General features: G+C 49.0%; 4 protein-coding genes across 6 annotated transcripts; 2 read left to right on the forward strand and 2 right to left on the reverse strand.

Moving 5' to 3' along the window:
• Nucleotides 1-5079: 5079 nt before the first annotated feature.
• LRRC59 (leucine rich repeat containing 59) lies at nucleotides 5080-18233 on the forward strand. Its single transcript, XM_019981051.2, has 7 exons — nucleotides 5080-5425; nucleotides 7162-7221; nucleotides 9037-9195; nucleotides 9426-9530; nucleotides 12413-12485; nucleotides 14760-14933; nucleotides 16319-18233. The coding sequence occupies exons 1-7, from the start codon at nucleotides 5321-5323 to the stop codon at nucleotides 16561-16563; spliced, it is 921 nt and encodes a 306-aa protein (XP_019836610.1). The 5' UTR covers nucleotides 5080-5320; the 3' UTR covers nucleotides 16564-18233.
• Nucleotides 17979-24447, reverse strand: EME1 (essential meiotic structure-specific endonuclease 1). 3 transcript variants are annotated; one of them, XM_070773294.1, is made up of 9 exons: nucleotides 24316-24447; nucleotides 22029-22828; nucleotides 21818-21945; nucleotides 20944-21033; nucleotides 20731-20852; nucleotides 20400-20526; nucleotides 20055-20170; nucleotides 18901-19090; nucleotides 17979-18605 (listed from the first exon to the last, which is right to left on the reverse strand). In XM_070773294.1, the coding sequence occupies exons 2-9, from the start codon at nucleotides 22801-22803 to the stop codon at nucleotides 18576-18578; spliced, it is 1578 nt and encodes a 525-aa protein (XP_070629395.1). In that variant the 5' UTR covers nucleotides 22804-22828; nucleotides 24316-24447; the 3' UTR covers nucleotides 17979-18575. The 3 variants fall into 3 exon arrangements, with proteins under 3 accessions (XP_070629395.1, XP_019836609.2, XP_070629394.1); XM_019981050.2 differs by having other exon boundaries at nucleotides 17979-18654; XM_070773293.1 differs by having other exon boundaries at nucleotides 17979-18654; nucleotides 22029-22890; nucleotides 24316-24373.
• Nucleotides 24379-29224, forward strand: MRPL27 (mitochondrial ribosomal protein L27). The gene is made up of 4 exons (XM_019981052.2): nucleotides 24379-24460; nucleotides 26494-26625; nucleotides 27043-27110; nucleotides 28828-29224. Exons 1-4 carry the CDS (start codon nucleotides 24421-24423, stop codon nucleotides 29032-29034), a joined length of 447 nt encoding a protein of 148 aa, XP_019836611.2. The 5' UTR covers nucleotides 24379-24420; the 3' UTR covers nucleotides 29035-29224.
• Nucleotides 29225-35088: 5864 nt separating this feature from the next.
• Nucleotides 35089-49282, reverse strand: XYLT2 (xylosyltransferase 2). Its single transcript, XM_019980440.2, has 11 exons — nucleotides 49081-49282; nucleotides 42550-43039; nucleotides 42096-42271; nucleotides 41599-41801; nucleotides 41050-41130; nucleotides 40632-40848; nucleotides 39658-39834; nucleotides 39121-39383; nucleotides 38639-38834; nucleotides 37719-38052; nucleotides 35089-36254 (listed from the first exon to the last, which is right to left on the reverse strand). Exons 1-11 carry the CDS (start codon nucleotides 49213-49215, stop codon nucleotides 35932-35934), a joined length of 2595 nt encoding a protein of 864 aa, XP_019835999.2. The 5' UTR covers nucleotides 49216-49282; the 3' UTR covers nucleotides 35089-35931.
• Between the last annotated feature and the right edge of the window lie 19467 nt (nucleotides 49283-68749).

The raw sequence follows: 68749 nt of genomic DNA on the forward strand, positions 1-68749 counted from the left end.
CATGGGGAAGCCATAGGGCATCAGTGGAAAGAGATCACTTTTGGTTGGGGTAATCAGACAAGGATTTCTGGAGGAGGTGGCATCTAGACGGGGCCTTGAAGGGTGAAAAAAATGGTGGTAGTGGAGAGGAAGGAAAGGACATTTTAAGCTGAATGGCATGAGCAAGGAGGAGGAGGTGGGAACATGCAAGAGTTGGTTGGTTTTATAGGAATTATTTTTTAAGTGTCTTCTAGGGAATTTTGAGAACTTTGTGTATTTTTTCAAAATTAATCCTTATTGAAAATATAGCTTCCTCTATAGATGGAAATTTATGATGAGGAAATCCAGGATTGGAGAGATTAGGTGATGTATCCAAAGTTGGCAGAACCAGGACTTGATCTCAACTTTGTGTCCAACCTATAGTGATTTTATTAATTCATTCATTATTTATAGTAAACTTTTCTTCATTGTAATTTATTACAAAATTATAATACATGCACCTTGTAACAGATGTTCAAGTTAAGTAAGGTTAAAAATATGGATGTTCTGTACCTTTCCCAAGCTCTTACACAACATGTAGACTTATGCAAAGGTCTTCCTTGGTGACTCAGATGGTAAAGAGTCCACCTACAATGCAGGAGACCCAGATTTGATACCTGGGTCAGGAGGATGCCCTGGAGAAGGGAATAGCAGCCCATTCCAATATTCTTGCCTGGAGAATCCTATGGACAGAAGAGCCTGGCAGGCTAGAGTCCATGGGGTCACAAAGAGTCAGACATAACTGAGCAACTAAGCTAAGCACAGACATATGTAAATGTTTCTTCACCTCTCCCTTTATGTATTTTTCCCCAAAATGAAATCATGCTGGACAACTGATGAAATCTGAGTAAGGTCCATAGATTGATAATAGTATTGATCAGTGTTAATTGTTGATTTTTATAACTATCCTGTGCTTATATGAGTTCTACTTGTACCTGAGAGAGACCCAGTGATGTATTTATGGATAAAGGGTATCACGTCTGCAACATACTCTTAAGTAGTTCAGAAATATGTAGATGTTTCTATAGTAAAATGTTAACAGTTGGAAAATTTGGGTGAAGGGTATCCAGGAATTCTTTCTTCTATCCTTGCAACTTTTCTTTTTTTTTTTTTTGCAACTTTTCTGTAAGTCTGAAATAAGGTCAGAATTTTAAAATGCTATGCCATGCCTCTAGTGACTTGCATTTTTTGCTTGAGCATATACAACAAATATTTTTTTCCAGGTCAGTACATGTAGTTCTATGCATTCTCTTTAATGACTGCATAATGTTCCATAGTGAGGTTCCACTGTATAAATGCATTCTAATTTGTTCAGCTCTCCCCTTTTGATGGATTTGACTATAAATACAATGTTAACTATATATTAAGAACTCCTGTACACTGTATCTGTTTCTAGACTCTCCATGTTGTTCCACTGATACCTGCCCATGACAATGCTATACTGTTTTGAGTTTTCTTATAACATCTAATATATGGTTGGGCAGAACCCGAATGAGTATTTTTTTAATTTCATGAAGCATTTTTGGCAATTCTCATGCATCTACCCTCTCATCTGAATTAGAATTTTTTCATCTTATGTACAAAAACCTTTTAGGGATTTCTAATTGCAGTTGTTTTAAATTTGAAGTTTACTTTGGGACAGACTCATTTATAAGAACATAAATGTATCTCTCTACATGTGGAAGTATTTAAAGCAAACCTATGTAAATAAGCAAACTATATAAACAGAGATAATGTGCCTTAAAAAATACACTGGGGCCTCCAACCTTCAAGGGCTCTCTGAGTCTACCTAATTTTTCAGTCCACCTCCGGCTATGGGGCAACACATGAAAGCTGCCTCAGAAAGGTTCACGTCACTGCATGGTGCCATTCAGCTCTTTCTTGTGTGTGTCTCTCTGTGGGTCCTTGACACATTTTCCCATTTTATTATCCTCATTTGACAGAAAGAGAAACGGAAGCTTGGAGAACTGGAGCGACTTGCCAGGATTGCACTGGACATGGCAGCGGCAGCACCCATCTGACGCCCAAGGAAGCTGCTGCCTCCTGTCCTGGTCCTGACCTTTGGCTTCTCAAGGGCTGTGCTACTTGTGGCAGTTGTTCAAACAGCTTCAATATCCTGGCACAAGATGGCACTTCATTTGATGGGATGCAGCACAAGGCCAGTCTCGTTCCCAAGGAAACAGCTGCCAACAGATGATAGGCTTCACTTTCTCATGAAGCTGTGGGTTTCCAGCCTCAGGGAGTGAAGAAGTCTCAAAGTGAAAAGCTGCAATCAATTCCTCACTCTGCTGCTGTGTGTGGCATCTCTGTCTGTCTGAATCTGACCCATTGTTCAAAGCCCAACTTAAATGCCACTTCCTCCCATGGAGACTTTTCTGATTTTTTCCTTTCTCCCAGGTTCCCCTCTCTGTCATGCTAGGTATGATCATAGGCCACCAGACTCCTCTGTCCATGGAGTTCTCCAGGGAGTGTGTTGCCATTCCCTTCTCCAGGGGATCTTCCCAGTCTCTCACATTGCAGACAGATTCTTTACCATCTGAGCCACCAGAGAAGCCCAGGTATGACTCACCTTCCTCCAAATACACTCACTTGCTGTGACTGTCCTTAGAGTTAAATAGTTGACCTCTATGGGCCTTAATTATTAATCCTTCCTTTGTAAAGTGGAAATAATATCTGCCTTGTAAGGCAAAAGTTCAGAGAAGGCAATGGCACCCCACTCCAGTACTTTTGCCTGGAAAATCCCATGGACAGAGGAGCCTGGTAGGCTGCAGTCCATGGGGTTGCTAGAGTCAGACACGACTGAGCAACTTCACTTTCACTTTCACTTTTCACTTTCATGCATTGGAGAAGGAAATGGCAAACCACTCTAGTGTTCTTGCCTGGAGAATCCCAGGGACGGCAGAGCCTGGTGGGCTGCTGTCTATGGGGTTGCACAGAGTCGGACATGACTGAAGTGACTTAGCAGCAGCAGCAACAGCAAGGCAAAAGTTAAAAGAAAGAATACATGTAATATATGTACAGTCCTAGCACACAGAATGTTCTTACATATGTTGTTCTGATGTTACCACACTCAAATCTATACCCACACAGCCCTACACAATCACAGACAGATTTTACCTGTGTGTGTTAAGGCCCTTATTCTTTTTTCCTTCTATAATAATTATTTGTGTAGGTTCCCAGAGTTGGGGTAGAGAAATAGGGTGTAGTGAAAAGAAATAGGATTTGGAATAAAAAATCTGGGTCTCCCCCTCAAACATCTGTGTGACTGAGGTCAAGTTACTTCTCCCTTCATAAAAGAGAGCTAACAATAAAATGTGTTTCAGAGTTTCCTCATGTACATTATCAAACTAAGAACGGATGCTCAAAGGCTTCAGAGACTGCCAAGTGCTAATGGATTGTTACCCAATTGCCCTTGTCTGTTTCCCAGAAGCCCAGAGCACAGTGCCTTGTGGGGGATGAGAAGAGGCGCACACATGATTGTTAAATGAGTAGGCCACAGCGCTGACTTCATTCAGTCTTCACAGTTTCCCTCTGAAAGAAATTTTAATATGTCCATTTCAAAGATAAGCAAACTGAGATTTGCAGTGGGTAAAGTGACTCATTCATTCATTCAACAGACCCCTGAATCAGCAATTACCTTGAATCAGATTCTGGGGAGGGATACAAAAACGAAATCCCTGCCATCCATCACAAGCCAGCGTGGAGGAAAGAGACACAAAGGAAAGTGTAACACAAGGTGGATTATGAGTGATAGCTAGTATTTGTTGGGTACTTACTAAGTGCCAGACACTGTCGTATGTGCTTTACTCCTTCAGTCCTATCAGCCAGGGACCATTATTATGCACAATTCTCATGTATCCGTACATTAATGGTGATTGCTTAAGGACTCATAAACCTCAGGGAAGTTTCCTGAAGGACTAGGAATTAACTAGGCAGAGAAGGTGGTGGGGAAGGCATGGCCATTTCAGGAGAGGGAAATGTGTGGAGACCATCTATTGGAGGCCTCCACAGCATCCCAGGCAGGGGCCAGGGCTGGTCAGGAGGCTGCAGGAGCACGCAGGACTCAATGCAGAAATGAGCGAGGCCCATATCCTACACGTAGCTATCTGAAGGGTTTTAAGCAAAGGAGAGACTTGGCTAAATTTTTAGAAAGATCATCTGGGCAGCTGGGTTGGGGGTGGATGGAAGGGAGAGAGATTCAAAGTAGTAATCCAGGCTCAAGTTGATGGTAGCCTGGACAGGGGCTTGGGGCAGCGAGGAGATGAGAGAGGCAAAGTTTTCTGGATGATCATAGTTTGGGGATTGTTAAATAAAGGACAAAGAGCAATTTTGAAGAACACTCAGTTTCTGCTCCTAATCCAAGAGAATGGGGGAGATTTGATGAGGTCAATTTTGGATGGAGCCAAGGAGAAGTCTCTTGAGAGTCCCTTGGACTGCAAGGAGATCCAACCTGTCCATTCAAGAGGAGATCAGCCCTGGGTGTTCTTTGGAAGGAATGATGCTGAAGCTGAAACGCCAGTACTTTGGCCACCTCATGCAAAGAGTTAACTGATTGGAAAAGACTGATGCTGGGAGGGATTGGGGGCAGGAGGAGAAGGGGACGACAGAGGAGGGGATGGCTGGATGGCATCACCGACTCGATGGACGTGAATTTGCGTGAACTCTGGGAGTTGGTGATGGACAGGGAGGCCTGGCGTGCTGCGATTCATGGGGTCGCAAAGAGTCGGACACGACTGAGCGACTGAACTGAACTGAAAGGTCTTCTGGCCCCCAGTCTGTTCGCCTCCTGACAGTACTAGCGACGACTGCCTGGGAGCCCACCCTCCGGGCACCAGGGAACGTGGCTACTTCAACAGGCAGCGGAACTTAAAGCCTGAACCCGATTCCCCGCCTCCCTGCCCCACTCCTCCGAGCCGCACCCCCGGCTCCTCCGCCCCCGCCCCCCGGCTCCTCCGCTCCGCACCCCGCCACGGGCGCTGGCGGCGACAGCGGGGCGCCATCCTGGGCGCCAGAGGGCGCTCCCTCACGCGCTCAGACCCCTCTGGCCCAGCCCGTCTCAGTGGCCGCGGAAGGTGACGTGGACACGGAAGTGGTCGTCGTCGCGGTGGCACCGGTGGGAGCAGGGCGCGGGGCTTAGAGTGCGGCCAGCAGGCGGAGGGGAGGCGGCGGTCTCGCACCTGCAGTGGCGGAGGACGCAGGTGTTGTCGGTTGGGTGCGAGTCCTGTGAGCTGACGAGCGGCTTCTCAGCGCTTCCCTTGCCCGTCAGTACCCCGCAGCTGGGTCCCGTTTAGCCGGCGTCACCATGACCAAGGCCGGTAGCAAGGGCGGGAACCTCCGCGACAAGCTGGACGGCAACGAGCTGGACCTGAGCCTCAGCGACCTGAATGAGGTCCCGGTCAAGGAGCTGGTCAGTACAGTCCCGCAAGGCCCAGGCGCCCACCCGCGACTGGCGCTGACCCCTGCTGCCTAGGTCACCTCCTTTCCCATGCCTCAGTTTCCATGGCTTAAAACAGGTGGGGGGAGTGGGACTAAGTCCCCGGGGAGGCCGCGTCCGGCTCCAGTTTCTTCCTGGGATGTACACGTGTCACTTGGGCGCAATTCCAGGAGATGGAAGGAGCTGCTTGTTTGGCTATGGACTTTTTAAGGGTGAGGAGTGAATCTTGTCCCCCCCGCGCCGCCCCCCCCCTCCCCCCCATTTCTGAGGCTTTCACAGCGTTCAGCTCCGTGCACGACCCAAAGTCGGAGCTGTTGGAGCGTTTGCTGGATGTATTCGGAGAATGAATGAACAAATGAATGAATGACTCGGTCCGAGTAGGCCTCCGGGTACTCCTGGGTGTGGCCCAGAAGCTGACTTGTCTAGGAAGTCAGCAATCCCAGCTTGCTGCCCCAGCCCTGAGGCGTCCTTCCTTGAAGAGAGTGAAGTCTCACTGCTTGGTTGGCAAAGTTTTCCCAACTCTGAAACTGGCAGGAATATGCGCCTCTGTGGCCCACCCCTCCACCCACCTACTCCCACATCCCCAACTGGGAAACAAGCCTGAGGCCCCTGGGACATTACAAAACAAGTTTGTTGCCAAAGTGGAGTTGGATGGTATATCCCGGCTATGCTTACCTGGTTCCCTACCCACATCCCCTACCGTAGCCTCACTTTGGATGACATACCCTTTCCTCACTGCCTTTAATGAATTACATTTACCTTTGGCACTGGGCCCAGTTTTCCCTCCACCTTGGCTGTGTAATATGGAGGTTAGAATGGGATTCCTAGTTCGTATATCAGCTTCATTGCATAATAGCTGAGTGCCCTTGGCAAGCTAGTTAACCTTTAAGCCTAAATTTCCTCATTTATAAAATGGTGATAATTGTTCCCATCTCATAGGATTGTTGGGAGAATTAAATAAGATTGTAATGTAAAATACTTGGGAGGTAGCAAATACTGATGCATGTAGCTATTACTGAGGTGTTCTTTCCACTGTTATATCTCAAACGTTTTAGGTGGTCAAACCTCCTTCTTGGGACTTTCTAACATTTGGAAAGTGCATGTTGGCCCCACGTCCTTAACTGAATATTTGCCTTCTTCCCCATGTTTCAGCCTGGCCTTAGGACTGATGTCCCAAATCATTTACCCCAGGAATCTGGTTAGTGCAGCACCACCCCTCAGAGACAGAAGGGTCAGTTTTTGCCGAGTCTTTCCAGCCTGAACCCCATGGGAAAATAGCTGGGCTAGGAGAGCCTTGTTTTCACTCTGCATTCACTCATTCATTTAGTCACAAGGGTATGTTGAGTGCCTGGAAGGTTCTGAACTGGAGAATATGGAAATCACAAAACTATATGAGACAGAGTCTCTTTCCTGAAACCTAATAAGGACGGTGCTAGAGAGAATATTAAAAGTGCTATGGAGAACTTCTAAGAACCTGTTTTTTTTCTTGGATGTTTCACAGCCACATCCTTTCTCTTTACATTCTTCTCTAGGTCATGGTTGACTGGCTTAGGCTTCCTTTCGTGTCTCCAGGAACATTGTACTTTGGTATTTTTTTTTACAAGGCCTTTTCTAGTTGTGGGAACTTTCTCTGGAAAACGCTTCATTAGCAGATGTCGCTGAATTGTTCCATGTGTTGATCTGACATTTTGTTCTCATTCCCCTCCTAGGCTGCCCTCCCAAAGGCCACCGTACTGGATCTGTCCTGCAATAAACTGACAACTCTACCGGTAAGGCTGGCAAGCAAGCATGATTTCTTTGAGAACCCTGATGCTTCTCCTTCCTGTCTGGGGGGGTCATGTCATAAAATATAATTTCAGGATAGGCCTGCAGGCAGGCTACCACTAAGTGGGAGTGTGTTGCAGGTAGAGTGGGGTGGTTTGTCTCAGTGGGAAGGGAAGCAAAGTAGACACCTCATTCTTTAAGAACAGTGGGAGAAGCAGGCCACTGAAAACTAAAGTCAACAGGATATTGGCTGAATTGTTTATTGGGTTCATCTTTTTTTCAGCCTTATTTTATTCCTTCGAAAAACAGTTTACCTCCTTGTTGCAGCAGAGGAGGCTACAGGCTCTTCTGTAAATTTCTTTGCATTCCAGAGAGAAAGCTTTTCGGATTGGTCTCCTTGTGCATGTTTCAGTGTGGAACAGGAGAGAGTGTGCTTTTGTAGAACTATCATATCATTATCCTCCCAATACTCGAAATACAGTTTTGTTTAGCACATCCAACCTGATACTTGTGACTCTGCTTGTACAACTTCTCCCAGGTCTCCTTTTGCTCCACTTGTGAATCATTCAGGCCTGCTCAGCCTCCCCTGGGTTCTGGTTGGCCTCTCCCCCATGACGGTGCTCCTTCACTGTCAGGCCTAAATTTGTTGTCATTGTTGCCTTTTCTGCCCATTATTCTGGCTTTGTCCCTCCTTGCCCTACTCTTCTGGCTCTGGCTCAGGGATCAAGTCTCAGAAGTTGGCAGTTTCTTCATTGGATCATTAGTCCATTTCCATCTCAGTATTCTCCTGGGCCTCACTTATCATCTATAGCATCTTCCTGCAGCTCATCAAGATTTGTTTCTAACACTGGAAAAAAGCATCTGAGATTCCACTTCTTCAGGGGTATTTTATATCTAGTTAAAGAAGGGCAGCAATTCCTTGCAGCCTGCTGCAACTTTGTCAGATTGTCACTTGGTACCACCAAGTGCATTTTTCAGTCTGAATTTTTCAGTTGTCATGCGTTTCCCTGAAGTGTAGATCCACTGGCATTTACGGGTTCCCAGAGAACGCAAATGGTGCATCATTAACTGAGGTTGGACCATCACTTCAGATGGGTGCCGAGCAAAGGCTTAATGACAAGAGGGATGTTTTGAACTGTGCTAAAGAGCCAGGATATGAGTAGGATGGGCCCCAGCCTGTTTATTTAGTCATTCAAAGAATACTCCTTGAGCATGTGTACTCAGTAATGTGCTAGGTGCTGCAAAGAACAATGAAGAATAAAACTGGGTACACACAGAACAGGGGCTTTCCAGGTGGCACAGTGGTTAGGAATCCAGCTGCCAATGCAGGAGATGCAGGTTTGATCCCTGGGTAGGGAAGATGCCCTAGAGTAGGAAATAGACCTACTCCAGGATTCTTGCCTGGAGAATTCAGTGGACAGAGGAGCTTGGTGGACTACAGTCCATGGGGTAGCAAAGAGTCGGATGCAGCTGCACACATGCACACAAGGAGTGCTTGATCTTTTCAGAAAATTGGATGGTCACACCATGTTTGGGCAGCTTCTGTGAGAGTTGAATACAATGTGCTGTTGATGACAGGTCAGAGAACTGGGGGTGAAGGAACCCATGCTTAGTGGCTACTTCCAGCTCAGCCTTTTTGCACCTGTCTCACTGCTTACCACCAGCAGCGATGCTTGCTATCTCCATTTTCATTCAAGCTGGAATAGCTGGTACAAGATAGAGTTGGGCTTTGTGCATAGGTGCCTCTGACTTGGGGGCTCCCGGACTGTTAAGTCAGTGTGTGAGCCCAAGGCCCAGGTGTTCTCTCTTTTCTGTCCTAGTCGGATTTCTGTGGCCTCACACATCTGGTGAAGCTGGACCTGAGTAAGAACAAACTGCGGCAGCTGCCAGCGGACTTTGGCCGCCTGGTCAACCTCCAGCACCTGGACCTCCTCAACAATAGGCTGGTCACCCTGCCGGTCAGCTTTGCTCAGCTCAAGGTAACAATTGCTGAGCCCGTGTTTCATAGCCAGGTGTGGCAGAGCGCTTGGCAACTGAGGGAGTGTGGCTTTGAGAGAGGCCGACAGGCACACCACTTTGTTGCCACAGCCTCAGGTGGCTTTCCCTGTAAGTGGAACACAGAGGGCTTTCTTCCTGCTCATTTTGTTCTACTTTGAGGGACTCTTCATGTGTGCTTGGGCTTACCAGCCACTCTGCCCCATCTCTTTAGAGCCTGAAGTGGCTGGACCTGAAGGATAACCCGCTGGATCCTGTCCTGGCCAAGGTGGCAGGGGACTGCTTGGATGAAAAGCAGTGTAAACAGTGTGCCAACAAGGTAAGCAGGAGCTCCCCAGCGGCTCCTTCACACATTCCCCTGGGGTTTGCCTCTTGTTTTTCTCTGCCAGGGCACCTGTAGCTGTGTTTTTAAAACACAAACGTCTCTAAAGTAGGTCTACTATGAGTCTATCAGGCAAAGGCACCTTTGTTTCTCTTTTCACTCTGTAAGCCCAGAACAGTGTTCTCTTCTGCTCTGCTGCCATGCTTCTGTTCTTAGAAACCAGGACCTGGCATGACCCAACACTGTACTGTTGATAGCTGTTCATATGGAACAAAAAGGTTAGGGACTGTGGCCTTTCTGAGTAAAGTTATGTAGGAATTTTGATAATAAAGATGTTGTTAATATTTGTAAGTTTATAGCTGGAAACAGACACATCTTGGGCAGACTTGGCATTTGATTTCAATTGAGTCATCTGACATAGGAGAAAGGAACTAACTGGCAGCCTGGAAGGCGAACATTTCCAATAACCTTGAAGGTGCTTTACATTGCTTCTTAAGAACAGCACTGTACCCACCTCTCAACAATTCTAGCTATAGTCATTTTTTCCCTGCAGCTTTAGAACAGGTTGCTGCTGCTTCAGTTGAGCACCAGATGACTTGGCTATATGTTTAGGGGGTGTTGTGAACAAAAGAGGATTTAACTTTAAATGCTAGATTAATGTAAGTGAAATGTGTGTATGATGGGTTCTCTGTATGAATCTCAGGAGTAATGGCCTTTCTTTTCTTACCATTAGCTCAGGACTTCTTAGATAGTCTATATCACCCATTGTTACAAGAAACCAAGTGCAACATCAGTGCATCCAAGAAGCCGAGGCAACAGTTTGCCCTCAATGGGGACAGTACACGTGATGAGTGAAGTCCTGTTCTGGAAACTGTGCTTTAAGGGTGATGTCTGTTCTGAAGACTAACAATGGCCACCATTGACTATTCTTTTGTCTTACGTACTTTCCGTGTTTCATCTTGTAATCCTCATAACCCTGGGTAGTAGGTATTCCTTTTGTGTCTCTTACATGAGAAACTCTGAATGCACAACATCTTTGATTTCTTTGCATGTTTCATCTCCTAATCCTCATAACCTTGGGAAGTAGGTATTACTTTTGTATCTCTGATATGAGAAACTCTGAATGTGCAACATCTTTGATTTATCCATTTATTCATTCACCTAATAATATATTAAACCACAGAAGATGCTGATATTCTAGTTTTTTACCTACAAAAATAATTCTTATTGAGTGTAAAGGTCTTTAGTATTCACAGATATTCACCAGACAGAGCTTCTGGGAGCACGGTGCATTGTGGATGTGGTGAGAAGCCATGTTCCTGGCCCCACTGCCCAGAGCTGTCTCCTGTCCACACCTTTAGGCACGTACAGGAGTGGTGCAGGCGAACCAGAAGGAGGTTACTTGTCTTCAAGAGTTTCTTGCCAGCTCTGACCCTGTGGCTACATAGTAACTGATCTGTTTGGTTCATAGTAAAGCACCTTTTAAACATAATTTGTTAGTTCAGTAGAAATCATCAACTGCTTACTACCTGCTGTGGACTAGGATAGGTAGACAAAATCTACCCTCCAGAGGCTCCAGAGGAGCCTCTCCCATTTCTGAACAGGCTGTGTGGTCAGATAACTTAACTCCTCATGTATTATAGCCAAGCTAAAAGGGGCAGCTCTTAAACATTCCAGTTGCTTACTTAGCCAGCTTTTACCCAACTAAAACCAACTGCATGGTTGGTGCTCATATAAAATTCAGAGTTCAGAGTGAGACAGGGACTTGGGCCACACCTCTCCCCATCACGCTTGACCTTCCTCCAGATCCTGTAGCCCCTTGCTGAGCAGCCATTTTTAAGTAAGTGTGACTGTTCTGGAGAGGGGTCAGACAGTGCACTGTTGATGCTGGTCCTGGGTTACTCAGGACAGGGTTCCTGTGGCTTTAAGCCAGGTTCTTGGAGGGAGCGGCTTTTGCAGGCCTGCCCGTGAGACCCTCTTACGATAGATGTAGCCATGTCTGAAGTTTCCATGAAGAAAGATGTTAACATTTGAATACATATCTAGTATTCAGTAGTGAATAATCTAGTGTATTCATGAAACAGACAGTTGAGACAATTTGCTGTCTTAAATTAGAGTGCCTTAGATTTTCTTCTCTTATTAATGCAGTCAAGAAGATAAGGTAAAAAAAGCAACAGTGTTTAATGAGCACATATAATGCCTTTCTCTGAGAACTCTCCTGCCTCTGTGCACTGGAAGTAAGAGGGACAAGCTATGGCCTAGGCCTAGGAACTCAGGAGACCTGCACTCTGCTGTGCTACTTTCTAGCCGCATGACATCAGAGCTTGGCTTTCTTCCCTACCTTTACAATAGGCATCCAGTCGGTTGCTTAGGCATCCAGTCAGTTGTTCATCATACCTCTGCCTGTAATTAGCTAAGCTCTGTGCTTACCTGCAGAGCTAAGGACAACAGTCCATACCCATTTACAGTCTAGGACTGAGATGGGGAAGAAAACTCCCCATAAGTGGGAGGAGGGAAACCTGAGGCGGCCAAAGGAGGGGTCAGACAGGAAGATGTCTTAGTGAAAGTGCTGTCCCTGCACAACACAAAAGCTGCTGGGAGAATTGTAAGAAGTGATTGTAAATGGCAGAACTTTTTTTACAGATTCCAATTGCTATTGTATTTCACAAACTTTTTTCATGAGCTCGAGTGAACTGGGCTCATGTCTCTTCTCTGACTGAGGCTGGTGCAGTGAGGACACGGGGTAGGATTCACTCCGTTAGCTGCCCTGCTTCCTGGGCTCTGGTGATCTGGGCTGCTGAAAAGGGCAGTCTCTTCTGAGATTCCCCACGTGAAGACAGTTACCCAGAGTGGTTCAGCACCCTCCTCTCCCTTTGCAGGTGCTACAGCACATGAAGGCCGTGCAGGCGGATCAGGAGCGGGAGAGGCAGCGGCGACTGGAAATAGACCGAGGTAGGTCGCCACCCCTCCTCTAGCCATCTTCCTGGTCCTTATCCCAGCCAGCTGGTTCTCATGCTTAAGGAGCTAGGATCCAGGAAAGGAGCCCTGCAGGGCAGTAGGGAATAGTGTGGTGGTAGATGGCAGCATCTCTCCAGTCCCAGCTTCTCGACTGAGACCCACAGTCATATTCAACTGCTTGTCTTTCTGTCTGCTTAGACGGTTAGTAAGTTATCTCAAATTGCTGCTGCTGCTGCTGCTAAGTCGCTTCAGTCGTGTCCGACTCTGTGAGACCCCATAGACGGCAGCCCACCAGGCTCCCCCGTCCCTGGGATTCTCCAGGCAAGAACACTGGAGTGGGCTGCCATTTCCTTCTCCAATGCATGAAAGTGAAAAGTGAAAGTGAAGTCACTCAGTCGTGTTCGACTCTTAGCAACCCCAGATTGGACACAACTGATCGACTGAACTGAACTGAACTGAAACCAGATCCCCTTTAGTACCTCCTACTGTTCCCCCATAATGGGAAATCACCATCCTTATTCAAGCCTGAAATTGGGAAAGTGTCCATGATTGCTTTCTTCTGTTAGTCCCATGTCCAGTCTGTGAGCTGTGGAACCTCCAGTGCTAGTCAAGTCTCCTTCCGGTAGACTGCCACAGTACCTCCTAGCACCATGCCCTGGCTCATACTTGTGCCCTTTCCACACAGCAGCCAGGGAGATCTTTTTAAAACATAAATCAATTCTGCTACTATTCGGCTAAACCCTCTCATGGCTTCCATTTGAACTCCGAATGAAATTCAAACTCAGTAACATGGCTGACAAGGCCTGCCATGGCCCGGCCTACTTGCTTCTCTGTCCTCATTCCACGTGCCAGGGAGAGAGTACAGTTACCCTCAGCCACACAAGCCTCTCTTGTTGCAAAACACACCGAGTACAGTATCATCTTAGGGGCATTGCTTGATTTCCTTTTCCCTCAGATCTTTATGTGGCTGTCTACTGGCTTCATATGGTCCCTATCTCTGCTCAGATGTTGCCTTAGGTTAACCATAACCCTTTCAGAGCCACTCAAACTAGAATTGCCAGCCCACCTGCCACACTCTATCACATCCTTGATTATTTCCTTTATGGCACACATCACTATCTTTTTTTACTGTTTGTTCACTTGTTCATTGTTTGTCTCCTTCTCTAGAAAGCAGATGACTTAGGCACTAGAGCCTGACTTTTCTTCACTGCTGTCTCCAAGCACTTAGAACAAGCCCCGGCACACACACATGCCCTGTCGATGGCTGACTCCTGAGCCCCCTTACTGGAGGACTCCCATGGCTAGAGGGACATGTGTAGTGCTGACTGCAGGCGGGCCCTGAGATCAGAAGCCCCGCGCTGTGACAGTCCCGTGTACCTGCATGGCTACTGTGCGGCCTGTGTTCACTGTGACTGCTGCTGCTTTTGCCTCTGAATGGCACATGTTCTCCTAAGGCTGGGCAGAGTGTGTTCTTAGCATTCTTGGTGCCCATCTGGAACTTGGAGTTTGTTTACACGTAGAAAAGCAGTGGGAAGCTACAGTGCTAACACTACCGCCATTCAGATACATGACAGTTCAAATGGCCTTTTGAGCACTAACAGGACATTTAACCACCACCTGTGGCATTCTGGCTGTGGAAGAACGTACTTCAGTCTGTCAGATAACTTATTTGGAAATGCATTTTTAGAAACCAATTATTTGTAAGGTGGGTGTCGTATGTAAACATACTTGAGCTGTGGGATAAATATGAATGTTACATAGACTCCTGAGTTGAAGTCTAGAGTACCCTCTGACAAGCTACTAGTTTTAATTTTCAGGAAAACATTTCCAACCTTTCGAACTCTGAACCTGAATGCTCACTTTTTCATCCTGCCCTGCCATGCCACATTTCTTTCCAAAGCTTGGAAAGATGGGAGTCCCATAGAATCAACACCTCCCTTCTTTCCTCTGCTCATAGTTGAGTTGTGCAAGGCTGCGAATGGCTGTCTCACAGTTCTAAAGGAGCACCAGACTCATCACCCATACCTTTCTTATGCCCCTCTTGCTATATCACCCTACTCTTTCTGCTGCTTGTGGCTAGGAACCCCTTAATAAGAATCCATTGGGCAAACCCTAAGAGCAGCTTATTGTATTTTAGAGAGGGCTTACTTCCCAGTGAACAGAAAGACATGTGATCCACCACATTAGGGGAAGGGAGCCGAATCCATATGAATTACTTGGGATACTGGAGGTTTGAGAGAAGCCACTTTGGGGTATACTTTCTTGTAGAGGCTGAGAAGAAGTGGGAGGCCAAGCAGCGAGCTAAGGAGGCTCAAGAGCGGGAACTGCGGAAGCGGGAGAAGGCAGAAGAGAAGGAGCGCCGGAGAAAGGAGTATGACGCCCTCAAAGCAGCCAAGCGGGAGCAGGAGAAGAAACCTAAGAAGGAAACAAATCAGGCCCCGAGTAGGTTTTTCTGTCAGTTGCAGGGTTCCAGGACGGGTGTGGTGAGAAGATGGCTTAGATTTCTAGGCATAGCTGAGTGAGCGAGCGAACAAGCTTACAGACCTTGTCAGGTACAAAATACTCTAAAGTCTGGGAGTAACTTGGAGGACCCACTTACAGGGAATGGGAACCCTCCTTGTGCCCTGACTGGCTTGTTTTCCCAGTGTCACGTGTTTGGATCAGATGTGGCTGAGAACATTTCCAGAACAGAGAGTTGCACTTTTTGTAAAGGTTAGATTCTAAAATCACTCAGAAAGGTGAAGATTGCGTATGGTCACATTACTCTTAGAAGACCCTTCCATCATCCAGCAAGTGGACTGGGCTCCTGAGTGTGTGGTGCTGTCTCAGTGGTGCCAGCATGGCCTGTGATTTTCTTTCCAAGTTGGACCAGATCACTCTATAGTGAGCACCAGAAGAATTCTGTGGCCTGCATTCAGGAAGCCATGTCATGTAAAAACACATTAGCGTTTTGCCTGAGTATGCCCTGCTGGATTTGTGTAGCAGCGTGGCTCCATGTGTAAGTGAGGACTGTATCTTCTGGGCCAAAAGGGGCCCCTAAGGGGAAGGCACCTGAACAGGGAAGCTCTGTGGGGAGGGGAGGCCTGTGCCCGTCCCTGCTTGCCCCGCACTGGCCTTGAGCAGGCCACCCAACCTCACTGCCGTTGTGTTCCCTCATGTAAATGAGGATCATACCTCCCTACAGGGTTGTGATAGGATTGAAAAAAACCTCTGACCGGATCATGTAGTTCTTGGCATATGGGTGTTCAGACAGGTTTTTTAAAAATTTACCTGAAAATCTCAAAATCAGTTTTCCCCCCTAATTTTAAATATATTCATTGCAGAGAATTTCTGTATATATCGGAAAATGGCAATCACCTGTAATCCCATTTCCAGCATTCATCACTGTTGCCAATATGTGTCAGGCTATTTTATATATTAGAAGTATTTATAAATTTTGAACCTGTTTCCCCAAATGGGCAGCATTCTATCCATGCATGACACCTCCTGATAAAGCCCTGCCCTTGGCCCTAGGGGCCTGGATCATTGGCATGTTCTGGAGGAGAACTTAGGACCCTGAGGACTGTATGCTACATGAGACATCCAGAATGAATCCGTTTGCAGTCTAGTCTCTGAGATCCAAGGGACAAAGTTCATGTTTCAATCTCTGCATAGCAAAGTTTTTAAGAGCTCAAGTCTTCTTGTAATTGTGTTCTCCTAAAGACCTGGGGAGTTTTCATCAGAGCAGAGGGGTGTGAGTGGATGTGCATGGAGGAGACTAGCACTGACTATAGCGTGCCTCTCCTTAAACTGCCTGAACTCTGTCTACTATGACTCTGTCCCTCCAGAATCTAAGTCCAGCTCTCGCCCCCGTAAGCCACCACCCCGGAAACACACTCGATCCTGGGCCGTGCTGAAGCTGCTGCTGCTGCTGCTGTTGTGTGTGGCCGGTGGGCTGGTTGCTTGTCGGGTGACCGAGCTGCAGCAGCAGCCCCTCTGCACCAGTGTGAACACCATCTACGACAATGCCGTCCGGGGCCTGCGCAGCCATGACATCCTCCAGTGGGTCCTGCAGACCGATTCTCAACAGTGAGCTTGTCCTCAACACCTGCTGCCTCCCAGCCTTGGAGCTTGGATTCCTATGGAATTGGGTTCTGCTGGACACAACTTCTTTTTAGTGTCAGACCTACCTGCCATCATCAAATGGCTACCATTTGGTACCTGAGACCTCCTCTTTGTAAGACTTGTTCCTCAGTCAGGGTTCCCTGGTGGAATAAGGAGAAATAGGAGGTGGGGACAGTTACCTGCATGCTTAAGAGAATAGGCTTGGGGTAAGGAGAGAGCCTTTTCTAGTTGTTATACAAAGCTGTGTAAAGGCAAGACGCGTTTCTACTAAAGGTCAGCTGTCACTACATTTATACTTTTGTATGTCACAGACCCTTTCTTTCATTCCTCCCTGGGGAGCCAGGGCAGATCAGGAGGCAGTGTGTTATTGGGGACTAGGGAAACACCATACTTGGCAAATCTCATCTAAATTGGGGGGGAGGGGCATACCTATTTTTTAAGGATCTCAGACATTGGTATTTTAACAGCCATACAAAATCTTGGGCTGTGACAGGACTTCCAGATCATCCAGTCCAATGTAACACTTGTAGACAGGGAGACTGAGGCTTTCCATGACTTGCCTATGGTCTTCCAGCTAGTTTGGGGCAGAACTGGATTCCCACCCTGGTATCTTTCTTGTTCCATCAATTTACCTTCTTTATAATGTCCTGAGTAAACAAAACTTACACCAGAATTGGGTGTCTCTTGGCTGGAGTATAGAGTCTCTCATGGGAAACAGATTTATGACCTATAAATAGAAATCTCATAGCCGCAAGGGTCTTGGGCAACTCTTGCAGAGTCCTGCCACAACTTATGTGGCTTCTATAAAATGGGCACAGTCCAGGCTCCTGGCATCAGTTTGAGACCATTAATCCCTTGACTGCCAATAAACAAGGTGGATCCTTGCAAAGCCACATTGTCTGTGACAGCTCTGACATAATTGGTGTGACTGAATACCACATGGGCAACCTGAAAACGAAGCTTCATAAGAGACTTGATGTTTAGAACTGATCCTAGACATCATGGAGTTTAAAAAAGTGGTATATTAACGACTAGCATGAATAAGGACAGCGCTGTCCACTCCCTTTATCTGCCAGAGTCAGCATTTTCTTGCTCTGTGGCCTCCTTTACCTCTTTTCACTACATCAGAAATGGCCGTCATGGTGCTCATTCACAGAATACTCGTGATTGAAAGCTCCCTGCCTTTCCCCAGGGAGACTGAGAACCTGTCATGTTCAGAGACAGTGGGGTCCAGCTTGTCAGCACTAGTGGCCCACGGACAGCACTTGTGACTGTCCTGATAATGGAAGAAAAGACTTATTCTTTTCTCCCTCAGGGAGAACTGCTGCATAGGCCCACACCTTATTCAGAATCACTACACAGTCCTTAATTTTTCCTCTAAGCTCCAGAACCAATGGTACAAATGCTTTATTAAAATTAAACACAGGACATAAAATGAGTAAGAGAATACAGAAGTCGGCATAGTGACTGGATCCCCATTCCTTGGCTGGCTGAGGGAGCTCCGGTGGGTGGGGGGAAGGCAAGAGCACATCCAGCCTCGTCAGGCCACCAGCAGAGGACAGCTCACTTGTGGCCTGGAGATTTGATGCTGGGGTACTTTTGGACTTCTACAATTATTAAATACATGTCTGAGTGGTCTGTCTTTGTTCTTTGTATTTTTGAGGGCTGGCAGGGGCAAGCACAGGGGCGGTTCATACATGGCAGTCGACCTGCTAGGAGAGGAAGGCATCTCGGCCTCCACCCCAGGTGGGCAGGTAGAGACACCATCACAAATAGCAACACCAAGGAAAGCCTGCAGTGGGCAGGACCCAGGCTTGTGCCGCAGGAGGTGCTCCTGACTGCTATGCTGTAGTCGTGCTGCAGCTCATCCTGAGGGCTGGCTTCAGTCTGCACTGTCTAAGGAGAGATCTGGCTGCAAAGCTGTCATCTGAAGGTAGATACGCCTGGACAGCTCTGGTCCAACACGGCGCAAGGTGGCTGTCACGCCTTCCCCACGGCGCACCTGTAAGTCTGCGAGCAAATTCTGGCGTTCTTGCTCAGAAAGACACCGCTTATAAGCCTGAAAGTAGTAAATGACCTGTTAATACCACTCCACCCACAGCCATTCTTCGTCTATGAGTAGGGATGGGAAGCTTGTGTTGGAGGATGAGAATCTGTCCTCCTTCCCTGGTCAGTGTTGACTCTGATCTCAGACCCACACTGTTGACTCACAAGGCACTCCTGGGCCCTCACCAGTGCTGTCCATGGAAACCGGGAGTCCACCAAGGCCACAGCACACTGGACAGTGACCCCTGGAATGGCATACCTGGATCAGGAGCTGTGGGGACGGATAGGCGTCCACAATGGCACTGGCCATCTCCAGACTGACCCGGTTCAGCTGCTGAATCTGTCTCCTCCAGACCAGTGCAAGCCCCCTGCCAGAGCGGTCCACCTTGGCCCCTCCAGCCCAGTCACTCTCCAGGCAGAAGGAGAAACTAGTTTGATCTCGGAGCTTCCTGCAGACAACACAGTTGAGGAGCTAAAAGTTGTGCATTTCTCTGCTGCACTTGTCCCTTTAACTAGGAACTTAAAAACCTTGCACTGACCTTGGAAGAGGTGTATACAATGTTCCACCCAAGCAATGCTAGTTGCTTAAAAACTAACTAGATTCCCTTAAAAACAACATTTAATCCTTTTCATTAAAAAAGAAGTTACCAGAAAGGTACCAGATTCTTGCTTACATTGAGGTTGGGCTCCATTTGGGGAGACAGTGTGCACAGGCGTAGGCACAGGGGACTGGGTATCAGGCAGTTTAGTTCTGGTTCTTCTAATTTGCTCAGAACTTTGACAAGTTGGTCTCTTCAGGCCTCAGTTCCCTCAGGTATAAAATGAAGGACTCCATTGTCTCTCAGGTCTCATTAATTTTAAGTTCTGACTATGAACAGCCCTTGAGCTAAGTAGGCTAAAAAATTGTTTTACAAAAGCCTGTTTGATTGTGACCTGATCTGCAAAATGAACCCTGGTAACTTGGCCCACTGATAACCCAGTACGAATCTGCAGAACATAAACTTACACATAAGCTCAAGTGTTAGTTGTTCAGTTGTGTTCGACTCTTTTGCAGCCCCATGAACTGTACCTCTGTCCGTGGAATTCTCCAGGCAAGAATACTGGAGTGGATTGCCATTCCCTTCTCCAGGGGATCTTCCCAACCCAGGTCTCCCACACTACAGGCAGATTCTTTACCATCTGAGCCACCAGGTGATCCCAACACATATAAGCAAAAGGAGAACATTTTAAAGGGACCGTGCTTGAAGCCTCCTTCCAAGAATCCCCAGGGTTAAGTCAGCTGCATCTGCCTCAAGCTTGAGCAACAACAGACTAGCAGCAGAGTTAGGGGAAGGAGACATCTTCTCTGGGTACCAGAATCATTGTAAAGGACAAGGCCCAGCAACCGAGCCAGGACTTGACAGGGGCACTCACTTGAAGGGCGCTTCAGCCACAGCCTTTGTGAACGCGCATGCCAAGTCAGCCAGCTCTTTCCAGCTCTGCACAATTCGAGCCTGGGCTTCTGTGTGCAGCTGCAGATCTACCAGTGCCTAGAAACCCCAAAGCACGATGGACTGGAAGAGTATGGAGAGACCAGTTTGAAACTATTCTCTCACTGTTCACTGCAGCTATACCCCAGTCCCTTGGCTTCCTGTTTGGCCCTTCTTTCCCACCTAGTGCCAGGACAGAAAGCAGTGTCCAGCAGGCATTTTACTCTTTAGCAACTCAGGTTAGATGAGAGTGGGCGCCCACGCTGATTCAGGCAACAGAAGTTCTTACCTCTTCCACATCTACCCTGGTCACCATGGCCCCTGTGTTGGCCTCTGGTTGTTTCTGCTGCTTCTTCTTTTCCTTGGCCTGTTCTCTATTTGCCGCCCTCTGTTTCCTTCTTAGAGGATTTGGAGCACTGGAGCAGGGGAGGAAATCAAAAGTGCAGCAGCTCCAGGCTGAGCTCAGGCAGAAGAGGTGTGAGAAGGCTGGACCAGAGAGTCACAAAGGGCTAGTAGGGATGCTGTTTTGCAGAGAGACCCAGATCTGGGATGAATAAATCCACCCCTGTTGGCCCAAGAGCTTCCCCCTTTAATACTAAGTCTTGAGGACAAATCCAAACCTGAAGCACTTCTCTGGATCCACAATCACCAGTGACAGATCTTTCCCAGCTGTCCTTGCTGTGATGTCAGTCACAAAGCTCTCAAGTGTTTTCTTCCCTTCCTCAGTGCTGCCCAGACTTCCCTGCATGGAGGGGCAGAAACAGCATGAATGCCTGCTCCCTAGAGCCAGCCCTCTGCCTGGCCTCAGCACCCACCCCTCTGGCTGTACCCACCTGCTTGAAGTGGTAGATCATGGACATAAACACCTCTGCCAGGAGCAGCACCAGAACCATGGGCTCTTCCACCCAGCCCTCCTCGCCATCCTGTTAAAGGACACAGAACCCCAAAGAGGGAGGCAGGTCAGCAGGTGCTCAGCACCGGAGAGAAACCCAGGCCTTCTGGGTGAATGACTTCATCCCCATTGGCCTAGTCCATTTTGCAGTATCCTTTTTCTTCTGGAGTGAAATCATGGTGGCAAGAAATAGTAACCCATGATTCTGTCCCTCCCAGTCCTCAATGGTTCAACCTTGGTGTACTACACTTTGGAAGTAGTGAATATGAAATAGGCTGAGAAGTAACTGCCAATATTCTATGCATTTTGAAGTGGGGGATGGAGGGTAGGAAACTCTTCTGAAGAATCAGGGACAAATATGTAATTTGGGCTTTGAGGGTAAATGCGAAGTATGAGCTGAGTGGCTCTTGGAAAGGAATAGGTTTTGTGTGACAAAGATAAGAATCACCAAGGAAACTTCAGTCTGTGAGAGCACCTCTCTTTCACCACACTAAGGTATAATCAAACAAAGCCAAGGTCCCGTAACAGCCCACCATCCTACAGTGCAGTATTAACCAATCTGAAATGGCAGCACCACCCCAGATGGCGAAACCGAGTAAAAGCTGTTATTATATGAGGCGCAGTGCTTCCCCTGTAGTTTCCTTGCACCCTGTCCACACCTTGAAAGACAGCCCTTTATTAAACCCTCCTCAAATTTATACTGAGTGTGCCATCTGCTTTCCAGCTGGGGCCTTGACTGAGATATAGTCTTTAGAATAAAAGCATACTTATCCTGTAACTCTGAGAAGGAGAGAGAGCAGTCAGAAAACCCCTACCTCAGAGGGCCCAGCCTTTCTCCTCCACGTGAGGCTGCAAGGCACAGCCTGCGCCTCAATCACACAGGAGCAATCCATGGACTGCAGGGCTCCGAGGAGCTGACCCCCACCTTCCATCTGTAAGAGCACTGCAACAGACGGGAAAGGGACTGTCAGCGGGACCCAGAAAGCAGTTTACCCAGCAGAAGAGAAGGAAAGATTCCTGTAGGACCTGGATCCAGCAGCACAACGATGTGCTTTAAGCACTCCTCTGGCCTCTGAGCTTTCAGCCTGTTCACCAGAGCTGCCTTCTTCTTCCCTTCCTGCTGCCTCTGGGTGCTCTCCTTCTGGCTTGCTCGTCCCCACTGCTGGCATCCCTGTGTGCTGCTCTTCTGGACCTTCTGACTATACTTGCGTCTCTTCTGAGGCAGGGGCACCTCAGCATTTGTTTTGGTTATTGTCAAGCTGTTGCTCTGGACAGAGCAGGTAGTCTGGTAGGCTGGCAGCTGATGGCATGGACTGTCTACCACAGGGTCCTTGTTATTTGATGCATGCCTCTCTGAGGTACCACAGAGGGGAACATCACGGATCTTTGTAAATGGCTGTTTTTGCCAGTCATGTGATGCTTTTTGATGATCCCAAACTCTTTCAAATGGGGAGCTGGATTTTTCAGGGCTCTGCTGTTTGTGAGTCAAAAACTTACAAATAAGCCTCTTAGCCAGGGGCATAAATTCCTCCTCATTCTCACTTCCACTGCTTAGCACACTGACTGGCTCTGTTTGTATGACAGTTTCAGCGGCCTCTGGAATGGGTGGTGGATCTTTCAATTTTGGTGATGGACAGGAGGCCTCAGAGTCTGAGATGTCAACCACTACAATCTTCTCATCCTCCTGAGGCTGCCTCCTCTTTATTGAAGATGGTTTATTCTTCAGAAAGGCAAACGTTGGCAGCTCCTCAGAGTCACTGTAACTGGAATCCAGTGAGAGTGAGGACTTGTTTACAGCCATCAGTCCGTGCAGTCAGGGTAATCCCCTGCAATGAAGACAGAGATGAGACGCAGACTGTAGCACTGAATTCAGTCCAGCTGTTGTGTTCTATGGCCAAGCGTTACGGAAATAAAATGATATACAGAGAAATGAAGAAACAGAGAAACAGGACATGGTCCTATACGATCAATCTGGAACTCAGAACAGCTATGTCTGTAGTCTAACAGGAACCCTCCTCACATCCCTGTGAGGTATAAACAAAGTGGAGGTTACTATTAAAAAACGTTAATGAGGTAGGAACAAGACCCAATACCACCTCTTTACTGATCTCTGCATGTAAAATGGAGATTTCAAGAGTCATTCTTTTTTTAACAGATATCACTCACATACCACAAAATTCTGTCCTTTTAACATGTACACAATTCAGCAGTTTTCAGTATATTTGCAAGGTTGTATCACCATCACTACTATCTAATTCCAGAACACTTTCATCACCTCAAAGAGAAATCCCATAGCCATTAGGCAGTCAGTCCGTTTCCCCTTCCCTCGAGTCCCTGGCAACCATAAACCTACTCCTGTCTCTACAAATCTACTACGTATTCTAGATAGTTCACAGAAATGGAGTCCTAAGTATGTGAACTCTGGTGACTGGCTTCTTAGCATGTTTTCAAGGTTCATTTATGTTGTAGCATGTGTCAGGACTTCATTGCTTATAGCTGAGTAACACTTCACTCCATTGATGTGCCACATTTTGTCTATCCATTCATTTGGTGGACATTGTTTGATTCCACTTTTGACCATTGCGAATGCTGCCATGAACATTCACCTCCTAGTTTTTGTGGGGATGCTTTCACTTCTAAGAAATATCTAGGGTCGCAATTAATGGGTGGTGCGCAAGACAATCTGAACATACTCACTAACACTGCAGGATGAGCCATGTAACCTGTCCCGGCCATGCTTTTTCAGTAAAACGGGGATAGTCACATTACCTACTTTACAACGATGTGAGAAGTTAAAAAAAATTTTTTTTAAGTAATTAGTGCTTAGTACTGTATCTGGCACGCAGGAAGTGCTCTGTAAAGCTGAACAACTAGGGAGGGGCCCCCCATCCCTGCTCAGGCCTCGGTTAAAGTGTTAGTCACTCAGTCAGTCGTTTCTGACTCTTTGCGACCCCATGAACTGTAGTCTGCTAGACTCCTCTGTCCATGTACTTCTACAGGCAAGAATAATAGAGTGGGTGCCATTCCCTTCTCCAGGGGCTCTTCCGAACCCAGGGATCGAAGTCGGTTCTCCTGCATTACGGGCAGTTTCTTTACCGTCTGAGGCGTCAGCCTCGGTAACTCTGGCAAAATGCGGGTATCGGATAAGCAGGCCCCTGCTGAGCTCGCTCCACGTCTCTCCCGCAGGCACAGGGCGGACAGCTCGTCCACACGCGGCGGCAAAGGCCGCGGCCACCAAGCCCCGGCCGACCCTAGCTCAGGAAGCAGGTCCTGCACGGTCGGCCCACCCGCAGCCCAGCCCGGGAGCGCTCACCAGTAGCTTGTCGCGCCACTCTTTCGTCTGCCACGCAGGACCCGGAAATAGATCTCCCGGTAGCGGAAGCACAACTCTAACACCGGAAGCGGGAGTACGTAAAACATGGCGTTGGCGGTGCTGGCGTGGAGGACCCGGACTGCTGGTAATCGGACGCCGTGGCCGTTGCGGGGAGAGGGGTAGAAGTGCAGTGGATACCTTGCAGGGAGCCTGAGGGTGGAAGCAGTACCCCGTGGAGGAGCCTGGGGGAAGAAGGAGACTGGGGGAAATGTGCGGGGCAGTCGTTGATCACGTGACATCTGGGGCGTGGAGCACGTGACCTTACCTGGACTCGCTTGCTCTTACAGTTTCCCTTGCTGTTATTTGTCGCCTCTTCTGGGTTTCTTTGGATCCCTTCATCTACAAAAATAGGTTGCTATCGTTGGTACATAGGCGCTCAAAAAGTTAATCCATTCGTTCAGTAGACTGAGGTCTGCATTTGTGCCGGACGCTGATAGGTGTTGAAGCTCTCAGTAGAGAAGATGAAGTCAGTCTCTAGCCCCAGGAGAGTTACTTGTAATAGATAAGCCAGTAAATAAGCACATAAATAAAACTGTGAATCATTACAGGTGCTGTGACCTAGAGGGGAAAATTTGTGTCTTTTCTTTTAGGTTGGGTAGTCAGGGAAGCCCTCTGAGGAGGTAACATACAAGTTAAGACCTTAAGGATGGTAGGAAGCCTAGTTTTGCAAGAGAGTGAGGGGCTAGAGAATGATTTGACCCAATTTTCCATTTTGAGAAGGAAGCTCTTGCTCCTCTACGAGCTTAAAAGGAGTAGGAATAGAAATGAGGAAGCCAGATGGGAAACAGTAACAGCAGACCTGATGAAAGATGGTTTAGTCAGGATGTTGGTGTCAGTGAACTGGGAGGGAAATGGGTGAGTTTGAGATCTGTTTTGGAGATAGAATCCAGAGCTTGCTGATGGACTCCCTCCGTACCTGAGGTTAGTGAAGGGAAGGAATCTACAATGACTCTTTGACTTCTGCCTGACCAGCTGTGTAGGTGATAGCATCATTTTCTTTGAGGAGGATGGGGTATAGGGTGAAGGGGAAAGATTTGTGAATGAGATAAGGTAGGTAAAGCCAAAATCCAGTTTCTTAACTTTAGCGAGTGAACAGATGTATAGGTGTTTAAAGGTAGGTAGGTCCTGATGCTGGGCGTTTAATATGATGTCGCTCTAAGTCTTTATCTCTGGTCTTTTGCCCCAGCTAGTCTCTGTTCTAATTAAAACTTCAGAAACCTAGGTTTTAGAAACTATGAACCGACAGGCTCCAGGGTCACACAGGGCTTCTCTAAAGACTCTCGCATGACCCTGATTAACACAGCTGTATCTGAAGACCTGAATGCAAGGATTACCAATCCTGGGCTTGTCCTGGCAAGGGCTTGTCCCTAGCACAGGGTTTCCATCCTGGTCAGCATGAATTTTAGTTCACTTTCCTTTTTAAAATAAATACCATTGAGCACGTTGGAATGAGTATGGAGAGGTCAGATTAACAAGGGCATGGTTATCAGTCAGTCTTCCCTATGCTTAATAGGCTTGCCAAACAAAGGGACCAGCCTTCTGAACTGCACAGGAGCCTGTGGGAGCCACCCTCAGAGAGGCTGCCCTTTTTGTTTACAAGTATCTGGTGTGGTATGGATGGGTGGATGGCTAAGAAAGTGGTGGGTGAGGTCAAAGCAGGAGCCTCTCTCTGGGTGTTCTTTTGTTGGGCTCTGTGGTCTGGCCCCTCCACAGTGCATGGAATCTTGAGGGCGTAATGGTGAGTGAGACTGAAACAGGGAGCTCTGTGGTGTCCTCTTGCTGGCTTCTGTTTCTGTGGTTTTGTTTCTCCTCAGTAGGACTGCATGTGTCAAAACCCAGGACACACAGTATTTTTTTTTTCCATTAATATTTTACTCCCTCCCCCAAACCCTAGGCCACACACACAACTCATGTAGCGCTTACACTGTGGGCAATACAAGGACTTCAGACATTGCCTGAAGCCCCACACAGTCCAGTGGCATTTCTGCTCACACATCTTCACTTCCCCTGAAAATGCCCCCTGCCGCCTCTCAGCTTAGCAAATGGCCCACTGAGGCAAAGAACGAGAATCTCCTGGGAAGCCTCTCTGTTTGAGCAGCATTTCTGTTCTCTGTGCAGTTACAGCCCTGCTGAGCCCTCCTCAGGCTGCAGCTCTTGCTGTCAGATATGCATCCAAGAAGACAGGTGGCAGCTCCAAGAACCTCGGTGGCAAGTCTCCAGGCAAACGCTTTGGCATCAGGAAAATGGAGGGTAAGGGTGGGGCCTGCCTTCCCCTTCCCACTTAGCAACCTCCCTTGCTGCCCTGATGTTCCTCTGAAGAGCAGGCAAACCACACAAGTGCCTGGCCCTGTACTCTCCATGTTGCTTACCAGAACATGTAGTTCCAAATTAAAGAAGCAGATAAGACCTGAAGCAAGGTGGAGGGGCTGAGGAAGAGCAAATGGGTGGGAACCTTGGCCGTGTGACTAGAGTGGAGGTTCCCAGGGAGGGGTTGCGGGCTGCTTGTGTCAGACCCTCTGGGAGTCGGTCCTTTCCAGGGCTGGGTCTAGAGGTTGGTATGCAGCATTTGGGCCAGGAAAAGTGGGGGCTACTGTGTTTTCTTAGCAGCTTGCTGTCTGCCTCATTGTTGGCACCCAGAGGCAACGCACTTGTGGACTTCTCTTCTAGGTCACTATGTTCATGCTGGCAACATCCTTGCGACTCAGCGCCACTTCCGCTGGCACCCAGGTGCCCATGTAAGTTGCTTTGTGCTTCCCTCCACCCCCACTTTTTCTTCACCTCTCCGTGCTCCTGAGCACAGTAATTATAACAGTCGCATCTGTTGGGTGCATACCAAATGCCAAGCATTATGCTGATTCCTGGTCCTGCATTATCTTATTTCATCTTTACGCCCATCCTGACGGTAGGTAGGAATCATCTGTATTTTATAGGTGGGATGCCAAAAATTTAGAAAGGGGGTGGTAGGGTAGTGACAGAGGTGGGATTTGAACCAGGTCTGTTGACTCACAGGTCACTTTTTTGCCTAACCCCCATTTCTTGGAAGAGGAGATTTCTAGTGATTGAAGGTGTTTTTTTAATCTTGAGAAACTAATTTCAGTTCATTCATTTTTTCTTATTTTTAAGAATTCCTCCTTTGCATAAAGTTGTTATTAGGTGCCCGAAAGATAACCTGAATTTAATAAAATAGGATTCAGTATATGGGCCAGAAATTAGGTCCATACCAGGCAGGAATTTCAGCATCAGCAAGTTAGTATCACTTGCTGAGGTAGGAAAGTTCTTTAACACAGATCTATGCTCTATTCTTTACATTGTTTAAAATGTTAGTTTAGTTTCCTCTGTAATCTATTTCCTCCTCCCTTCTTACCTCTTTTTTGGCAATTTGAGTAGACACAGGAAGACTGATAGTAACCTATAATTATTTCAAAAATGCTAATTTGTATGTGAATTGACTGTATGTGTAGTAACTTTTTTTTTAAGAACTCGAGACATTCAGTATGTGGCGATGTTCATTTTAGTTCTACTAAAATAATGACAACAGTAATAAAAACTAATATGTTTTTACCTGGGCAGTATTTTAAGCTCTTTCTGATTATTAATTTAATTCTCAAGATGACCCTATGAAGTAGTTAATATTTATCCATATTTTGCAGTTGAAAAAAGTGAGACACAGTGAAGTAAATTAACTTGCTCAGATCACACAGTAGTAAGTAGTAGTTCTGGGATTTGAACCAGAGTCTGTTCTTTTAATTTGAGAGATACTGAATAATGCAGGACTGCCTGGATAAAACTTGCCACACATCTAATCTCAAGTTCGATAAATGAAAAAAGCTAAGATATGTATAGTTAATAATATGTATATATTTAATAAACAGTTTATTTTAATCTTTTCACTCATATTTCTCACCTGAAAATCAGGTTTAGACATAGTACCTACTTCACAAGGTGAGAATTAAGTGAGTTAATGTGTATAATAGTGCTTGGAATAGTGCTTACACACAGTAAGTATGACGCAGTATCAGCTTTTATCATTACTTTTGTTTAATTAGCATATGCATTATTTATATAGCTTTGAGCCTAAACTTCACCATATAGATGAAAATGTTGCATCAAACTAGTGTTATGTTAAGCCTCCCAGAAGCAGGCTCCCAGGAGCAGTGATTAGACCTATTCCTGGGCCTGGTTTGGGCATCTGTCCAGTGTGGCTTCTGGCCACCTGTACAGATAGAAGTCCAGGCATTACCCTTAGGGACTGAATAACCACTAGGATTGGCTGTTTTCTTTTCCCACCTTTGTCAGGGAATCATTACCAAACTCAGAGGGAAAGGGAGCCTTAGCTGGAGCTTTCTGAGCCCTCCCTTTTGGCCCCAGGGCCTGAATCTTTGTGAAGAGTCTATCCTAGAGCCCCGGGATGCGCCCCCCTGGCTGTCCAGCTGACTGCTCTGTGTGTTGCAGGTGGGGCTGGGAAAGAACAAATGCCTGTATGCCCTGGAGGAGGGGGTAGTCCGCTACACTAAGGAGGTCTACGTGCCCAGTCCCAGCAACTCGGAGGCCGTGGATCTGGTCACCAGGCTGCCCGAGGGGGCTGTGCTCTACAAGACTTTTGTCCACGTGGTTCCTGCCAAGCCTGAGGGCACCTTCAAGCTGGTAGCTATGCTTTGACTTCCTGTTTGAGGCCTTTGGAGCCCAGGTGACAGGAGAGGATGGTACCAGATGTCAAGAGTTGGAGTGATGACAAGGTCTCCCAGTGAAGAAGTCTGCTTGATGGTGACTGCAGGAGACTCTGAAGTGACTGGTGGAAGCCCTTTGGAAGACCTGATCTGGGGCCAACAATAAAGTTAGCTAGAGTTGAGTTTCTGCTATTTGTGGACAAACCTAGATGGAGCGGCATACTGATCTGTTTATTCATGTTCTCAGGTGTACACGGGAATGAGAAGAGGGGACTCGTGAGGAAGGACTTGCCTTCTTCCACAAGGAAGAGGAGAGCTTGTACTTGAGGGTGTCATGGCTCCTTCCCCTCCTGGATCCCACAGAAGTCAGGCTGGGAAAGAGTGGGTAGGAGGGGCCAATAGGGAAACCCAACGTGGTCGTGTTCTTTCCTGGAGCCACATTCAGAGGGAACTGCAGCAACAGCCCCAGAAATGGCCATGTGGCACATCCCTTCCTGACTGTGTGGGTCCAGGGCAGAGAGGCCCCATCTGGCCTGGAATAATAGGGTCCTTCCAGGGATGAGGAAGATATATCACTGGATACGATTCCAGGGATGAGACAGATTGGGTGACAAATGAGCTGCTTTCTTCTCACCCAGAGACACACCACACTGGCATTGTTTTCTGATTCTTGGTTTATCGAAAACTGTAAACTACAGCAAAGAATCTGTCTTCAGGAGTACTCACTCTGGTCCTAGAGTGGGCTGAGAACAGGCCTTCATTGTCAACCCAAGACCTTTAAAATCTTGGCTTCAGTGGAAGGGTGAAGAAGGAAGTCTCAGTGGGGATGGACAGTCATCCTGGGTGTTAGAGGCAGGCCATGTTGGCTGCAGTCGCAGAGAGAACTTGCACAGTTAGTGGCTTCCTCCCAAGGACTAGTCTCTGTCCTGAAGGCAGGAGCTTCAGGGGTAGAGGGCTGAGAAGTCTTAATTCTGGAGGTCTGCTTTGGATTTGTCACCTTGATTCTCGGGGCATGACCCCAGATTTCCTACCTCCTGCAAAAGTGACCCAGGGTATGTTGAGGTCTTGTACTAAGGCCCAGCTGGAGGAGATTGCTGGGAGCATCTCTATAGGCTTGGTGCTGTCCCTGCCAGTACCTTGAAGCAGGAAGGGGCAAGATGGAAGAACTGCTCCCTCCTATAGTGGTTCCCTGAGCAAGCAGTTGGCTGCTTCCTGTGGTGGTTGAGCAGAGCCCTGGTTGGGTGGTGGTGCAGATATGACCTTAGGGCCTCCTTATAGCTGGATGGCAGCTGGGAGAGGTAGAGCAAAGATATTACCCATTTCCTTACAATCCCACCCCCACCCCCGCCCACACATACTCCTACTCCATCTTTGGCTTTTGCTTTCTGTGTCTCCTCTCCCCCAGTGATGGTCCTTCCTGGAGACAAGTTGAATTTTAGAGCTGTTGTCTCCATGGAAAATTTTCCTGCCCAGGAAAATCACTTTCCTGGACTAGGATCTGCCATCCTTTACCAAAGAGGTGAAGTGGAGCCTCTAGCCTCTAGCCAAATCCTAGGCTCTGTATCTGTGATCTTTCCTTGTCCCAGGGGCTCTGATTAGGCATTTACATAACAATTAAAAAGTAATAAGGAAAAAATGCTGAGTTCTCCAGGGCACTCAAGGGTGGGAGGACTGAACATTAACCTCCCTGCAGGCCCAGAGCCAGAAGCACTGTGCAGTCAGTCAGCTGGAGCATCTGCTGCTGCTGGTCCTTTTGAACTTCATAGTGGGACAGGGAAGCTGGCTCCCATAGGGGTAGCTGGTAGCTGCTTTGCGAGCCCACCACCCTGAGGCTAGCCCTGTGACTGAGGGAGCCAGGCAGGCTTGCACAGCTGTTCTCCAGCTTCCATCTGGGTCCTTTCCACCAGGATGAACCTAAGATCAGAGTGCCACACACCCTTCTCTCCAAGAAGTCTCTCTACACTTCCTCCCCTCCTTCCTCTGGCCACTAGGTGGCACACGCTCCCCCCCCCCCCCAACTCCCAAGGGGCAGCCCCAAGGGTCCTATCTCACCTGCATCCCCTGGGCCTCTCAGCATCTTTCCACTGCCTGGACCTTGGTGGGGCGGTCCCATGGTGCTAAAGGGAGAGGTGTACTCCTAGGGACCATGAAGGATGCCTCAGAGTGAAGCTCAGGGTAGGGTCAGTGAGCAAGGGAGCAGAACCCAAACCTTTTTTGTCCCCATGTCCTTTCCCCCATCTTGTTTGTTCTCTTCCTCCACCAGTCCAAAGCACAAAGCCCAGACCCTCAGCATTTTGGAAATGCACTCAGGTATAAATTCCACTGTTTTCTGGCCACAAGCTCATTCTTTCACAATTGGGTGGCCAGCTCTGATGACACTTGTGGGAAAGTCAGAGAATACCTGTCCTCACCTCTCCATCTCTGTCTGATGTTCAGGGTTGGGGTTGGAACTGGGGAGGCTGCAGGTCCAAAGATTTCTTTTGCTTTTTGTACCCAGCATCCCGTGTGGTGCCCCGTACTGGGGAAGAGGGCTGACAGTACAGTAGTCCCCACCCACAGAAGTTAGCTCTGGGCTTCCCCTTGGGAGCTAGGGAGAGTGTGGGCCTCCAACTGCTTGGAGAGCTGGGAAGACCATTGTTTTCACCAGCAGTTCCCAGTACAGGGTCCTGTTGCCAAAGTGTCTGGGGAGTAAGCGGGCCAGGATGTTGTTAACCTTTTCGACACTACTTCCTTGGCCCAGAGGGAACCCAGACTGGAAGATCAGTGTCCATAGAGTAGACCCAGAGGCCCCGTCCATACTGAGCAGAGAGTGGATGCCTTTTTGTGGTGATTGGGGTGGGAGGCCCTGAAAGTAAGGGGTTAGTGGGTAGGCATGTTTACATATTGGTTGGGGCTCCAGAAGAATTGATGAGAGCAGGGGATGTGGCAGCGCTGGGGCCTTATGGGTACAGCCGCTTAGCAGGATGGTCATGATAAACACCAGCATGGAACTCCTTCCAAAGAGCCACCAGACATTGGGTTCAGCCTGGGGCTGGCATGCACAAACCCATCTCACCTCCCCAGACTGTAATTCTACTCCAGAAGTGGGGGTAGGAATGACCTGCTGGGACTAGGATCAGCTTCACATGCATGGGAAACTGAGGGGCAGGCAGCTCCCTTTTTGCTGCTGCATCCATTTCCTATGGCAGAGATTTGTGAGGAGGACAGAGCAGCTATACCTGTCTTCCTTCAGCCCAGGAGAAGGAGTGTAAGGGAGTTTACAGAGGACAGACTCAGGGAGGAGAAAGAGCTTGTGGCAGGGGCAGACACCCTTAGAAACTCAATCAGGGGAGGGAGGGCTCAAACGTCTGAAGTCAGATTCCTGGCACCCAGCCTCTAGAACTCAGCAGAAAAGGAACCTCAGGGTTCATATACCAACTGTACACAGCATTCTTCCCAAGTGGCTTGCTCTAGGTGACCCTGCAGATGAAGAGGCTGGACTTCTGGCCTCTGCTGAGGGGCCAAGGGTGCATCTGCCCCAACTCTGTGACTTGGGACAGCAAGTGGTACTCACCAGTGGCTACAACTATGGCTAGGAGACTGTTCTCCATGCTGACCTCTGCACAGGGAGCAGCTTGGCAGAGGGGTGCCAAGAAAGGGCACTTTCTTAAACAGTCTTAAGGACAGCCACAAGACAGGCTTCCCCTGCACACACCCACAACCCACCATCCCCACAGGGCCAACCCCCAACCCAGGACCCCTGATCCAGAGGAGCAGCTTCATTCAAAGCCAGGGTATCTGTGAGCAGCCTTCCAGGTTCTCAGCTTCTGCCCCTGATCTGTACCATGCCAGGACCTAGGGTCCCATAGATGACACTCCACTCTGCAGGCCTGGCAGCCACGAGCGTCCCTCACCAACCTGCAGAGGGGGTTGGCAGGGACAGGCTAGGCTTCTGCTAACCCCAGAAGACAGCCAAGGCAGCTCCACTCACCCAGATATATGCACCTCTCAGTCAGGATCCCCTCCCAGCCCTACTCTGCCTCGCCCCCTGCTTCCCAATGGCCCAGCTAACAGGGCTGCAGATGCCAATTGGCTGTCCTTTGGTCTTTGCTCCCATCTCTAATGGAATAGAAGTGTCCATGGTTGTCCTGGAAACCAGGCACAAAACAGCAAAGACTTTCCAGTTTCTATCCCTCCCTCCAAAGGGATTCTTGTGCAGCTCTGGGGGCCCTGCCACCTTCCCCTACCGCACTTCCACCTGGTTGTTACCCTAATTTTGACCCCAGGGGTCCAACCAGGGGAATATTTCAAAGCCTTGTAAAGCTCAAGCCTTGGGGCTGAGCTATCCCTACAGAAGGATGAGAGTGGAGAACACTTTAGCCAGTTTAGTCAGCAAAGCTGCACTCAAACTTGCCTCAGTGACCTGGACAGGGGAGAGGATTAGGGAGGCCCTCTGAAGCTGTCAGGAGTCGTGAAGCCTACTCCTGGTCCCGCATTGCTTCTAACTCAAGGGCCAAGACAAACCAGCCAGATCACCGGAGGTGAGGGGACTTCTGGTTCTGCCAGCCTGCAAATTAGAATTGCTAGGGGGAGCTCTGAACCCATACCAGTGTTGAGCTGCCACCTCAGACTGGCTAACTCAGAACCCTCAGTTTGGATCGCTATCCACTGAGCTAAGCTCAAAATGTTCACAGTGGGTGACTGAGTAACCAGGACTTGGTGTAATTGGACAGGAGTGGCAGGGGCTGAAACAGGACACGTCCCACCTAAGTTCCAAAAAAATAAGACTCTTTCAACAGTTGTGCTAGTCCAACGACAGCATAGCCACAGCCTGGCCTGTGCACCTTTAGCAGAGTCTAAATGCTGCCTGTACCTGATACTCTACACCTAGTTATTACACGGTTTTTAAGAGCTAAAGGTTGATGTATAACAAAGCCTTTTAGAGAACCAAATGAGAGCTTCAGATGTTCACTAGAATAGGAGCCAGAAAAAAGCAATCATCTCAGCCCTTGAACCCAAACACTATTTCCTTGCAGTTCTTGCTGTTACCTTCTTCCTCTTTACCTGCCTTAGCAGCATAGGAGAATGTAGTGACAGAGTGTCATGGAGTCCTCCTGCCTCCTCCTGAAGCCTGCAGCCACCACCTAATAGCTTTGACTTTGGGTTCATTTAGCTTTCCTGGCCTGCTAAACATTGCCTGCATCAGACAGTTGTGAGGATTAAGTGACATACTCCACGCAAGGTCAGTGCAGCGGCTGAACAGACGGAAAATCCCACCACTGCCATTGGTGGGCAGTGGTGCCCTCTCCTGGCAGCTTGAAAAACTTAACATATGGCGGCCTGGGTTCAAACAGCCCTTTGTTTCCCAAGCTGAGCTGACTGGGCCAGCATGGCTGGATAGGGTGATTTTAAAGATTCTGAGAAACCTTCACCCTCCTCCCCACATTAAGTAAGCTGTGAAGGACTGGTACTGAGCCATGGCTAACAATGGCAGGAATGCAGGAAGGGAGAAAGGGCTTGAGAAAAGGAGGGAGGCTGGACCAACCTTTCCAGTATGGCCCTCCTAGGTCCTAAGGCAGCACCTAGGAATCCATGCCACTGCTGCGCCTGCTTCTAAAGGGGGCAGTGGTAGCCACCAGGTCCTGGCTGGAACTGGCTGCCTCTGTTCTTGAGGTTGCCCCATACAAAACTCTGAGCTGGGCAGGAAACAGAGCAAAGGCTTCTGGGATGGGCCCTGGTGACGAGTCAGCCTCTGCCTCGGCCTGGCAGCAAGGGAGGAAGTGCTGGGTCAGGACCCTGAAGAACTGAACTGGCTCACCTGGTGGCTCACTGGGTGGCAATGAGGAAGTCTCTGAGCCTCTCTGGGCCTGTTTACCCCTCATAAAGGAGGGATCTGGATTATGGGTTCTTGGGTCCCTTCTGGCTCTTGGATGGGACTTTAAACTGTTCTCACTCTGGGGCAACTAGACCCTCCACCTTCTGCCAGAGTGCCAGCCAAAACTTTTAGAAGATGGCCCAACAGTGCTGGCTCTCTGACACCCAGGAGGAAAAACACAAGAGGCTCTGCTGAGAGAGATAGAGATATATTTCTTCTGTTGCATATTTCAGGCTTCACACTGCGCTTCAGGCACAATGCTGCTCCAGGTTCTTCTGAGAGCCCTGGAGGAGTCTTCTTCCCATGTCGCTCCTGAGGGCTCACCACTCCAGGGCAGAAGCCCAGGCCCTGCTTGCAGTTCTGGGTACCTGGGAGACTGCAGTGGTCTCAGCAGGCCCTGGTGCCCTGTCTTTCCCATTAAGGGGCAGGGTATGCTGGAAAGCCCTAGGGCCAGCCCCGCCCCCTCTTCTATGGTCCCCTGGCTACAAGAGAGGCTGACCCATTACAGTCCAGCTCTGCAGTGCTTCCCTGATCACCTGTTCTCTAGCTCTCAGAGCCTGCCACAGCACTTGCAGCCCCGCAGAGCCTCAGCCGTGAGCACCACAGGCCAAAGCTGGGGGGTGAGGCCCTAGAGAGTGAGGCAGGCCCAGCCTCCTCCAGAGCAGCAGCAGATGGGCTTGTCTGGCCTCTGCTCCCCAGAGCCTTGGCCCACTTCCTGGGGCTGCTCTGGGCCCTATTGCACATCTTTGTTTCCAGTTCATCCCCCACCACCCATTTTTCTTAAAAAAAAAAAAATTAGAGGAGAATGTGAGGAGGCTGGAGCCCTTCTCCCCATGTTCCTGCTAACATCTGGTCCCCAGCAGAGCCATTTCAGTGGTAAATACTATGCCCACCTTCCCTGCCGTCTGTGGGTTCTGGATGGCTGACATGGGTGTACAGCCTGGGCCCCTGGTTCTTGCCTGTGAGGGAGACAGCCCTCCGTCATCTGTAAGGTGCAATTTCCCAGGTCTTCCGTAGGCACTGGCTGGGACCCTGCTACCTGAGTCGCCCATCTGCTTTGACAGGCCCCAGCTCAGATTTGGGGTCCGGGGACAGAGAGCTCCAGCTGGTCAGTCTGCAGAGCTCCAGGGAGGGACAGGCGGAGGGGCCCACGGCACACACTCCGGCCACAGACCAGAAGCTGCTTAGTTCCCCATCTGTCCAGGCCTCCAGCGCCGGGCCCGTGAGCTCTGCATGTAGTCGGGCAGCCTCCTCCACGGGCTCTGGCTGAGGCAGGTTCAGGATGCCACTCAAGCCCTGGAAACTCTGTTCCATATACTCGTTGTGGGGTGGTCCAGCGTGCAGCCAGCTGGCATCATCTGGGGGTGCAGAGCAGGAGTAAGCATGCCCCACCCAAATGATCTCATGAAGGCCAGACCCTGGGAATCAGGTCTGGGCACCCTAGTCCTGTCCCAACTCTACCACTGAGTCGCATCTTGCTGAGTGACTTTAGGCTAATCCACAGAACTTTCTGTGCTTGTGAAACTTAGTTTTATAAAATCAAGACAGTAATCCCTTAATTCCTAACTTGAGAATTAAATAAACAGTGGGCTCCAGGTACTTTAGGAAGTAGGGTTACTTTCTGATAATGGTCTGGTGTGTGTCACCTATGGCCCTTTCCAGCCCCCTCCGGTGGCCTCCAGAGCCCTCAGAAGCCTAGTACTCAGGCCTTCAGGCTGCGGGCCCTGCTTACTCTGCCGGCCTTCCTTCCCACCTCCTTTGGCATCCGGCTCCCCTCCACCCTCTGTTCTCCTCATGCACCAGACACCTGCTAACTTTGTTCCCTAAGTTTAGGATATCCTTTACTGTCTATAAAAATCAGCTCCTCCAAGACTCAGCTCCAGTAGCACTTGCTGTCAAGCTTGCCTCCACCACCCCACCCTTCGTCTCCTCCATCAGACTGTGAGTCCTAGGAGAGCAGGGGTGCCTGTTCTGATCTGCCACAGCCACTGCCCCACCCTGGACCCCGTCCTCTTCCTGGTTACCTCTGCTCTGACCCACCTTCTCAGTGATGGGACATGGCTGGAGGAAGAAAACATCTACCTGCTTACTGAACACCTACTGTATACCAGCCACTTTTACCCAGACATTCACCCGATGGCCTCCAGAAGGCAGTCACATGTATTGGGCCCTGCAGGAACCTACGGCCTACGCCTAGTTTAGCGTCTGTCTCCTAGCCTCAGCTGTGTGACGACCTCCACCTGGCTACCAGTGGACTGGGAAGATGACCAACATCAGATCCTAAGAATGTGGAACTTGTGGACTGAGGGGCCCTGGTCAGTCTCCATTGCACTGAGAGGCCACGTATTGAGAAGCCTGAGGCTGACACAGACAGAGAGCACAGGATGAGGGACAGGGTGGCCCCAGAGAGACAGAAAGCACGTCTGAGTCCCAGTGGGACCTGAGTCATTTCCTGAGTTCTGTGGGGGAGAGCCCACATTTTCCCAATAATTTCCCCCCTTCCCCTGGAGCAATCTGAGTGGATCTATGTTCCACGCACCCAGGAGGTCTCTAAGAATTGTATTTCTCTTACTTTACATGTAATAAGACAGGTTCAGGAAGGCCAAGAAATTTGCCAAGAATAAAAGCCCAATTAAAGTGTCAGAGCTGGGTTCTAAAGCCGGGTCTGCCTGCCTGGGAAGCGTGATACCAGAGTGCAGGGCTCTGGGATGGTCAAAGCCACAATCTGCCACCTTCCCCTACTCTGATGGTTAGCTTCTTGGGATCACCTGTCCGTAAATCCTATCCTGCCTGACTCCTGGGTATCATTTGGGAAAACTTACCTTTCCTGAGAGGTAGTTTGCGGTTGAAGGTCAAGGGCAGCACGAGGAAGCGGGTCTCACCCAGGGGTTCCCAGAACTGAAGCAGTCGAACAGTCCAGGCCCCTGGCCGCAGGGGCCGGCTCAGTGGGGGTTTGTACTGCGTGACCTCCGTTTCCGCGTCTACCACGATGTCGTAAGATGTGGCCACCACATAGGTGGGGTCGATCCACACCACGGTGACTGTGAGGTTGGGGCCCCGGGCCCAGCGCTGCATGGCCACAGGCTCGTCCAGCGGCCCCAGCAACCCCCCAAAGTTCCGGAAGAGACGCTCTTTGGGGTCCCACTCGGTGCCGACCTGGAGGGAAGGAGGCAGCTGGGCAGGAGGCGAAGGAAAGTCCTCCTCTCTACCTGCTTCCCCCTCTAACTCCTGTGGGACATCACTGTCTCTTTCTGGTCCTCAGTCTCCCCCTCTGCAAAATGATGGGCTCAGACTGGGATTTTTAACATCTCTATAAGCTCTGAGATTCATTCTAGGCTCCTGTTCTGACCTGCTCTGAAGTGTTGGGGGCAGTAAGGCAGAAATGAAATTCAAAGTCCTGCCCAGAGACCATCCCCACATGGAGCAAAGGCCTCCAAGAAAGAGACCAAGGAGACACTCAAAAGCCTAATCTTCTGGCCCGACTGGAATGTCCAGCTCCTTACAGAAGAAAATCCCTGAGTGTAGAATACAGGCTTGCGTTGTAGTGGAACCACGGTCCCCTCCCCGCTGACTGCATGTCCTCTGTGCATCCCAAGGCTGCCATCACTGGGAAAGAAGACCCAGGAATCCAGTCCTGAAAGGCAACCCAATCCTCAGCCCTCCCGTAGTGTCTGTCCCTCTCTCCCCACTACCCTGAGTCTTGCTGGGGATCAGGAGAAAGCAAGGGGAGGACCTGTCCCACCTCCAAACTCTGGAGCCGGCTGGCCTGGTCACTGTGCCCCAACAGCTTCAGCGACCCCTGGGGCATCAGCCACATCTCAAGCGTCTCTGCCGGCCCCTGGGCTGAGGACTGCACCGCCTGCGTCACCAAGTAGCCCTGGAAATGGTCGTCATAGAAATACAGGTGCACGCTGGACGGCAAGCCCCTGGGCTCAAACCTAAGAAGGTTCCAGCAGGGAGAAAGGGAGATGCCATCAGCACACCCGACTTGGCCTGGAGTCCCAGGAAGGGGGCTCTGGGGGAGTCCCATCCCCAGGTGCTTTCTTTGCCCAGATCTCACACCCACAGATCCTATGTGCCTGGCTTTTGCCATCTTCGTTTTATTTGCATTTTTTCCCTGCCTCAGCTGGGGGCTCCCTGGGAGAGGCTCTGTCTCTTTCTGATTGTCCTCCTTATAGGGCATTACATCCTGAGAGTCTGCACAATGTCAAAAGGAGGTCTCACCTGCAGAGTGGGTTGGCCAGGGGGGACGCAGCAGTGGTGATGTGGCGCAGGCTGAGGCGGGCAAAAGCGGTGTAAGCAGTGAGCATGACATCGCTGAGCCCACTGGGGCCATCAGCCACATCATAGGTGTTCTCCCAGTAGGCCTTGAGGGCTGGGGTGCCGGGGGGGTAGCTGCCATATAGGTGGAAGTCCAGGATTTCCAGTACCTCCTGGTTCACAGTAGATTCAAACTTGCGGGCGAAGAAGGTGGGTCTGGAGACTTGCTGGAGTGGGAGAGGCAAGGAGGGTGAAGGGGTCTGGAGGTCCCAGAGAGCACAGCAGGGGAGGCGCCTTTTCCCAGCAGTGCCTAGAGATCAGCTGCCGAGGGTTTTTCCTGCTGCCAGTTTAGCCCCTGCCCCCGGGGGCTGCTCCTGGTGAGGGTCCCCCAGATCCTCTGGTTGGACCACCCAGGATTGTTTCTGACCCTAGAAAGCAGCCAGCGAAAAGCTGGGGTGAGGCTCTACCAAGGGCCAGAGGTTGGGGGTCATGGGGAAGCACCTGCAGCCGTAGGAAGTCCTGCGGCTTGAAGTCGTTGGGCGAGCAGCCGCACCAGTCCACGATGTGCTTGTACTGGCACTTGCAGCCCAGCTTGCGGTTCCAGTTGGTGACCCGCAGGTTGTTGTCCACGAGGCTCTCGCAGGCTGGGCTGTTCTCCAGCACCGTGTGAAAGAAGGACTGCAGGGGGGCAGGGAGGGGTGGAGGGTGAGCCCTCCAGCCTAGAAGGACTGCGGGGGGTGGGCCGGGGTGGGGGGGAGCCATCGAGGCCGGGGTGGAGGGTGAGCCGCCGAGCCCAGAAGGACTGGGGGGGGTTGCCAGGGTGGAGGGTGAGCCGCCAAGCCCAGAAGGACTGCGGGGGGCAGGCGGGGTGAGGGTGAGCCATCGAGCCCAGAAGGACTGCAGGGGGTGGGCCAGGGTGGAGGGGTAGCCGTAGAGGCCGGGGTGGAGGGTGAACTGCCGAGCCCAGAAGGACTGGGGGGGGTAGGCCAGGGTGGAGGGTGAGCCGCTGAGCCCAGAAGGACTGGGGTGGGTAGGCCAGGGTGGAGGGTGAGCCGCCAAGCCCAGAAGGACTGCGGGGGGCAGGCGGGGTGAGGGTGAGCCATCGAGCCCAGAAGGACTGCAGGGGGTGGGCCAGGGTGGAGGGGTAGCCGTAGAGGCCGGGGTGGAGGGTGAACTGCCGAGCCCAGAAGGACTGGGGGGTCAGGGCGGGGTGGAGGGTGAGCCGCCGAGCCCAGAAGGACTGCGGGGGGCAGGCCGGGGTGGAGGGTGAGCCTCCGAGCCCAGAAGGACTGCGGGGGGCAGGCGGGGTGGAGGGTGAGCCCCTGAGCCCAGAAGGACTGCGGGGGGGGGTGGGCGGGCCGGGGTGGAGGGTGAGCCATCCAGCCCAGAAGGACTGGGGGTGGCAGGCCGGGGTAGAGGGTGAGCCGTCGAGCCCACCACTCGCCCCCGACCTGGGTGCGGGCCCAGTCACCCACCTCGGCCGGGAGCAGCGTGTATGTGTAGAACTGACGCAGCTGGGCCACAAGCGGGTCGTCTGTGTACACCACATACTCCACAAAGCTGCGAGTTAGCACGAACCAGTCTGAGCCGCCATCCACCACAATGCCTGCTGGGATCTGCCGCTCGCCCAGACGCCACATGTGCGAATCACACTCGTGGAAGAGCCGGTCCAGGCCCTGTTTCTTGATGAACCTGTGGGAGGCACACGGGCCTGTGGCTGAGGATCTTGCAGGGTGGAATCCAGGCTCTCATCTTTCCAGGAATCAGCACTGCACTCCTCAATCTGTGATTGGTTTGGAGGTTTTGCAACCCAGGGCTGAGGCCACCAAGCCCCCTGTGTGTAGGGCTTGTGGTGAGAACCCAGGACCAGGGCATCCTCCACCATCCCCTTACCTGGAGTTGTCCCGACCATGAGACTTGAGGAAATTCTTGTCCCGGTTCTTGGACAGGAAAGCTACGAGCTCCTCATTGGTCCTGGAGAGAAAATGGCGTGCGGGTAGCGTGTGTGAGCGTGGCTCAGCCACCAGCCCAGAGCAGACAGGCCTCTCCAGCACTCTTTTCCTTCACTCTTTGGCCCCTTCTTTTCTTACTGAGAGCCATTCTGGCCAACTGACCTACTCCAAGCTGATGCTCTGGGGTGGTGAGTATCTGAGGTCCCTGAGAAAGACCACCTCATCCTTCTTCCCCCCTTCCTGTCTGACCCAAGATCCTGGTTCAGACTTCTGGCTGCTTCTCCTCCCCATCTGTTGTCCTTTGCAACCCTCATATCATCTTTCAACAACAACTCCTCTAAAACATTGTTGGGGCCAAGGAATCATGTTTGAGGTGTGCAGATCCCAGAATGAGGCTTTGGGGAGGGAAGAAGTCCATCGGGACCCTGGAACCCTGAGTCCTAGAGGAGGCCCACCTCCCATCTGCAGGGCTCAGAGCACCACCCCACACCTTGTCGGGTAGTCAGTGGCACTGAGGTTGATGAAGAAGTCCCAGGCCCAGCCGGGCACCTCCAGCAGGTCCTGCATGCTCCGCAGATACATCCTCAGCAGGCTGGCCCCGCCCCAGATGGTGACCATGCGCCAGGGCGTTACCCGCACGTTGTCATACTGCCGGGCCAGCTCCACTACCTCTCGGTGCAGGTAGTTGGAGCGCTGTGGGAGGTGGGGTGGCGGTGGTGGGAACTCAGCGGTGGAAGATGAACCCCCAGCATTACAACCTCCCCACCCGGCCCCACCCAGGGCGGAGGACAAGTGACATGAAACGGACAGAGCATGGGCTAGGGCTCCAGCTCCGGAGCAGCCGTGTCACCTGGTGCTGGCTGCTCCCCCGTTCCCTGCTCTCCTATCTCTGGGCCACTGAGCAAGTCAGAGACACTGTCTGTCCATGACGATCTGGTCTCTGCCCTCCCCACTCAGATGCCCTGTCTCCCTGGCCATAGCAGGTACCTCGTCCACATGGACATAGAAGAAGTGCTGCTTGTGGTACACAGCCTTGAGGAGACGCTTCAGCTGGCGGATGGCGCGGCCATGAACCACCAGCATGTAGGCGATTCGTACTGGGGGGCCATCTGCGGGCTGCTGGGCCCGGACCTCGTCCCACGGGATGCCAGGGCTCATCTTTCCTGAGAGTAGAAAACAGGGGCATCAGTAAGGTCCCACCCCAGGTCACAGGGTGGAGACAAGATGGGAAGAGGGAGCCGCCTGCTGTCCAAAGGAGGAACCCCGGACGTAGAGCCCGATGCTCCGGGCCCCAGGTCCACCTCAGCCACTTAGTGCACTCATCCCCAACTTGGGCAGCGAGGTGTGCCCTTCCAGGCTTTCATCGCTGAGAAACGGGGGCGGGGATCCCTGCCGAACACCCTCCTGGGCCCCCACCTCTCTGCCTGTGCTTGTCTCTTACCAGCCCGCTGGCAGTGCCGGGGCACAGCCTTGGGCATGAGGCTCCCGGCCTGGTGCAGGCACACCACGTTGGCGATCTCCTGCTGGCACTGCTTGGAGCTGGCCCGGGCCAGTGCAGACAGAGCGTCCTTGCCAACGATCTCGCATTTGGGTGTGAAGCTGTTGTCTGTGGGCTGGGGGGCGCCCTCCACACTCCCCGTGTCTCCATGTGGGAAGCCAGCCGCCCCAACCAGCGCCTCCTCAGCCGCTGCCCCGCTCAGGTTCTGGCGGCCTGGGGCCTCTGGGGGTGGGGTGGGGGGGATCCGCCGGCCGGTTCTGTGCCGGCTAGTTACTGCCCGTACCACCTTGGCCACGGGCACACCGGGGCTCTCAGCGCGGCCCCGCCAGCGCCCATGCCTTCTGCCTGCGCTGCCCCGCCGCCCAGCTGAACTGTCTGTGTCCTTGGAGCCTTCGCTGGGGTCGAGTGGCCGTGACTTCTTCTGCCTTCCTTTCTGTAAAAGATAGGCAAACACAAGTCACCAGGACAGTCAGTCTCCTCCTGCTCCTGCTCCTTCAGCTTCTGGCTGGCTCAGGCCTAGAAGCACCCGCCACCCTTTATCTAGAAAAGTACTGTTTGCCTGAGTACTCTGCACTTCTGCTGGGAGGTTTCCCTGACCAGCCGGTGGAGGAAATGTCGCCCTCCCCCAAGGCACCATCACATCCACATCCCCTCCATCACACAGATCACAGGGCACTGAGCCTCCTTTGGATTCAGATACCACTTTCTTTTTCCACAAATAGGAAGATGAATAAGAGAGACATGCAGAGACCCTACAGACAAGAGTGTCCATCCAGCACTCCCACCCAGGCTTCACTGGGACAAGATGATGCTCTTCAGAAGGAAAAAGCATTCTGCCATCTACAGTATTTCCACATGGGAGTGCTGCAGCTGCAACAGAGCAAAGGGGTCTTGCCTGGTGGAGAGGGCAGAGGTGATATCTGAGACCCCATTGCTGGTTGGGTTCTCTGGGAAGCAGAGACTAACAGAGTGCAGGAGACTCCCTTGGGGGTCACACTCTGGATGACGGGGTAGCAGGAGCAGGCAGCTGCAGGGAAAGCCTTCAGATGGCCAAGCTGGCCTGACATCTGGGCAGAGGGGGATGAAAGAGCTTCAGACAACAGCTTGGCTTGGAGAGGGCCTTGACCAGCTAGTGGGAAGCTCCAGGACAAAGACAGCCTAGAGATGGGAGCCCTGGTACTACTGCTGGGAGTGGCTGAGGAGGTGTCTGGCCATGGCTGGAAGGCTGAGGCAGGGCGCGAAGGCGCCTGCACGTGCAGGCTGGCGACTCATCGCTCCTTGTGGCAGGGCGGCTTGCGAAGGGAAACCGAGATAAGGGAAAGCCTCCACGCCTGCTTCCCGGCTTCTGCAGCCTCTTCTCAAACCTAGGAACCTCCCTAATGATCCAGCCACACTTGAAAGTGTGTATAGCCACACTCATTCCAGCTTTCCCTGTCCTTCTTTTGTGATCCCCCTCTTCCCTGCCTGACCAAATTCCATCCATCCTTCAAGATCTAGCGGAGTCTCCATGTGTGAGCCCGTCCCATTTGCCTCAGGGTGGGACGTTCTTCTAGCTGACCAACTCCTTGGGAAGAGGCTGTCGTGTCAGCTCCATCTCCCCGGTGCCCAGTGGAGTAGCTGGCATGTAGGATGTCTGGTTGGTGTCTGCTGGATGAGACACAGACTGGATGGAGGAGTGAGAGGCTCCGTGTGACTACTCTGGAGTCACCAGGGCTTCTCCCTCAGCTCTGTCACTCCCCCACAGTTACATACCCTCTCTGAGCAGGTTCCCTCAACCATCAAATACAGAAGGGAAGAGTGTCCAAGAGATAGAGCCTGAGATACTGCAACTAGAAAGAGCTGTCCCCTCTCTCTCACCACTCTCTGTGTGAGTCCTCTTCCGGCCTAGCCTTCCAGCAGCAGCACTCACTGGGCCACAGCCTCTGAAGCAGCCTCCTCAGGATGCCCTCCTGGTGTTCCCCTGGTGTAGCCTCTGTGGCCACTCCTCATCTGTCTTCTTGGCTGACCCTGCCTTATCTCCCAAGACCACTTTGGGGACTTTCCTTGTCTGGGCTTTCCAGGTGACCTCACTCAGTCCCAAATTTCTCTCTGTGGCCTAGAGGGGCTCCCTTGAACTTTCAGTTGTCTAACTGCCAGCCTCCTTGATGCCTCTCTTGGGAGTCTGATAGACCTCTCAAGCCACAGATCCAAAAGTGAGCTCCTGATCTTCCCTCAGTCGGCTCCTTCTTCAGTTAATGACCAGTTAACTGGTTCAGTTAAGGGCCAGTCCACCCTTCAATGTATAATATATATAATGTATAATGTAATATGTATAAGTGTATTTTTAAAAAATATTTTATTTATTTAGCTGCACAGGGTCTTAGTTGTGGCATGCGGGATCTTTAGTTGCGGCACGAAATTCTTAGTTGCAGCACGTAGGATCTAGTTCCCTGACCAGGGATCAAACCCCGGGCCCCCTGCATTGGAAGTCTTAGCCACTGGACCACCAGAGAAGTCCCTGTATAAATGTATTTATATGGTGCTATTCTATGTCTCTCCCCTTACAAGAATGCCATGTCCACGAAAATAGAGCTTTTTGTTGTTTTGTTCACTGATGTATTCCTAGAGCCCAGAAGAATGTCTGGCAATGGGAGACTCTCTCTCTATATATATATATGTATATATATAGATGGATAGATAAATTTTTGGCCATGCCACACAGCTTGCAGGATCCTAGTTCCCAGACCAGGGATTGAACCCATGCCCTTGGCAGTGAAAGTGCAGAGTCCTAACCACTGGACCACCAAGGAATTCCCTCAGTAAATATTTGTTGAATGAATGAATGAAAAGCTCTTGGCACAGGCTCAGCATTCAGTAAATGCTGTCATCCTCACTAATATTAATGAAAGGGAAACAGTCAAATGTGAAGTCAGGAGAGAAGCCAAGGCCTTCAGATACTTTGGACCACTGGGTCGAGTTTTCCCTGTCCCCTCCCTCCCTAGGACCACCCACTCCTCCTCTGTCAGAGCATGGCAGATGCCTTAGGGCCAGAGCCCCAGCGCTATACCCTGGGACCCCAGCCTTCTGTGCCCAGCATCCAGCCAGCCCTCTGATCTCTTGGGAGGTGCCCAGTGAGAACTGGGGATGTCTGTCTCCATCTGAGAAGAGACACCTGCAAGAGGGAGGGCAGAGTGGGGAGGAGGCAACAGGCTCTATTCTGTACCCATGTTGGGGAGGGCACCCTGCACTGGGAAGCCCCTAGGAAAGGTGGCTGCAGTCCCACTGAACTGAGCGTATGTAAACTGGTGATGTGGGACCTGGACACACACGGGGCAGGGAAAGACATTCTCAAGCTGAGGTGGGTGGAGATGGCAAAGGAGCTGTGGCTTCTCAAGATGGAAGCCAGTATCAGTGAGTGAGGAAGCTGGTCAGGAGGGCAGGGCTTGGGGCACAGGGCCAGGCTCGCTGTGGTGGGGGAAGGATGTGGGAGGAGAGGGCACGTTGGTGTCCTGCACTGCAGCAGGAGCTGGCTGACCCTGAGAAGGACAATCTCAGAGGGGGCTGGGGGACCAGAAGGCAGCAGTGAGGAAGTGTGGGGGTCCCTGGTAGGCAGCCAGCCCCTTCCCACTGCCTCATCCCAAGGATGTTTATATGTGCAGCAGCAGGGCCCCATACTTGTACCCCTACAGGAGTTGCCCAAAGTTGCCCCTAAGTCAGAGTTCCCTCTAATTACTGAGGACGGGGACTGGCCCTCTGACATCCGCCTGGATGCATTCTGGCCTCCGAGGCCCCCTCTCCTCACTGAGGAGGAATTCAAAGCCCTTTCCTGGCTCTGTAGCTTCTCCTTGGAATCCTTCTCTGAGTCCCAGAGACAGAGAACACAGCAATGCTGATCCACCACCTTTGGACTTCTCAGACTGTGCTTAAAGGAAGCGGTGAGACAATGTTTGTGAAAGCTTTGAAAACCATAAAATGGCTCTTTGGATGTTAATGGTCATCTCTGGTCTCCAACCTATCGCAAGGCCAGAGTGTGCATCTTAAGTGCATGTCTCATTTCATCCCTGCTTAGACCCCTTTGGTTTCAGCGCTCTCCCACTGCACTTAGAATAAAACCCCAGCCCCTCACTGCGGGCTGCAGGATGTGCCCTGGACTAACTTCTTCCAGGGATCCCACCACACCCTCCTTCCCACTTCTTGAGAGGAGCCAGCTACGCCCATTCTCCTCGGGGCCTTCTGCCTGAACTCTGCCTACTGCTTCCCCAGGCTTTCAGCTCACAGGCCACTTCCTGCAGAAGCCCTCCCCAACCACCTATCTAAATTAGCCCTCTTGTTACTGAGTTTCCTTTTCACTGTCAGTCTCTCCCTGCAGACTGTCTGCCCACAGGGCCGTGACCTCATCATCTATTTTATTTCTGTATCCCCAGTATTAGCACAGTGCCTAGTACGAAGTAGGACGTAATATTTGTTGAATGAATGAATGAATGAGTCCCTATTACCATTGTGCAGTAGTGAAATAATAAGATATTTACTGATGGTTTAGCATGTGCCAGCAACTCCTGCAAATACTTCACAGGCATTACCAATGAGAGAGGTGATATTATTGCCCCCATCTTGGGGTGGGGGGCAGATACCATTGAGGATGCACGCGAAAGAGGTTAGGTGATTAGACAGTGGTCACACTATTCACCAGGAGCAGTGCTGGAATAGGACATACGACGGTGAGTTGGGGTGGTCCAACTCAGCACCCATCTTCCTAAATACTTATTATGCTGCCGGGCTGCCCTGAGGTGGCTGCCGAAGGGCTCCAAGCACTAATGGCTGCTTGGATTGCACAACCTCTAGGTTATCAAGGATCTTTTTTCCATTCTGGTCCAGGGATTCCCCTATCTGGTTCTGCTAGGAAGCTGGAGGAGGAGGTGAGGAGGTAGGATCCCAAGCACTGCACCAGTTCCCCACCCCAGGCTGGAGGTAGGGCAGCAGAGACCTTGAGGCCTGAACAGTCTCTCAGCCCTTCCAGAGATTCACACAGCCGTGTAGCAGAGGGTCTGAGAAGCCCTGGATGCTTTGCCATGCCCCTCCCCAAAGTGGTCACCAGCCCCTACTCACATATATATTCCAGGGTCAGAAGGCTCCTTAACTCCTTGTCAGCCCATTCCATGTTAGAATGTCTCATCTGCCCCCAAAATCATCTCTTCGCCTTCCTGCTACTTACTGGACCACAGAGAACAAGCTCACTCCCTTCAGATGTCACAGAGTCAGCCTCCCCTAACCCCTAAGCTCAGCTCCTTTTGGAGTTATGATCTCATGTGACTCTGTCCCAGCTCCCCTCACCATCCCAGTCTGTTGGTTCTCCCCAAAAAAGGCAAAAGCAGTGATTCTTCCAATTTCCACACTAGGCCTTCCATACTGCCCAGATGCAGGAAGGAAAAATGGATATCAGGGCTCCCTTGGCCTTCACCCTGCCAGGAGGAGAGGCCCAAGAGGATGGGGCAAGCAGAGCAGAGAGTCTGACTCAGAGTCCACCAAAACCCAGGGGTGGGGGCGGGGAAGCCCTGTCTTCTGGTCCACAGCTTAGGGTCAGGGTTTGACTTATCCTCTTCAACCTTCCAGGATGGTCTCAGACCCCACTGGACTCTCCTGATCACACTGAGGGAGACATGTCTAATCCTCCAGGGAAAACCACATCAGCCAGGAGACTCTCAGAACGAAGACCTGGGGCACTAAGAAGGATAGGGTTTGCCCCTGCTCCACGGCCTGGGCTCTGCTAAACCAGCTGCTGCTGTCCCCATTTTCTTACGGTCAGAGAGGGCGAGTCCCCAATTCCCTAATGTCCTGAGGCCAATTCACCAGCTCAATTCCCCTGCCATCCTGTCCAGAAGACCCATGCAGGTGCTTCAGACCCCTGGTTGAAAAAGCCACGCCTCAGGGGCACTCCACTTCTCTCCCTCGGGGTCTCCCTCCCTCTCCTCAGTTGCCAGACTGAGTTCCACCCCCAGGCTCCACTTCTTAACTGGCCAGTGCCCCGCTGAGGGGCGGGTCGGCGCGATTGCCCGGGGTCCCTAGGCCCCATTCCTCCGCCCACGGCGCGCACACCCCCACCCCCTCCCAACTTCAGAAAGTTTGGCCTGGGGCTCCCCACCTCCTAGCCGGCTCGGGCCCAGCCGCGCCTCTTGGCCGGGCTCTCCTCCACCCGCGCCTGACCTTCACTGCTCGCGGAGCTGGAGACCACCCCACCAAGACCCGCTCCTCGCGGCCGGGGCCCCTGCCAGCCCGCGGCCCGTCCTCCGGGTCATGCACCGCCCCCGCGCGCAGGCCCCCGGCCCGCCTGGGAAACGGGCGCCAGGGGTCCGAGGCCCCGAGCCAGGCGGCCGCCCGTGCGCAACACGCAAGCGGCCCGTGCCCCACTTCCCCGGCGGGGGCCATCCGTTTCCCCGCCAGGACCCCGCGCGTCCCCGCGCCCGGCCTGCCCGTCTGCCCGCCCGGCCGTCGGAGCACCTCGCCCGGCTCGTCGTCCTCCAGAACGCTGAAGCTCCACACCACTAGGCCCTGCAGCAGCAGGATGGCCAGCGCCGTGGCGATCGCCAGCTTGTAGCGCCGCACCAGCTTCTGCACCCGCGCGCTCGCCACCATCTTCCTGCCCCGGACGCAGGGCGCGCGCCCAGCCCTGCAACCCGGCCGCGGGCGCGTGCACGGGCGCGGGCAGAACCGGCTTCTCCCGAGGGAGGCGGGCCTGGCGCGCGCTGGGGCGGGGCCGGGGGCGTGGCCCGCAGGCCCGAAACGCCGCGCCCCGCGGGCCAGGGGCGGAGCCTGGGCCGCCGACCTAGCTGTCCCACGGGCCACTGGCCTCTCGCGCGGTGGTTCCTTGCCTGTCTTGGTCAGTGCCCCAGCTCTTGCGCGTTCTCACCTCCTTCCGAACTGCAAGCCCATGGAACCAGAGTGCAGAGAGGTCTGTGGCCTCACCTGTCTCTGACTCGCCGCCTGATGTGGGGTGTGGGGTGAAGGTGGGGTGGAGAAACTCAGCTTCGCCGAGACCAACTCCCTCTCGGCCCTCTTGCACGCAGAGAATGCTAGAGCGCCCAGAAACGCCTAAGTTGGAAGCGATTGTGTAAGTCCCACAGCCCTTGCTTAAAAGCCTTGGAAGCCGCACCTACGGGGCAAAGTCTAACTCCTTTGACTGGCATCTGAGGCCCTTCACGAAGCCTTGTTTCCTCTCTCCTCTCCCTCTCATCCTCAGCATCCTCAGACTTCTACTTGAGTCGTGGTCATTGAATTCTAGGGTGTGTCAGAATCATCCGCAGGATTTGATAAAATAGATTGCTGGACCCGCTCCCAGAGTTTCAGAATTTTCAACAAGTTCCCAGATGATGCTGAGCTGCTAGTCTGGGAGCACGCCTGAAGAAGCGCTAGACCTTTGCATGTGCTGTTCCCCCGTCTCGGCCCTAGCAGCCGCTCCCCGACTTCACTTCCCCTCCCATCCGTGGCATCCTCCCAAGTGCTTCCCCGGCACAGGACAGTCCAACACTGCCCACATACATGGTTGTAATTTCTCTGGAATCATGGCCTCTTATTTGAACCCTTAGCTCGGCGATGGACACTCAGCAATGCTCAATGAATATTGTGAAAGAAAGAGCAAATGAAGCCCAACTTCCTGTTTCATCAGCTGATCCTAACATTTTTGGAAAGCCTGGCATGTTCAAGCAGGGCATAGAAAAGGCCTGAACCCCTGCAGCACTCCCCTAAACGTGTCAGGTCCACTGAGAGAGGGAAGGGGATAAGAAGCAGGGCATGCCCAGCATAACCAGGTCCATGCCAGGTGGTGAAGCCAAGCTCCCTGAGAAAGAAACGATCAAAAGAGCAAAGCGAAGGTTGACGATTTATAATGAAGATTTTAAGAATCACTACACAGAGGTCTGGAAAAAGAGATGATTAAAAAAAAAAAAAAAGCTTGAAGGCAATGATAAAAGGGTTTGGGAGTTGTCAGGAGATAAGCTTGGTGAGGAAATTCTGAATACAGGAGATGTAGTTATTTGATGGCACTTAAGTAAAACCTCCTTTAATTATCTCCTGCCCTTTTGGTATTTGTAATGGTTGCACTCCTCACCATTAGTTAAGTGGGAGAATTGTAAACAATGTTTCAGATGACAGACTACTTAAGAGAAACTACCCTTCAAGATTTTGGAAAACATCAGTTGGCATACCAGCAATTGATAGGTTAATTAAATATAGATCTGTGTGCTCATTCAATCAGGTCTCCCAGGGACTGTCTACCTGTCCATAGTCCCCCTGCACCCAACAATTAAAATAACTTTATTGTCCGCTGATTTTTAAATGTATTTCTTTATTTTGGGCAGTGCTGGGTCTTCGTTGCTGTGCTCGGGCTTTCTCTACTTGTGGTGAGTGGGGGATATTCTTTGTTGCTGAGCATGAACTCTAGGGTGCTTGGGCTCAGTAGCTGTGGCTCACAGGCATATTTGCCCCATGGCATGCGGGATCTTCCCAGACCAGGAACTGAACCCTCATCCTCTGCAGTGGCAAGTGCATTCTTACCCATTAGACCACCAGGGAAGTCCTATTTTCCACTGATGTGCAAATGATATGTACTCATTATATATCATTTAAAACATAGAAAAAAATAAGGAAAAAAAAACGTCACCTGCAATCCCACTCCCTGAGACAATCGTCATTAATATTTTGGTGAAGATCCTTTCACATCTCTTTACGTGTGTAGAATTTTCCATGAATGGCATCACATTGCACATAGGGTTTTTAAATATAGAAACTTACTTTTAAGTATTTCTTTCCCCTTCCCCACTATGTTAACAGTCTGGTTTCTTTCCTACCTTCTTTCTTTCCTTTCTTCCTTCCAGTTTTGTAGCAGTTCACACACACATACACACACACGTACACACACACATGGGTTTTTTATTTGGGGGTGATATGTGTCATTATATTTTAAAAGTTGAATCATATTACATACACTTTGTATCTTGCTTTTCTCCCTTGATCGTAACACATGGTAGAAATTTCCCCAGGACGGATGGGACAGGTCTAACCCATTTTTTTAATGGTTACATAATATGCCACTCCTTTTTTGAACATTCACTTGATTTCCAGTTTTTGTGACTACCACAAGTCTATAATAAATATGAAAAGCGAAAGTGAAAGTCCCTCAGTCATGTCAGACTCTTTCATGGCCTGTAGCCTGACAGGCTCCTCTATCTTTGGAATTCTCCAGGCAAGAATATTGGAGTGGGTTGCCATTTCTTTCTCCAGGGGATCTTCCCGACCCGGGGGTTAAACCCCAGTCTCCTGAATTGTGGGAAGATTCTTTACCATCTGAGCCACCAGGGAAGCCCCAAGAAAACCACCTGTTGATACAGCCTTTTCTTGGAGTGGGTAGCCATTCCCTTACATGGTTCTACACGAATCCCTATGCACTAATGTTTTCATTTCTGTTGCAGTGTTTCTAGAGGATCTTCCCGACCCAGGGATCAAACCTGGGACTTCCGCATTGTAGGCAGACGCTTCACCATCTGAAGTCACCACCAGGGAAGTCTTAGTGTTTCCTAGGAATGGGATTACTGGGGAAAAGGGAATTTTAAATGCTAGTAGCTATTGCCAGATTGCTTTTCCAAAGAGTTGTGACAATTCACTTTTCCAACAGCATTGTATGAAAGTATAGTTTTCAGGCATCCCTTCCAACAGCAATTATTATCACTTGAATTTTTGCTAATCTGATAGGTGAGAAGTGAGTGCCTTAGTTGTTTATTTGTGATTTTCTGCTGAGGAGTGTCTCAACTGGTTTCTTGACTGGATTTTCTTTTCCCAGAATTGCTTCTTCATAATCTTCATAAGTCTATCTATTGCTATTACACTGTTTGTTTTTTTCTTATCAATTTAAGAGTTTTTCATCCTTTTGAAATGGAAAGTTTTCTTCAATTTATCACTGTATTTTGATTTTTTAAGATCTAAAAATAGAAGACTTTTCTTGGAATCAGTTATGTTCCTCTTCTTTTATAGCTTCTCATTTTCCCTTCAGGTTGGGTGGATCTCTCTGATTCTTGATAAGATACACGGTCTCACATATTTTCTCCTACAATATTTATTTTACATCTTACATTTAAGTCTTTAATCCATCTGAAATTTTTTGTGTTATGGTATGAAGTAGAGGTGTAGAGTCCTGACTTAGCACTTATTCCTTTTCACTCTATCAGTACCCGTATAGATTTTACTGTTTTTTAATAGATTATTGGTAATTCCCTGGCAGTCCAGTAGTTAATATTCCACACTTGCACTGCAGGGGCCCAGGGAAGTAAGATTCCACAAGATGTGCAATGTAGCCAAAAATATTAGAAAATAAAAAAATAGGATAAATTGGTTATTGTGGTATAACATGCCTTGATTGATTTAGATTTGACCATATAATATATGAAGTTCATTGCTTCCCACCATCCCCTCTTCTATCAGATTCCCCTATAACTTTCTCTGTGCATTTTATTTCTTTTATTGTAGAAAATCTTGAAAATACAAAATGGCTCCTCAGAAAATCAGAGCGGGAAAGCAGTTTTAGTTTTAAGTGGGCTGCTTCCATGATATGTCTTTTCTCATATGTTGGCACTATCCTTAGATCTTAGCTTTAGGAGAAATATTATGATACGTGGATGCTGGATGTTTTTAACTTCAGCAGCTGGAGCTCAAACTTGGCTCAGGACCAGACCACAGGGAGGTCCCTGCAGTAATATGTCTGGGCTATGCTTCCCAAGCGTCTCCATGGGCCCTGTCTTCTTGCCTTTATCTAATTTCTGCATCTTTGTTCAGTTCTTTGGATTGACACTTGGCTGGGCTGTCTGTCTGCTGCACATGATCCTGGTTTTACCCCTAGATGCAACCTTTGGGACATCTTTGGCCAACTCACACACAACCCAGCTCTGGGTTCTTGGGCCTCCGCTTGTCAGGTATTAAGTTCGAACATCTATTGAAATAATGTATGTGTTTTTCTAATGGGAGATGATGGTTGTTTTAAAAATGACTTCCACATATTAAAAGATTTTTGCATCCCTTAGAGTAAATGTAACAGTCCTAGTAGATTTTTTTTTTAATTGTAGTATAGGTTGAGTTTAACTTGCTAGTATTTTAACATCTATTTTATAATAGAGATTGACCTATACCAGAGGCTGCAAACTGGTGACCCATGGGACTTGTTTATGTGACCAGAGCAGTGTTTTGAAGCATTTGATTTTGAATTCTTGAATAAGGCATGCACACCCTCCAGTTCCTGTGGTTCCCACTTTTCCTGTCATTTCACACATCAGTCAACTTCACCCATTTATATTAGTTTCTGGTGCTTATAAACACTTGAATTTGCAAGGTCTGGTCTATGATTTTCTTTTCCAGGCTTAAGAATTAGAGTTTACAACATAAATTGAGGTGCATTATTTCTTTATTCTGTGTTTTGAAATAATTTATGCAACAATAGGGATTGTTGTATAATAACAACAATAGACACTGCTGTCTCTTAACATTGGAAAAGTCTTGCCAACAAAAGCATAAAACCCAGGAGTCTTTTAGGGAGCTAATTCTTCAGTAACTTCTATTTTATTTTTTCTTCTTGGTTATTGATCTATTCAGAATTTTGTACTTCTTTTTTGGGGGGTCAATATTGGAATTTATGAGTCTTTTTCTGAAGAAGAATTTAAATGCTCCACTACATCTCTATTATTTTCCTTTCTCCATTATTTTGTATGTATTGCATGTCAACAGTATGGATTATTCCAAAATGAAAGGGTCATAGCTCTTTCAGTTTTCTAATTAGCCAGCTGAGAGCCCATATCCAGTATTATCTTTCTCTTTAGTCCTCTGAGTTGTCTAAAAAGCCTGTGGTGACCACATGCATTTCACAAAGGAGGTGTCAATTAGGCTCCTGGCTCCAAGCTGGGGAGTAGGAAAGCACTTTGGGCAGGACCTTCTACTCCTGCAATTCATCTTATTGCCACATGGGGTCGCTGTTGAAGTTGGTCTGTAATTAGAAGTCCTGATGGGGTTTTCCACATCCCTACCCAGGCGCTTGCGGTGTGTTTGTGCTGTCACTTCAGTCATGACGTACTCTTTTCGACCCTACGGACTGTAGTCCACCAGGCTCCTCTGTCTATGGGATTCTCCCAGCAAGAATACTGGGGTGGGTTACCAGGCCTTCCTGGAGGGGATCTTCCCCACCCAGGGATTGAACCCCAATCTCTTAATGTCTCTTGCATTGAGAGGTGGGTTCTTTACCACTAGCAACACCTGGGAAGCCTTACCCAGGCCCCTAAGCCCAGACAAAATGCCCATTACCTGGACTCCCAGGATTTAAGTATCAGTGCTCAGAAGGAAATGGCAACCCACTCCAGTACTCTTGCCTGGAAACTCCCATGGACAGAAGAGCCTGGTAGGCTGCAGCCCATGGGGTTGCTAAGGGTTGGACACGACTAAGCAACTTCACTTTCATTTTTCACTTTCATGCATTGGAGAAGGAAATGGCAACCCACTACAGTGTTCTTGCCTGGAGAATCCCAGGGACGGGGGAGCCTGGTGGGCTGCCGTCTATGGGGTCACACAGAGTCGGATAGGACTGAAGCGACTTAGCAGCAGCAGCAGCTCAGCTCTTTTACCCCCAAACTCCATCTGCTAGTGTTTCCATTGTGAGAAGTAGAAACTCTATCGCCAAGTGACTTAAACATTAACAAGAAGAAAGTGTAAAGTTCATGCTTTGACATAGCCATTATGTTCCAAACATATAAAAATGAGAGAAAAAGTTTCAAAATACATAAACAAGCTAAAAATAGGATAAACATCTCAGGAGACAAGAAGGAGAACCAACTGGTGGTAAGACCAAAACCAAAGACCTGTGGGGGTAGTAGGAGCTAAAATATTGCAATGGACTAGAGGACAGAGCCACACGAAAACCAGCCTGGTTTCTGGCTGAAACCAGGGATTGGAGTGAGGCCCCTTACTTGTGAAAGGATGCTGAAAAAAAAAAAAAAGGATAACCAACCAGCTCTCAGGAACTGTGGCCAGAACTGTAAGCCCAAGGAGGCAGCAGAGGAAAGATACCCTCATAACCAAGAACTGAGTCAACCCTGTGCCTGAATCTACAAGACCCTCAAATTAATGAAGAGCACAAGTTCACAGTGACCTTGTGTTCAAAAGTCATGTTCTGGACTAATCTTGTGGATATAACCGTAAAACTAAATCCACCAGACAAGAAAGAAGAGAAATAGAGCACAAAGCAGAATCAAAACCTCCCAGCCATCATGAGCCTGAAAACCAAAATTCCAAAGCGCATAAACTCATGAAGAAATCAAATGCCAAAAAGGACAGCCAACTCAACAACCTAAGTATGAAATTTAGATGAAAGTTATTTTTTGGACTACACTTGCAAAGATTTGAAAATAAGGATGCTCAAATTCAGATGAGAATGAAATGAACATATAGATACAAAATGTAAGCAATTATAAATCTCAGAAATAAAAACATAGTCATGAAATTTAAAAAATCTCAAAGATAGGATGAGTTTTAGGCTGGATATAGTTGAAGATAAAATTAGTGAACTAGAAGATAGTTCTAAAGAATCTACACTGAATGCAGCAAGGGGAAATAAAGATATTGAAAGTGAAAGAGAGCAGTTCAATGAGCAGGAGGATGAGACTCCAAAATATGTCCAATAGGACTTACAGAATAAAGAACAAAGAAAATGGCAGGGAAGTAATATTGAAGATATAATAGCTGAGATTATTCCAGATATAGAAAAAAGTACCCAATCTGGTAATGTGTATCTTCCTAAGTGTGTTTAAGCAGTTCACATTTATTGCTATTAATGATGTATTTGGACTTTCTTTTACTATTATGCTATATTTTCTGCTTACCATCCTTTTTCTCCACTTTTTTCCTACTTTTCTACCTACTGCTGAGTTGATAAAATCTCCTATTTTCTGTTTCTCTCTGCAGTTCTCTCTGACAGCTTTTGTCAACTTATTTGATGCCTTCTGCTTTTTTTTTCTTTAAATAACTTGTGTTTTAATCACCTCCTATTCACTCCACTGGTGAGGGAAAGATTACTACTCTAGAGTTATGGGGATGGCTGAATACCTGATGCCCAATTCTGGGCAGTTTGTTCGTCACATATACTTACTGTCCAGGAGAGGCGGGCACAGCACACTCTGCAGGGCCATATGGGGGTTATACTCAGAGCCAGAGTGAACAGCCTGGGGAGGCGGGCATTATAGTATCAAAAGTGTGAGATGAACCCTGGTTTTCACGAGAGGCTGTTATGGGCTTATTTGAATAATCGTGCAGGTGAGAGGGAACTGAAGCCTACTTCTGGGTATTAAGCAGGACCTTATCCTGCTCCCCTTGATAAGGAGGGTTGTTTGACTAGGGACCTTACTGGAGGGAGCACAGTGGGGAGGGGAACTTAGGCCATTCAAGGCCCTCTCAATTTCACCAGGAATCAAGGCAGCACTTAATATTGGGTCTTAGTTTTAGCCCTAACACATTTTGCTCTTAATTTTGTTTTTAGTGCTGTATAGATTATTTACTGTAATCTTTAATAATTTAGAAAGCAAGAATTAGAATTCTTTATTAATTCTGCTTGTATTTACCCTAAAGGTTTTCAGAGGTTTTTGATATGGTAGTCAATGATCATGGGCTTCTCTGGTGGCTCAGACAGTAAAGAATCTGCCTGTGGATGCAAGAAAGCGGGGTCAAGAAGATCCCAGGGTCAAGAAGATCCCCTGGAGAAGGAAATGGCAACCCACTCCAGTATTCTTGACTGGAGAATTTGATGGACAAAGGAGCCTGGCAGGCTACAGTCCACCAAAGAGTGGGATATGACTGAGTGACTAACACTTTCACTTCTTTCAATGATCATAGTCCATATAGAACTCTATATTTTGTTCCTTGTTGTGGAAAATAAATTTTCCCCCACTGGTTCCCACTATTTCTTAATTTTATCTGGGATTATAAAGCCCATCATTTTTGTTTATAGTAGCTAATATCTTTGAAAGAAAATTACTTTTTCTGAATCTTCAATTTGAAACTATTAAAAAAATGATTTAATGTATATGCTTTAAGTTATATAACTAAGTTATAACTTTAAGTTATAAGTTAGATCTAATGTCCTTTACCAAAAGGATACTTTTTTAAAATTTATGTATTTATTTGGCTGTGCCAGGTCTTGGTTGCAGCGTGTAGAATCTAGTACGCTTCAGTGGCTGCAGCGTGTGAGCTCAGTAGCTGTGGCACTTGGGCTTAAATGCCCTGCAGCATGTGGGATTGTCCCAGACGGGGGATCGAACCGGTGTCCTCCGCACTGTGTGGCTGATTGTTAACCACTGGACCACCTGGGAAGCCTGATGATTTTTAAAGTGGGTTAGGAATTTCAAAGTAAGGCATATTTATTGCAACAAGCCAGTTGAAAAGAAGAGTTTCTTCAGAAACAAGCCAGTTTCCGAAGAGCCAGTGGCTCCCTTTCTTTCCTTACTGCTCCCACCCCTCAGAATTAATCAGCCTTGACAATTTTCTTTTTTTCCTTCTACATCTTTCTCTCTGCTCACATAAATGGTCAGATGCAAACCCTTTAGTAAGTTCCCCCTCTTTATTTTACAGAAATGAAATGATAGCTAATTTATTAGAAATCGCCGTGAGAGTTATCACTTTCGCATGTGTGCGTGCGTGTGTTTGTCTACACTCAATTGTGTCCCATTCTTTGCAACCCCGTGGACTGTGACCTACCAGATTCCTCTGTCCACGGGATTTTCCAGGCAAGGATACTGGCCTGGGCTGCCATTTCCTTCTCCAGAGGCTCTTCCCAACCCAGGGATCAAACCCGTGTCTCTTGCATCTCCTGTGTTGGCAGGCAGATCCTTTTACCACTGTGCCACCTTACTTTAGCGTAGATGAACCATAGTTTATTGAACCATTGACTTGTTATTGGACATATAGGTCATTGCTAGTTATTTTGCCACTGTGCTTATTGCTACAAGAAGCATCATAGTTCATATATCCTTACATACTGGCGTCTTTATTTTTAGATTTCCAAGATTGTGTTGAGTGTGTACACTTTAATTTTTTCAAGATATTGCCAAAAAAGATGCTAGATTCACACTGTCACTTTTTCTGGGACAATGTGTGAAAGTTTTCCCCCTAAACCTCTAAGAAGGTGCTTCAAGCTGGATGTTTTCTCATTTACGAATTTTTGCATCTGATTTTTTTTCCTGTGTCCTAGTATACATTTTCAAGAAGAATACATTTATTCAAGAAGAGTACTTGGAAGGGATTATTTTTTAAACAACATCTGCACCTGAGAAGGTCTTTTTGTTACCTTCATCATGAATGACAACATGGCTTTTCCTTTAGGTTTTTCTGCTGCTAAGTCACTTCAGTCATGTCCGACTCTGTGCGACCCCATAGATGGCAGCCCACCAGGCTCCCCCGTCCCTGGGATTCTCCAGGCAAGAACACTGGAGTGGGTTGCCATTTCCTTCTCCAATGCATGAAAGTGAAAAGTGAAAGTGAAGTCGCTCAGTCGTGTCCGACTCTTATCGACCCCATGGACTGCAGCCCACCAGGCTCCTCCATCCATGGGATTTTCCAGGCAAGAGTACTGGAGTGGGGTGCCATTGCCTTCTCCATTAGGTTTTTCTAGATCAGTATATTTCAAACTATGGTCACAATCCACTCAAGTTAGTAACTGTTAGTGCATTTAAAAAATATATAAAATGACACAGACAAGGATAGAAGACATTAAAGTGCATTGAATGTAGTAAAGATAATTATCATGTATCATGAATGTCCAAAAATCTGAGTGAGAAAATTAAAGTTTTATATCCTTTATCCTGTTAAAATATTATATATAATATTTATGTATGTTAACAAAATAAAATGTATTTCTAACAAGTTGAGGTTAAAAATTGACATTTACTTCTCTGGATGTTGTGAGAAATCTGAAATCATTTTAATTTAGGCTGTTTGTTTTTATTGCCCATTTGTTTGTAAGATCCTTATTTATCACCCCTCTCCCCAGTTTAAGTTTGTTTTAAAAAAACATTTAAAAATAAATAAATAAAAAAAACATTTTAAGGATGTATTGCTTTAAAAAACAAGCAAGCAGACAACAGAACTGAGGATATAAACTAAAAGTTAGATCTCCTCCTTCAGTTTCCTGTTTTAAGGGTGTATTTGTGTGTCTGTGTTTCAGAAATTTTCTTAACTTTTTCTACTTGGAGAATTCCACCATAGTGTGTCTGAATGTGGTCCTCTTTTCATTAACTTAGTTCAGGACTCAGAACATACTCTCAGTTCCAACTGAGTTCTTTCTGTGCCCTAGAAAGGCTTCCTTCTTCTCGTGTCTTTGATTACTGCTTTTGCTGTATCCTTTTTTCTCTGGAATTCCTATTATTCCCAGGTATATCCCCTGTGTCTAACTACCTGTCTCTTCCTTTTCATCTCTTTACCATTTTACCCATGACCATGTTAATTTTATTTTCTCCAGTGTCTTGTCTGCTATTTACAGTGTTCATCTTGGGTTTTAACCCAGCTATTGTGGTTTCTGTCTCTCTGCTGTATTTCCTGCTCTCAGATTTCTGCCTCTTTATTATGATCTTTTCTACTTTCTTGATCTTTTCCAGAGTCTCCTGGAATCTTATTGAGAATCTGAATCAGATACTCAACGTTTTTTAAAAACCTTGTGCAGCAGTAAATATTTTTGGTTTTCCTACCAGGGAGGCAGCTTCCTCAGAACCTTGGGGAGGGGGGGTTGTTTAACTTTTGGGCTGCAGAATCTTCCCAGATCTTATGAGGTTTCTCTACCTCATCTTTACAGAGGAAATTCTGTCTGCCCAAGGTGACTGTGAAGGTGGAATCTTGATTTCTCTTTTCCATGTGGAAAGATATGAGAAGTGGGAGTGGCAGTGGGGGGACAATGTCTTCCACTCATTCTCAGAGAAATCAGATGAGTGAATGTGGCTCAGCTCCTTCTCAGAATGTTTTCTGGGCTGCTGTTTGTCTGGCAATAATTGGCTTGGCCCTGAAGCAGGCAATGTGTCGGGGCCTGCTGGCAAAGTCTAGTTGAGGTGTGAATGACTAGGGAGCCCATTTGCCTAAGGAACTAACACCGCATTCTCCAGTCCCTCCTCAGTGAGAAACTTGACCGTTTCATATCCACTTGCCTAGTTCCTGTAACCTTTTCCTCAAATGACTCTGTACTCAGGAGAAGGAGTTACCACCTTTTTTTTTTTTTTTTTCCTATAAACAAGGGACTCATGTTATGTGGAAGAGTTCTTGGGTGAATCTTTCTCAGAGGATCATTCAGGCTCAGATTAAAGGCATGGAGGAAGTTGACAGGGAACACGTTGGGGATGATCATTTCCGATGTCATAAGCCAGAGGAATAGGAGAAAGCAGGAGTTGAGCTCCCACTGCTGGAGACTCAGTGCCTCCTCCATTGATAGATTTTTAGAAAAGGGGAAAAATGGAAAATTTTTTTATCATTTTTTAGTTTTATCACTTTTAAATTCTCAAGAAAACATAACTGCTGCAAATACGTTAATGAAAGGCTTTAGGGAATTTCCTGCAGGGTGCTGGCATGCTTCTCTATTTCCTGGAGCCACCAGCTTGCTTCTCAGGGCTTCTGGGAGGCTGAGCCCAGGTGTGACCAGCCAGGCACCCAGAGTGCATTGCGGTGGTACGAAAGCTTCAGGGATGCACTCTCACCCCATCCTCCCTAGGTCACGTGGCCTCCAGCCCTTGCCTGCTGAGTGGAGGGGACTTTCCGGGCAGCCAGCATCTCTTATTCTGGTCTGCTCTGATTTTAAAAGTTTTCCTCTTCCCCTTTGATTTCTGACTGTGAAAACAAAGAGTCATCTTCTGCGCTTTTAGCATTTGATTAATTATCATAGAGAGGCTAAAACAGCTAAAGCCATTCCCAGGTCATCAAGCGTCCCTGGAGTTTGTGCACCCAAGGAAATGATGCAGGTGAAGAGTACTTCACGACAGAAAGGCCGGACCAGGGCTGTGACAAGGTGGCACGGAGGCTTGGAGGCCTTGGGAAACCTTGATGGCAGGACCTGAAAACACTGCCTTCTGAAAAGTAGAAGCAGTTGAGTTGGACACTTAACGTCACCTTTGGGCCAAGGCTGATTGTTATTCCTGGCAAAACACAAGAAGGGATATGAGTTACATGAATGACCAGCAAGTCCCCATTTGTTTTTCCTGGGGAGGCCCCTCAAGTCAGTGACCAGTCCATGCCCAGAGGTGAAGTAGGCGGTCTGCTTCCAAATGTTAATGAGGTATATGTTTGTGTAGAACTGAACCTCAGTTTCTCAGAATGGATTGTGATGGTCTGTGTCTTGTGTATGTATGTGTGTATGTGGTTCATATGCCGGCAGATCAGGACACCTAGGCTCTGAGGAAGCTCACAGGCTTGACCCTGTCTTCACTCTGACCGACTGAAAGAAAACTGGCTTGGATTTGGCATGGCTTGATTTTGACCAGACTGCTGATGCTCTCACAGAGCAATCTCCATGCCTAATGACTATCACTAGAAAATGTCCTGACGTTGGAGAATTCTGTCTGGGTTGGCTGGGGCTAAGGGCTAGACAATACTGCTGTGGGGTCTCCCCAGAGGATGTAAATAATTCCACCATCAGGCAGGCTGGGAAGAGCCAGATCCTGTCATAGAATACCAGAGCCTCAGAGACAGGCCTAAAGCTGGGAGGAGGGAAACCTCTTCTCTCTGGGGTGGACGGTTGTTGGACCTGGACTCCAAGTAGGGAGGATATTCAGCATTCAACTTCCAGTGAATTTTAATTGAACACCAGCATTCTAAAAGTTGGGATACAGTGGCAAACAAAGCCCTTGTATTCATGGGGTTTACAGTCTACCAAGGGCTTTCCTCATAGCTCAGGTGGTAAAGAATCTGCCTGCAATATAGGAAACCCGGGTTCAATTCCTGGGTTGGGAAGATCCCCTGGAGAAGGAAATGGCAACCCACTCCAGTACTCTTGTCTGGAAAATCCCATGGACAGAGGAGCCTGGCAGGCTACCGTTCGTGGGGTCACAAGAGTCGGACACGACTTAGCGACTAAACCAAAAACCAAACCACAGTCTACCAAAGAGAGATACATGATACACAAGCAAGAATAAATGAACGAGAACTAGTCAGTCAGTGATACGTACTATGAGGGCCATAAAAAAGGCTGAGGTTTTGTGGGGACTGGGGCCCCTAGTAGACGGGCTGGGGCCTCTAGTAGACGGTGCATTCAGAGAAGACCTCCTGGAGCAACGCTAGGATCACTAGATTAGAAGACACCAGCCAGCCAACAAAGATCCTGAAGCTAAGTGTCCCAGGATGAGCAAAAGTCCTGCAGCAGAAGTGAGCCAGCTACATTCTTGGAACAGAATGAAGGCTCAAGGGGCTGCAGGTTGATGAGCAAGGAGAGGAATGAGTTGGAGTGGTGGCCAAGGCCAAGCCGTGCACCTGAGGGCAGCTGCCCTGCCAGTGCCAGGCACGAGGAGAGGCTGGGAAGAGGCTGTGGCAAAACAGGCAGTGGGTGGGTAGAGAGCAGAGCAGCAGTAGGGGCAGAAGGCCAGGTGAGGCAGCAAAGAGCACAGGATGGCATAAGGATCCCGGGGATCCCCATGGAATATCTGCGGAAGCTGGACCTTCTGTAGTGGAGTGGGAGGGAACTGGAGTCCCTGAGACTTGTGCCCATTTGTGGACCCAGGCTGTTGAGGCCAGTGCATGCTGACAACACAGTTTTGACCACAGCATCATCATGCAGCTGCGTCCTGGCTGAGCTATAAAATCAGTGGCTTGGGAACTCTGTGGGCTCTGTCTGGAAGGATACACACGGGGGTATAGGCTTTTGTGCTGAAGGAGAATGCAGGAGGGTTTCTTGGATTCACTTTTTCCCCCCATTCAAGCTACAGAGTTTCTTGAGCATCTATTATTTGCTGAATATTCTTCTGAGCAATAAAGATACAATGGTGAATGAAACAGGCCAAAAAAAAATCCCTTCCCTCATGGAACACACACACACACACACACACGCACTCACACAGGAAAATCGAAAAGAGGGAGAAAGTGAGGGGGAAGGAGAGGGGAGGGAATGGAGTGGCTTCATGTCCTGGCCGAGTGAAGGAATTGGTCTGGGACCTTGGTGGAAACAGATGCAGGACCGTAGCTCAAGAATGTGAGGAGACTCCTGGACACCTGTCTGCCTCTCTGAAGTCCAGGTGATAGGACGTGGTGTGGAGCTATGGATGTCATTGTCCGGCTGCTCCTGCATCCCCTGGTCTCAGCTTTCATGGCCTGAGGGCTCTGGGTCCCCCAGCAAAGACTAGATGACTGAGGGCATCAGCAGAGGCCTCAGTCACCGCAGAGCTCCAGAAGCAGTGCCGTTCTGGGCACCCTGCAGAGAAGGCCTCAGAGAAAGGCTTGTCCTTGGGCGCAGAGAGGCTGAGGCCCCTCATTCAGAAACTCCAGGGAAGAGTGGCCAAGCCTCTGAGGTGCTGCCGGCCAGAGCAAAGGACTTCTGTGGTTTGAGCGTTAGTGATGGTGTGGCCTCATTTGTACCCATAGGCTTTTGAGGCTAGGGGCCAGGGGACTGAGAGATGTGGATGCCCCTTCAAACCAGGATTCTCTAAACACTTGCTAATTGTAGACAGAAACAGATGCTGTGCTAATAAAATCTGTGCATAAATTTCTTTATGTTAAAAAGGAGGGATTTATTGCATGTTATTTTTTACACGCTCTTTTCTGAACCATTCGGACAATTTATTGGGAGGCATGTTAAAGTGTTTAAATATTAAACAATAGAATAAATCTCTCCTTCTGGGTAAGCAGTCTTCCTCTGATGTGATTTGGTTTCACAATTTCAGCTGACTGCAGCAGCCAGCTTCAGGGAGGCCCATCAGAGCTGCCAGCTGGTTTGGAGTTGGTGCCATGCCTGTGGCTGCACCTTGTAATGTTTGTAGAAATACTCACTAGAAACTGTTTGGGCCTGATGAACAGTATTTTAAAATTTGATATCCAAGGGCATCTCCCAGAGAGGGGATAATTTACACCTTGCCTCTTATGTGAGAGGGCACTTGGAGAAACGGGTAACCGGTACCACCTTTCTGATTAATGCCAATAGTTTACCCCCAGGGAACTGCCATGCTGGCCTCCCTCTCAGTGTGGCTCCACCAAAAGATGTTCGGGTTGCACTCAAAAATAATTAGTGCTGGTTTCAGCTAAAGGTAAGTATAACCCTTCAAATTTGAAAGTCTGGGAAAGTAAAACTGTATCATTAGACAATCTACCCTACAGATTGTCCAGAAAATTTACTGGAACCTTCAGAAAAATTTACTCCTTTTTCCATTGAGCACAACCCTATAAGCATCCGAAAGCTCACTCTCTCTGGTTTCTCCTTGTTTTCTTCCCCTCTCTCCACCCTCTGTCCCCAGCCAGTCTCAGGGTCATTTTATCTATCTGCTTCTGAATTTTTCTCTCAATGGTAGTGGAGGTGTTTTTTGTATAAGGGAAAGGATTTTAGTTCCCACCAAGGGAAATATTGACCAATCAAACAGTTCTTTCTCTTATTAAAATGGATCATTTCTCCAAGCATAACCTCACTGGTTATTCTGCTAACAATGCATCTGTCACTTCTCCTACCAAAATACTTTCTTTTAGATCCTAGCTTAGCTTGGAGCCTAAAGATGGGAAGGGGCAGTACCCTTCCTTAGAGGGTAGGAGGAGAAAATCCCAACCTGATATAGGAGGAGAAACTGCTGAGTGCCTGCACTGTCCTAAAGGAAGGCAGGTTACCTGGAAAGGTAATGAGCAGCCTGTTTGAAAGTGTTCAGTGGAGACTGGTTAATTACCTCTTGGTGAGAACCTGGACAAAACAACCCCTCAAATCTGTCTTAGAAGTATAAACCTAGGGAAATTTTTCTGGACTATTTGTTTCCAAAAATAACTTTGTCACTTTAGTGGGTATCTGCTATTTCTGCCATCGAGCTCCCTCTGGCTTGGGGAAGGATTGGCTGCATCCCAGCCCCTAGTGGTGGAGGGTGGGAGGAAGGCGAGTTCTCACTGATCACATTAACACCATACAAAATTTTCACACTTTGTGCCCCTCCCGTGCATCCATCCATCCACATGCCTCTTCCCCAGACTTCCTTTTTCCTGATCTTCCAATGTTTCTCCTTCGAGGTCCCTGACCACTTGCCACTACCCTTGAATCCATGTACATTCTTACTTCAGGTCTTTCTCTTTGTACACAGAGTGGACTGACTACTAGATTTACCCCTGAAGCTGAGGGTTCTTCTCCCTGCTCTTCCAAGACCATCCCTGTGTACAGCTATAGGGCAGCAGTAGTCCATTGACCCACATAACAAGTCAACTCACCCACGAACCAAACTTGGTTTTTTGCTTCCTCCATCAGCTGGTTTTAAGCCCCCAAGCCTCTATCCCAAGGTGGCATCTACGTGCTAAGTCACTTCAGTCATGTCCGACTCTTTATGACCCTGTGGATGGTAGCCTGCCAGGCTCCTCTGTCCGTGGGATTCTCCAGGCAAAAATACTGGAGTGGATTGCCATGCCCTCTCCAGGGAAGGTGGCATCTATAGATGTGATCTAAGCAGGCACAACTCAGCAGCGGCTGATGAAAGAGGGTCAGATTGGGGCACTAAATGGGAGAAAGGATGAAGACTGCCCTTTAGGTCTTCCCTGTGGCACTGATCTCTGCCATTCCTTCCAGGATAGGACATAGTTTTCAGTTGACTGGGTGGGAGGCAGTGTCAGACATTTGCCTTTCCTTTGCCTCATCATCATGGCCCTTACCCTATGCGCCAAGGAACTAGTGCAAGGATTCTGCCAACCCTCAGCTGTGCCTGTTCCAGTTACAGATTAAGAGGCCAAGAAAATAACTATAGGTGGTCTATGAACATAGAGGACCCACTGTAAAGCTGTCCATGGGCTACACTACACTCATTACCTGACCCTGTATGTCCCCACTCTAACAAGGGCCATGGTGATTCTTCAGATCTCTGGGTATCAATGTCAACTTGGACTTTGTGCCCAACAGTTCTCGAAAGAGGTCTGGGTTATTCTCTTTCCCTAGTACGCGATCACTCAAGTAATCACCCAAGATCTTCCTGGGGAGGACCTGGGGGAACCTTACCCTGAACATCTGCCAGCAGATAAAGGTCCTTCTTTGTTCAGCAGGTTCCAGATATTACCTTAAATTGGGAGCTAGACAAGGGATTATGGCTTTTTATTGGGGTGGCTGATTTTTTTTTTAAATAAGGAGTATGTCAAGGCTGTATATTGTCACCCTGCTTATTTAACTTATATGCAGAATACATCATGAGAAATACTGCCCTGGAGGAAGCACAAGCTGGAATCAAGATTGCCGGGAGAAATATCAATAACCTCAGATATGCAGACAACACCACCCTTATGGCAGAAAGTGAAGAGGAACTCAAAAGCCTCTTGATGAAAGTGAAAGAGGAGAGTGAAAAAGTTGGCTTGAAGCTCAACATTCAGAAAACTAAGATCATGGCATCTGGTCCCATCACTTCATGGGAAATAGATGGGGAAACAGTGAAAACAGTGTCAGACTTTATTTTTTGGGCTCCAAAATCACTGCAGATGGTGATTGCAGTCATGAAATTAAAAGACGCTTACTCCTTGGAAGGAAAGTTATGACCAATCTAGATAGCATATTGAAAAGCAGAGACATTACTTCGCCAACAAAGGTTCGTCTAGTCAAGGCTATGGTTTTTCCTGTGGTCATGTACGGATGTGAGAGTTAGACTGTGAAGAAAGCTGAGCGCCGAAGAATTGATGCTTTTGAACTGTGCTGTTGGAGAAGACTCTTGAGAGTCCCTCGGACTGCAAGGAGATCCAACCAGTCCATCCTAAAGAAAATCAGTCCTGGGTGTTCATTGGAAGGACTGATGCTAAAGCTGAAACTCCATTACTTTGGCTACCTCATGCAAAGAGTTGACTCATTGGAAAAGACCCTGATGCTGGGAGGGATTGGGGGCAGGAGGAGAAGGGGACGACAGAGGATGAGATGGCTGGATGGCATCACCGACTCGATGGACATGAGTTTGGGTAAACTCCAGGAGTTGGTGATGGACAGGGAGGCCTGGCGTGCTGCGATTCATGGGGTCGCAAAGAGTCGGACACGACTGAGCGACTGAACCGAACTGAACTGAAGCAGCACTATTTCTGGCTGTATATGTTGCCTCTAGGAACACCATGTCCTATTAACTGTTTCCATGGCTCTCCTACTGATTTTCTGATCTTCCTGCTCTTTATGAGAATCATAGCCACTTCCGACAGGTAAGTGCTACCCGCTGGCCTCTATTCTTCTACATTCCTCTTATCCCCGTTATTATCAAGGAGCACTGATCTATAAGAGCATCTCCCAACCCCCAGCCCTGGCCTATGGAGAATACAACTGGAGTGAACTTCTCAGTGATGCTGGTGTTCCTTCTACCAGCTTGGCTAAGAGTATCCGGTGTGCTCTCCCAGAGAACACAGTCAGCTGGGGAGCCTGCAAGCCCTCCATAGGATAACCCTGTCTAGCAGGCCCTCCTGTTTGAGCCATTTGATCCCTTCTTCTACCACCACTGTGGCGGATTGGGCTTTTTAACTTCATGGGCCATTGTTATTTGCAGGCTTCAAAGAGCTAGCCTAGCACTTCTCCTGGGGTTCTTGCCAGGGAGTGAAGTCCTGTATCATAGGACAGTGCTCCACGTTAATAAATTCTCTCTAATCGAACTTTGTTTTCTGCCTCCTTGGTCTTTATCCTGAGGACCCATCTCCATATTTACTCTCTGATTCCTATCAGTGCATATTGGCAAGTTCTTACAACTCTTCCTTTCTTGGATGTTATTGTGACTTGACTCTAGTTCTTTGTCTGGTGGCCTGGAAGGAGATGTCTCCTGTCTTACAAAGCAGAGGCTCCAGCGTCACTTTCAAGTAAGATGGTGGTTTAGCCCTCAGCAGGGAGGAAAGGGTATTTCTGCAGTCTAGAGGGTTCAGTGGAATCTGGAGATTTAAGGTTTTCAAGTGCGTTGACCCAGATGTTCCCATTCCAAGTCTCTGAGTCCTGCTGCTTCTCTATCAGGGCATG

Source organism: Bos indicus, chromosome 19 (genome assembly GCF_029378745.1).
Source record: "Bos indicus isolate NIAB-ARS_2022 breed Sahiwal x Tharparkar chromosome 19, NIAB-ARS_B.indTharparkar_mat_pri_1.0, whole genome shotgun sequence".
Lineage (NCBI taxonomy): Eukaryota > Metazoa > Chordata > Mammalia > Artiodactyla > Bovidae > Bos > Bos indicus.

Excerpts from the sequence above, each read along its gene's own strand:
- LRRC59 (XM_019981051.2), top strand. The coding sequence starts at position 5,321 with ATGACCAAGGCCGGTAGCAAGGGCGGGAACCTCCGCGACAAGCTGGAC. Across the intron at positions 5,426-7,161 it reads AGGTCCCGGTCAAGGAGCTG|GCTGCCCTCCCAAAGGCCAC; the intron begins GTCAGTACAGTC and ends TTCCCCTCCTAG. Across the intron at positions 7,222-9,036 it reads ATAAACTGACAACTCTACCG|TCGGATTTCTGTGGCCTCAC; the intron begins GTAAGGCTGGCA and ends TTTCTGTCCTAG.
- EME1 (XM_019981050.2), bottom strand. The coding sequence starts at position 22,803 with ATGGCTGTAAACAAGTCCTCACTCTCACTGGATTCCAGTTACAGTGAC. Across the intron at positions 20,527-20,730 it reads GATCCAGAGAAGTGCTTCAG|TGCTCCAAATCCTCTAAGAA; the intron begins GTTTGGATTTGT and ends CCCCTGCTCCAG. Across the intron at positions 20,171-20,399 it reads CCAGGGTAGATGTGGAAGAG|GCACTGGTAGATCTGCAGCT; the intron begins GTAAGAACTTCT and ends TGGGGTTTCTAG.
- MRPL27 (XM_019981052.2), top strand. The coding sequence starts at position 24,421 with ATGGCGTTGGCGGTGCTGGCGTGGAGGACCCGGACTGCTG. Across the intron at positions 26,626-27,042 it reads TGGCATCAGGAAAATGGAGG|GTCACTATGTTCATGCTGGC; the intron begins GTAAGGGTGGGG and ends CTTCTCTTCTAG. Across the intron at positions 27,111-28,827 it reads GCTGGCACCCAGGTGCCCAT|GTGGGGCTGGGAAAGAACAA; the intron begins GTAAGTTGCTTT and ends TGTGTGTTGCAG.
- XYLT2 (XM_019980440.2), bottom strand. The coding sequence starts at position 49,215 with ATGGTGGCGAGCGCGCGGGTGCAGAAGCTGGTGCGGCGCTACAAGCTG. Across the intron at positions 39,835-40,631 it reads ACACGCTGCTCCCGGCCGAG|TCCTTCTTTCACACGGTGCT; the intron begins GTGGGTGACTGG and ends GCCCCCCTGCAG. Across the intron at positions 39,384-39,657 it reads AGGACTTCCTACGGCTGCAG|CAAGTCTCCAGACCCACCTT; the intron begins GTGCTTCCCCAT and ends CTCCCACTCCAG.